Source organism: Brassica napus, chromosome C7 (assembly GCF_020379485.1).
Source record: "Brassica napus cultivar Da-Ae chromosome C7, Da-Ae, whole genome shotgun sequence".
In the NCBI taxonomy this organism is placed as follows: Eukaryota; Viridiplantae; Streptophyta; class Magnoliopsida; order Brassicales; family Brassicaceae; genus Brassica; species Brassica napus.
In genome coordinates this window covers 37410812-37477371 of record NC_063450.1, presented here as the reverse complement: position 1 = coordinate 37477371, position 66560 = coordinate 37410812, and the positions used below count along the sequence as shown (strand labels likewise).

The following is a 66560-nucleotide window of genomic DNA, read 5'->3' as shown; positions in this document are numbered from 1 at the left end:
AATTTAGAAATGTGTTATTTTAAATATTCGTCTAAACTTTTTTGATAATTTTTCTCCGCTTGTGTTTATTCGGTTAAAAAATGTATTTTTGGATCATTTTTGGAGATTTACCCGTATCTTTAATCGATATACATACGGTACTATGTAAGTATAAATTCCCACGCTTCTTTAAGAGGCTAGTTAATTCGTTCGTCTCTTGCTATAATTAATTACTCACACCATAATCATTAAATTACTATTCAAACATTTTAAGCCTCCTTGAAAATTGAGTTCAATTTTCGAACCCCGATAAAAAGATTAATATCCAGTTCAACTATATAAATCCCTTGGACGATATATTTTCATTTAAGAAAAAGAAGAAAAAAATAACAAACATGAGTTTTTTGATTTTGTTGCTACTGCAGTAAGCGTATGTACTGCTGTTACGGCAGTAGGTGCTGCAGCCGTTGGTGTTGTCGGTACCGCCGTTGCTGTTGCCGGAGCTGTCACGGCCGTCAACGATGCTGCACAAAAGATTAACAAATGATAAATGATCTCTATACGAAAGACGGGTTTTGCAAGGATGACTGAATGATGATTCGAGTTGAATTCTACATTTCTACTTCCTCTTATTTTGTAATGTTTTATCTTTTTTTGTTTGTTTAAGTTTATTTATCTTACATATCTGCAAAACTTTTAATCAATTGCTTTTATCTTTTCTTACAATTTGTATGCAATATTTTTCACATTAGTTGAATAATTTAAATTTAGATAAAATATTGCTTTAACTTTTGTGCAAGACAGGAAATCTTATAATAAGGAATGGAGTATTCTTCAGTGAAAATTGAAATGTTACTTTTGTTTATCTCTCTCAAGTCTCAACTGATGCCTTGATGATAGTCAAGCTTTGCGCACTCTTTTAAGGTGAAAATAAACTAGCTTAACTATTGACCATGAGACCATCGATCAACTCATGCCTTATCCAGAGTATTTTTTAGTGAATGCAAATAATGGTCTGTTAAAAATCGCTAGACAAGTGTTATCAACGATATGGCGATCGATACATCAAAACATTTTGACAAATATTAAACTGACAACTGAAATCAAAAAATTTCCAAAAAATTTGGACTAGTTTTTTTTGTTTGCTTAGCTACAGGTTTGTGTATGCATGAAGAATGCTTCTTATTAGCTTATAATGTAATTAGTTTATTTAAGTTCAACACGATAGTTAGCAACAAAAAAAATTCAACCAAAAAAAAAAAGTTCAACACAATAACAAATTATAAGGAAAAAAAAAGTTCAACGAAAAAAAAAAAAGTCAACACAATAACAAATATAAGGAAAACTAAAGTCTTTACACTCTTGTTCTTTTTCTTTAGAGCAGTACATGATAGAGAACAATCATATTCATGAACAAATCAAAAGAAAGCAATAAAGATCATTTCAATTAACAGAAGACAAAAGAGAAAAGGATTTTGATTTAAGATGTGTGATAGCAATAATAAAAATTAGGCCAAGAGCCAGAAGTCTTTGTGACGTTTCGTGGTGATCAAGTAACCTCCGTTGTTACTTTTCTTCCTCACGGCAATAGCCATACACTCGGAGTTATGAATACAATACTCAACCACTCCGCCTCCTATTCCTCCTTTTGCTCGCCACTTCCAAATCACGCGCCACTTCGAAGTTCTTTTTCTCTGACCTAAAACCAAAACTCCAGCTCCTTGTTTCTTTGCTTCCTCCACTATCGTCTTCCCTTTCTCCTCCGCCGTTTCAACCACCACTATCTCCGTCTTCACCTGAAAAATAAGCAAAGAAAGCATTGATGTCAAAATGAGCTTTGAATCGAATCAATTTCTCTGATTTTGTTATTAAAGGCGCTACATTAGGTTTCTTGAGCTGACAAAAATTCTTCAGTGGATGAACTTGTTCATGAGCCCTTGAGTTTCTCTGCCCTTGTGTCTCATCTGTAGCTATTTAACATAATAAACATACGGTTAATAGAGATTAAGCAATACCAAACGTGATAGCCTGCCCCTGCCCAGTGGCCAGTCCTATCATCTTTTGGGTTGGGGCCTGTTCTAAATAGTATAGGGTTGAGTCGAGTATGAACCAAAAATTCTGAAGCCGAATATAAATGACAAATACAAAAAGTAAAACCAAATTTATGACAAATAAAGATGGTTCAAATAGATATCTGTTTTTTTTTTAAATAAAAGGCAATTCTGTAATTAAATCTAGAATCTAGGTCTGTGCTGTTCACTAATTAACACATCGAACTCAATAAAAGAAACATTTTTCTTCATCTTTTTTTTTTGAGTAAACAATTTTCTTCATCTTTATATAATTTTTTTGATCATTTTTAGATGAGTAAAAAAAACACAAATATCCCAGGTTATCTTTTTTTTAACAGTGAATTGACTTTGCCGTGTATATTAGTATATCTTTGTAAATTTGACTGTTGGAAAAGTTCCTAATTATACAACTCATTTTAAAATAAACACAAAAATTAAGAAGAGTTATTATTTAAAAAAACAAAACAAAAATACAAATTTTGAAAGTATGAAACCGAGGATCAATTAATGAAACAAAGAAACTTTAATCACGCAGGTAACAATGTTGGGCCGAATTTAAGCCCAATTACCCTAGAAAGCCGATAAGTTGTTCTTTTTGGTTGTTCATCGATGACGGTTCTACTGGGAATGGGATACCTTCTAAGTTCCAATTAAATGTTAAATGCAAATTTGTGTACATACAGTATATAAATTATGCTTATTACCTTGCCCTACAGGTGTTTTTGTGACATGGAGGAGAGTGATATTGTCTTCATCTTGAACACATTGTGTTAATGCCCATTGAAGAGCATTCTTTGATTGTGAAGTTGTGTCCACAACAACCATCACTTTCCTCCCACTCTCAGCTTCACCCTTCTTATTGCCTTCCTCTGTTTTCTGATTCTTACTACCGTTCTTTCTAGAACCAGAAGCACTTCCTTCATCTAGTGATTTGCTCGAAGATGATCCTCCTTTGAATGATGTCCTAATCTTATTCACCCAATACCCAGCTGGTTTCCCCATTTTGATAATCCTTCTCTCTATTGTTCTTTTCGTTTTATGTTTTGTGTTTTTGGTTGTGTTTTAAATAGTGCCTTTTGTTTGTATGGTTTTGGTTGGAGCCATTTCTTGAACGTGCTTGCCATGAAAATAAACAACTACCCCCTTTTGGACCTGTTCTCATAATCATTTTTAATAAAATTAATTAGTCTTTTTAATAATACAGATCATAATCTTGATACAAATGCAGAGCACTACTTGTTTCAGAATCCAATTCTAATCTAGAGAATTTAATCATAGTTCGACTAAGTTTCAATGATATTTAAAAATAAAATTAAAAGAATGTTCCCACAAATTTTGTATTTTTAAAAAGTTCAAAAATATTTAAATATTATGGGAGCAAAAAGTGATAATGTGGAGTATGACATTACAGCTCTTGATTATATAACAGTGTTTGTAATCATGAACTATTGTTCTCTTGCAAAAACACAAAATGGTACAAGCAATGATATGTGATCTATAAAACACACATACGTATACATTGATATGTGTTTTCTTCAGACCATCCATCCAGGGAAGAACCCATTAATAACATTCTGTGATGTTGTTGCAGAGTTGCTTGCATTTGGCACACCAGGATTGTAATGACTGTTCCATAAAAACAGACAAAAATCAATTATAAATTCATTAGGTCTTCACTGTTTATCTGTGGTAAATACCTACCTCATCTGCAATGCTACATTGCCCTGTAAAGGCCTAAAGAAACCCACTTCTTGACTAAGAGGGTTCGCATGATAAGAAGTCATGCCTTCTTGTTGTTGTTGGGAATGTTCCGCAGAAGATGAAGCTCCCCATAGTGTTTGATTAAGGGCTGCATCACTTTCCTCCAACTGAGATAGATAGAGAGAAAGGAGAAAATGTTGTCAAAGATCTCAAATGAATTCAGTTTCTTGAGATATAATATTTTAATGGCACTACCTTTCTCTTAAGATCTCTGTTGGTTTCCAGTAACATTTCCTCCTGTAAATTAATGAATATGAGAATGTGTTGTATTGAGATTCTTGGATACTGTGTTACTCTTTATGTACCTTGCTTTTGAGGTCAGATAGTTGATCAAGCATCGACCGGGCCTGGCAATGAGAAAATAAAGCCACAAAGATTTGGTACTGTTCTAAATGTTCTTCGGACCAAAAAATCTAATGTAAACTTGACGATTTCTTGAGATTGTGTATACCTTTGTGGATCTTATTTGCCTTAGTGATGTATCTACTTGACATTCTAGCTGCTCAAGCTCATCCACTCCTATCCCGGCTATCTCTTCACCTAGCAAATGCCTAAAAACAAGCAAATTCCAGAAGAGTTAATGTAGTAGGAGTAAGCATTTACTTTTCAAGATGTGGTATGAATTATGCTATGTACCTTTGTGAATGTTGAAGGACTTCAACTCTTGATTTGAGATTCAAGTAGTCTTGGTACCTCTCCTGCCATAAAATAAAAAATTAATTAAGGATTATTTTTTTTTGCTAAAATAATTAAGGACAGTTTCAAGTTTCAACGTTGGAGTCAGTTTTTTGATAATTCATATATGGAGAGAGAAGATATACCTGCAAGTCTTTAGCTGATTGATTTGGATCCATTGTTGCATAACTATGTTTTCTATACTTCTCAACCATCTTGGCCATACCACTAGTTCATATAAACAAATGATCACTTGATATTTAACATTTATTAAAGCAATCAAACTTTGAATTTCTTTTGAGAAATATTTTTTAAGAAAAACCCTTTAGAGCATTGTAAAATCTCCATGTTAAATCCAAGAACATAAAGATCAATATCAATCTCATGATGGGTTTACAAAAACAAAAAGCTGTTTATTCCAAAAAGGAAAAAAAAATTGTTATGCGCAAAAGAAACATATGAAATTGAGTATCATCACAGTTGTCTCTTTTAACTTTAACAGGATTATAAGTACTTGAGAGATACGAACTTAAAGAAGTAGAGAAAGTATTTTGGTGTGTTGTTTAATTTACAGCTTTGTGTATATCCAGAGGTCAATCCTTTGTCTCTCTGGAAATTTGGATCACCCCCTTCAAGACTTAGTCTCATGTGTAAAAGCTTTCATTATAGATTTATATTATAGATATAGCTTCTATATACAAATCTTATGTACTTTTTTCTTCAAAGTCTCAAGCTCATTATCTAGACCATCTTTAGACCCTCAGAATATGATGTTAATTTAATCTCACTCTAGAAGTCAGATTTGTTCATTAAACCCTACTCAGCCGATCCTAACAAAATCAAGAAAAGGCCCAAGCTTTATATATTCACCCACAATCCTTAAAAAGAATCAAAAACCTAAAAAATCTGAAAAAGAGAGGACAAAAACAGAAACTGTAGAAGAGAGAGATGAGAATCAAAGGTTAAAGATTTTAGTTACCTAGGGCTGCTGCAGAATTCGTAGAGCTTGCCACGGTTAGAGAAAATGAGAAGAGCAATCTCAGCATCACAAAGCACAGAAAGCTCATAAGCCTTCTTAAGCAAACCATTCCTTCTCTTTGCAAAAGTAACTTGCCTGTTGATCTTGTTCTCTATCCTCTTCAACTCAACTTTCCCTCTTCCCATCCTTAAGTTTTCTCTCTTCTCTTTCTCTCAAGAAACAAAAAAAAAACAACAGAAATTTTTCTTTCTTTTCACCTCTAAACGCACAAGTAATGATTTACAGAAGGTTGATACACATACATATATATAGAAGTGTATGTATAAGTGAAATGCGAAGAGTGTAGATCTTGTCACAAAAGGATTCTAAATCTAGGGCATGAATTGGTTTCCTCTCTTGTCCGGTTACTGGTGGTGGAGGAGATGGTAGTGGTGGTTGAGGTAGTGGTGCTGGTGGGCCATGGTACTCAGGTTCTTCTTTTGTTGGAGTGTTATAAGAGAATAGCTTTGTGTTTGATTTTTGCAGATGCTAAGCCATTCTTGGCCAAATAAAAGCTTACAAACTTATATCACAAACTTTCCTTTTTTAAAAGAGAAAATATCATAATTTCGTTTATATGTCAATATGTATATATATACCACATTGTTTTATTCTTACTACATCAGGGAATAATTTTATTTTTTTTATTTTTAGGTTTCTTCTATACATTTTTGTCTTTTTGCAGAAAATAATAATTGATTCCTAGTACTTTTCCAAGGAGAGTTAAGATATCTCTCTCCCTAGTCCAACCAAAATGCTCCAATTTTTCTCTATGTCCTCCATTAGATTTAAAGACGATTTCTGCCATATATGTATATATATAGATTGCTTTCTTGCATCAGATCTAGTCCCTAGTTTATCAATATATATGCTCAGAAAAGATTATAAATACAACCTGTAAAATATGCCTCAAATAGAGCCATATTCACAGGTCTAACTCCTATCTATTTGTATTTCATGATCTGGTTACATATTTTTCATGAAGTGAAGAGAAATAAATTAACGTTTTTCAGGTATTGACACGTTTAGATTATGAAAAGAACACTATAATGTATATATACTGTGTGTGTTTGTGAATAAAAGCCCTGTTCTAAAAATCGGCCGCCTAGCCGCCTAGGCGCTACGCGTCACTCTTCCGCCCCGATTTATGCCAAATCGGTTTAAAAAATCGGATATCCAATTTTTTCCGCCTAGACCGCCTAAATGACCGCCTAGGCGGCCGCCTAATCTATTTTTTTTTTAAAAAAAAATTATTTTTAATAATATATTTTTTTTGATCTAAAATTTTATAAATATCATTTATATTCGTAATTTTGATGAAAATTACACTATATTAAATTTATATATTCTATTTGTGTGTTTTATACAATCTTAAACATGAAAATGTATTAATGTTATACACAATTAAAGATTAACATGTTTTATAATATAGTAAACCATCTAAAAATTTCGTTCCGCATAGCTTTCGATTAATCCCCAATTTTCTCTTTAAGTGCTAGGCCCAACCCGACCGCCCGACTAGCGCCTAGCGCGTTCCCGAACAGGGAATAAAAGTAAGAAAATGATAGGCTTGTAAAGATTTTTTGTTTGATTTGCCTCTCTTGCCGACAGGTTCTTTCGTATGACAGCTACTTCACGATCGTTTAAATGCATAAATCAGTTCTACACTTACCGACAAATTGTGTCAGAAATTGAAAGGGTTAATCTGATATATATAGTACAATCATCAGTAAAAAAGAAACTGATATAGTACGTACTATTTAGTATTTACTATCAAAGTTTTGTTAGTCTATTCTCTTAAATAATGTAGAATCCAAGATAGATTTAAAGATAAAACTAATATTAGCATCTATATGCTCATACTCATATGTATTATAAACATAACAATGACTCAAAGATGCTTGAAACAAGAGCTGGACACCATTTATTCTGATTTATCTTGGCAAGAGAAAGGAAAACAAAAGAGAATATCTTATGAACAGTTTAGCTCTCAAATCCTAAGATTTTTCATCTTTTTCGTAGGATGCTTCTTGTCGGGTTAACAAAATAAATTTTCACTTAAAGAAAAAGCTAGGTCCTGTGAATCTGTGATTACTTGACATGGCTATCTTGTTTGTTCTCACTTCTCCTCTTGGCATCTTATATTACATTCATGATGATGATGGTTGTTAATCTACTCATGTGATATGTCTCGCACAGCTTTTTTTAACTTGCTTGCTGACTCATGTTTCACTACCTTAGTTATTTTGTTCAACCGATAAATCACTATAAAAATTATTTTTGTCCTTTTGTGCTAGCTAATGATCTATTTATTTTATCTATATTAAAATTCTTGATGGAAATTAATGCATGTCTTATCCCTATTATCATGTATAAATTAGTTAGATATTTATCTTCTACGTACTCGCTATTCTCCACCATTCTTTTTTTTTTTTTGGTCGAACTCCACCATTCTTTTATGGTACCAGGTGGTCACCTTACAATATGCAACATATAGACAGATGCTCTAGTTTACATCTAAAAGGAATGAATACCAAAGAATACTGCAATGTGAAGTTCAAAAAAAAAAATACTGCAATGTTATATTTCATCTTTTTATATGGATAATTTAGGTGGATAAGTCAGAGACAGAAAATGATCTCTTATCAATTACTCACCTTCAATAGTTTTCTAGTAAATATCCAATATTTAGATATGTAAGCCTTCTGGTTACTGGTTAGAAAATAGTAACTTCTAATACATTATCAACTACTACTTACGAAAAATAAATAGAAGAATGAATAGTTTCGTACGAACTGTTGAATAATATTATTCTGACTAAAAATATACTATTCTGACTATTAAAAAAAAATTGTCAATATAATTTTTTTTTAAACACGATCATTGTTTCTAATAACTTATGTATATAGGTTTGGGGTAGTAGCAATGCGCCCCTTTCTTAGGAAGAAGATTGTCCCATGGATCTACCATTATAAGTTTTATTGTTTTGTGGACCAATATAACAAAACTGTAGGTATACATATATTCAAAATAGAAGGGATCCATTAATATTTCCAAACACTATAACAGTATAATGTAGGTAACTGATGCTTGTAGACATTTTTTTTGGCTCAATTTCAATTTTCATTAATCAAATAAAAGTATACAGTGATTTTGACCTCAAAAGAATTCAACCACAAAAACACGAAAAGGATCTAATATCACCTAAGAACACCTCTATGGATCCTAAGCTACCCAATCACCTGATTCTTGCAGAGTTCTTCTGTGCCATTAGACTAACAAATTGGAGCTAGATTAGACCACATGATGGGCTTAAACCCTAGTTACTCAATGACCATAGACATTAATTTGAAGTTGTCTGAGCTATAATTATAAGAACTTTATTTATTATGCACCTAGTTATGATGTATTAGTTGAAATCTAATTCAATATCGTTCTTCTTAGATTTTCTTAATTTATTAAACGTCGATAGGAAAATATAATATAGAATAATTAACGTTTGTTCCTTACACCAGAGCTGGTATAGGAAACGTTATATTGAAATATTTGTTAAACTATGGTTCATTTACGTACATTATTTATGAGATCACATATTAAACAAATAAACTATGTGTAATGGAAAATAAAGAGCTTAACTAAACAAAATATCCATAAGGGGTGAAGGAAGTATAACTGCCTTACCAGTAGATTAAGGTTTTCATTTTTCCTTAATCCACAAGGTTAATCCACAAGGTTAAAAACCATATCTAAGGCTTTCATTAAAAATTGTAAAGTCTATACTGGTTATTGATGAAATGATTCTTATAGTGTTCTCATAAGTTTATTAAGTCTTCTGTTAGATAAATACTAATTCTCTCGGTTTGTGGTTTTAGTCCAAATTGGAACCCTCTGTCTTGTAACTATGTAAGTTTCATGCACAGTGAATGAAGCCAGCTTAGAGCATCTTTATCCCACGTCTTTAGTGGGGTTCTTATTTTATTTATGAATTAAAATAAAAGAAAATTAGCTTATATGTGAAAACACGTCTCTTATTTGGAGACTACAAGAGACGTATGTTATTAACACGTGTCCCCTTTTGAGACTTTGCTCTCCTTCTTCCCCGACTTCGCTCTTCTTCAATTTCTCCCAATTCGCAGCGAGAGAGAGATGGTGCCGCCGGCAACGGAGCGGAGAAACAAATCATCAGACCCGGGACCGGTCCCAAACGTGCTCCGGATCAAACCGTCACCGTTCACTGCACCGGATTCGGTAAACCTCTCTTATCTTTGAAACTTCCCATTGTAGGGAAAATCGATCTTACAAAAAATTCTGCTCAGCTGATGTGGTAGTGGCTGGATGTTTCGCTATTTGCGTTCGATTACTTTCTGGAGAAATCTATTTAATTGGGGTTTATGTTCTGAGATCAGAGTGAGTGTGTGTGTGAGAACTTGTTGATGAACTGGTGGTGATCTAATAATAAATCGACCTCTTGTAGTAGTAAGCTTAATTATCTAATAATAATAATAATAATACATGTTTTCTTGTATGAGATTGAAACTCTCTATATATGCCCTTTGTTTCAAAATCGTAATTTGTAATGCTTTGTGTTTTGTTTCAGGGAAAGGTGGTGATCTATCCCAGCAGTTCTGGAGGTAAAAAGATCATCTCACACACATTGTTGCTTTATGGTTTTGTCTTTTCTTGTTAACTTTGTTATTTGGTGAAGCCTAAATGTGTTTTGGACTTTGGTATATGAGTAGTACAAAGGACGCTGGGCAAAAGCCTGTCATCAAAGGTAATATTTTCCTCTGTTTTATGGTTTGATCATATTGCTATGGTTCTGTTATTCCTTCCATAACAAGAGCTAATATGAATTTAAAATTGTTGAAATCTTTTGCTTACACGATGGGATGAAGGCGTTATCGGAATGCAAATTGGAGAGGTTGCTCGCTTACGGGTATGTAGACTGCTCTTCTCATCATGCAAACATATTTGATTGCTTCATGAATTCTATTAGCTTTGCGTCTATCTTGAAAGCATGTTGTCTCTAAGGTTTGTGGAATGAAAGTGTAATGAAAGCTGTTTCCATTATCACTTGAATCTTTCTCATTTGGTTTTTTTTAGAACCCTTAAATAAGAGACTTGCAATGAAGGACATAAAAATTGAAAGTTCTTAACTAAATTTCTTAACCAAATTTTCTATTCAAATAGTATTAAAAATTAATTAAGAGACCCTTAAAGGTCTCTAGGATAATGATGCTCTTAGTGCTTTTGGTGTTAAGTATCATGATTCCGAATAAGTTTATATATAACATTGTATGTTTTGTTAAAGCTTGCAAAAATCAGTCATTTTGCTTCTCTGTGGAATATCAATATATTAAAATGAAAAACTATAAAAAAGAGTATCTCTAACTTCACTTCACTTTTCACTACAAAATGAAGTTTGAAATAAGAAATACTTCAATCTCTTGTTCTATTTTCTATTTTATAATAGAATAAAATTCATAAATGAAATAATATATAGTAGATGCTTAGTCAATTTCTAGAAAAAGTAACTTTAACCTAGTCCATAATAGGAGGTAACACGAAGAGAGTTGGCCAAAAAGTCGTAACATTCAATATGAATATAGTTTTCTGACTAAACAATCAGTTAATAACATTTATAATTGTATTTTGGGAAAGACTTTCGTCTTTGGTTTACCTTTAACTATCAAAAAGTAAGATGAGGGAAGCATCAAGCATTTGCAGGTTGAGGTTAGGGACAGAGCTCGTACGCTACGTGTCGAACTCTTAATGGGTCAAGAAATCAATTTTCCCTACCATACGCTCTTCGGACCGATGTGTTCGAGCGAACGAAGCAGTCATACGTACATCACGTGCCAGAAAAGACTCGTGTCCACATATCACTGCCTATTTAGTATTACTAGTCTGGATTAAGACGTGTGGGCCATTCTCGCACGGGGTTAGACTCATTGCTAAATATGTGATGCGATACTAATCTACTTAATAGTGACGCAGTATAATGCAATGAAGGCTGCATATATTATAACCGGCATCGAAAGGAATGAAAGAAATAAAGATGAACTTAGCTAAATGGAGATGAAAAGGATGGTTAGAGAGAGACAGGTTCTTTCCCAGTTTATTCCACTTTAGATGCAAAATTATTTGTCTGTCACCATTGGCACAACTGCATATTCAAACATCATAATTAGTTATATAGCGCTAAAGATTGGCAGATGATATGTTAGGGAAGCATAGTACCATTTCGGGTGGAAGTCGCACCGTATTATATTATTTTTTTTGTGGCTAGAGCTGCATGGAATATTTATTTCATGGATAAGTTTTTTGAAACAGAACTTTTTTTTTTTTTTTTTGAACTGGCTTTCATTAAACTAAAAGGAAAAAAGAAAAAGTTTTACATAAGCACAAGGCTTCAGTTAATAGATCAGGCCCAACTAGTGTGATATAAGAGATTAATAAGAAACCCAGTACTATAAGCCCATAAGGAAAACCAGTTGATCAAAGAAACGTGACGAAGGGGAGTTAATGAAACGTGACGAAGAGAGTTGATGCGTTTCTGGAGGAGATCACAGAGAACTGAGCGCGGGATCAGACGCAAGGAGCCACAACTGCATGAGCGCTGAGGAGGATGCATGATTAGAGTCTCGCAAACTCAAGATTTTGTCTTTGATTTGTCGATCAATGGTATGGAGAAGGGAGGAAATATAGCGATATGAGTGACGGTGTAGTCTAGCGTTTCTTTCTGTCCAGACCCAATAGATTACAGCCTGCCAACAAAGAAGAAGGAGCCTGCGATTGTCCCTATTGCCTGTAATTGCTTGCATCTGATTCAGACATAAGTCCCACTGTCTGTGAGAAGTTAAGCCTAGTCTTGTTGCCATTGTGTGGCACAGGTCCCAGGCGTAAGAGCATTCGAAATACAGATGGTCACGGCTCTCCTGCGGAGCACCACAAAGGAGACATGATTCATCTGTCTGAAGTCCCCATTGACGCAAATGATCCCTCGTCGGACATCGATTTAAAGAGAATAGCCATACAAGAAAGCTGTGCTTCGGAATCCCATAGCTAATCCAGACGGCTTTAGTCCAAGGTTGTTCCTGAAACTCTCCTCGTAGTTTTTTTTAGACAACACCCGTAGAGTATTTACCACTTATGACACCATCAATTTCCCACTCATAGTAGTCCTCTGCAGTTGAGAAATTAACTGAAGAGAGGAACGCAAGAATGCGCACCTGGTTCTCAGAACGAGCAGGAGGCAGTGACCAAGATCCATCATTATACAAGCTTGCTAGTGTTGCATCTTTCCTGATTCCAAGTCTTGAGCTCCTTCCTTCCGTTGCTAGTTGAAGAATCCTCCCTTCTGGGTACCAGTTGTCAGTCCAGAACATGCAGTTTCGACCATTCTCAATCCTGAGCTTGATCCAGGTAAACATGGTGTCTCGCATCTTGATGATCTTGTTTGTTAGCCATGAGTGTCTTTGATTAGGCTTGACAGTCCAGAAGTTGTTTAGTGAACCAGCTAGGATATCGCTTTTGAACCAAGCAACCCACACCGATCCTAATTGAAAAAACAGTAGCCAAATTAATTTTAGTGTGCAAGCTTTGTTCCAGGTATATAGATCCTTGATGCCAAGTCCGCCATGTTTTTTTTTCTTTAGTGACCATTTCCCACGAGACTCTCGCTGTGTGGTGACTTTCGACATCCCCTTTCCAAAGGAAAACCCCACATAGCGAGTTAATACGTTTGATAACAGACTTCGGCAAGATGAAGGAGGAGCACCAGAAAGTGTTGATCCCTGCTATGACTGTTTTGATGAGGAGAAGTCGGCCTGCGAAAGAGACAGCCTTAGCACTCCACGATGATAGGCGACCCTTGATCTGTTGGATAAGCACTTCACAGTGGGTGGGTGAAGGCTTTTTGGAGCTGAGGAGAACACCAAGATATCGCATAGGTAACGACATGTGAGGCATACCAGTGGAGAATTGAATAGTGTCAATTTCCCCTTGCGATAAACCTGAAGCAAAAAAGGACGACTTCTGAACACTGATAGCCAGGCCAGAGCATTGCTCAAACTCTTTCAGGATCTGGAGAACAGCTTGAACTGAAGCCAGAGAACCATCTGTGAAAATCAAAAGATCATCAGCGAAGCTTAGATGAGTCAGTTTTGCATCGCGACACTTATGATGGTAATCAAATTTGAACTCCCGAGCAGCTTTGTTGAGGAGATGAGAGAGGTTATTCATTGCAATGACAAAGAGATAGGGCGATAGTGGATCCCCTTGCCTCAGACCACGTTTGCCCTTGAAGTAACCATGAACCGATCCATTGTAGCCGATGATGAAATTTGTTGTACAGACGCATGATCAGAGCCAACGTAAAACCTGATGAGGGATGTCTATTCCTTTGAGACAGTTGAACAAAAAATCCCAGGAGATGGTGTCGAAAACCTTTGCAATGTCAACCTTTATGGTTATGCGCTTAGAGGACCAGTTACTTTGTGATATCCATTGACAAGCTCCCCTGCCAAAATAGTGTTCTCTAATAACAATATGTCTCGGACGAACGCAGTCTGGTTTGGAAGTATGAGCTCCGGGAGAATGGGTTTCAGCTTCCTCACCAAAATCCTTGAGATCACTTTATAGATAGTGTTCAAATAAGCAATGGGCCGAAAATCAAAAATCTGAGAAGCTCCTTGTCTTTTTGGCACCAAAGAAAGTATAGTCGCATTAGTAGCAGCTGATAGAAAAGAGGAGACAAAGAAATATCTGATAGAGGTAACGACTTCCTGTCCCACTACGTTCCATGCTGCCTTATAGAAGCCTGAAGTGAGACCATCAGGGACTGGAGCCTTGTTGGGATTTAGCTTGAAAAGGATTTTTGTGATTTCTGCCTCTGTGGGTATAAGTTGCATAAGCTGTTGCGCTACTGAAGAAGTTGAAAAAGGACAGATTGACTGAAACCACCCTGGTGGCGAGGAGAGAGCAGGAAACAGCAAATGGTCCGGACCCAAAATGCTTTTAAAATGGTTTATAGCTATAAAGCTCATGGCCAAAGGGTCTGTGATTAGTACACCACTAGAGAGAAAAGACCTGATAGAGTTATAACTGCATCTTGTTTGAAACATCCGAAAGAAGTAGGTAGTGTTAAGATCCCCCTCCTTAAGCCAGTTAACTCTAGATTTTTGCTTGAAGTAGCTTTCCTCTATTTGTCGCAGGAAGGACCATTTGTTGTAGAGCTCTTTTTCATTCTCAAAGTTGACAGGATTTGGAGACTCCAAAGCAAGTACCTGCGCATCTAGAAACAAAACGTTAGCCTCACTAACTCTCCTTTGTATTTGTGAAAAATTCTCTCTGTTGAGACTATTTAAGTCATGTTTGATGTTTTTTTGTTTCCAGTAGAGATCCCCAAGGTTCAAGGCTGTATTTCCGGCTTGGTTCCAGGCCTCCAATACCACTTGAGTGAAAAGGGGGTGCTTAGTAAGATAGTTAAAGAACTTGAAGGGTTTTGTTCCAGCCAATAACAGAACTTTTTTTACATTGTTACCTTATTAAGTACTAGACTTATGAGCCATAATCTTTTAAATTTTTGGAACCAACCATCTGATATATGAAAATTTACATGTAGACATACTTTTCCTTGGACATATAACACGTTGGCATACTTTGGCCATGTGCAATACTTTTCCTTGCTCTATTGTCTCAATTGCCCCTAGAACCAGAACCAGTTTGGTTACTCATTAAAAAAAAAAGTAATATTTCGTTGGTATCTTAGTTACACATTAAAAAACTTAAAAAACACATCACTTTCTCGGGACCACACCTCTTTCACCAGAAGGCTTCTCTTTCACACGAACCCTAAAACCATAGATTCTCACCTTCACCACCGTCAAAATATGAATAACTGGGTTTCAACAAAGCTGCATGATCTTCTTTAAGGTATGACGAATCTGAGCCTACCTCTTCTAATTTCATTCTAAACCTCCGGTAGTGATTGACGGAGATCCCCTTTCGTCGCAGAACAGCGGAAGCCGCTGTATAAAAATCCTGAAAGACGATCCATGACCACATCACCTTTGATCATTTTCATTTGCTATTCATGACCACACCGACTCTATCCACATCTCCCCTTTTCGAAGCTCCTATCCTCTAACCATCGGATCCACATCTCCATAACCTACACTATCACTACTACCACTGTTCAAAAATTTCATATTGCTTGACCAGTTTTATGCGCTCACATCTATCAATCAATTCAAATCAAACATATATAACCATAAAACTATTTGACCATAACCACAAAACTACTTGACCATAAATCTTGTCCACGTCCACAATTTTCAGATACATATATTTTCAGTATAATATTAAAATTAAAAATATATATATATCAAATTGGATGTTATAATATAGAGAATAAAATGTTACAATTTATTATATCAAATAAATTAGCTATATATATTTCAACAACAAAAAATTAACAGAACAAAAATGGAAGGGTAAAATAATATACTAATAGTATATCAAAAAAAGTATGAAACTAAACTACTTTCTACCTTCTAGTTCGGTCAGTTTTAATTGTCCACCATAAGGATTTTATGGGGAGAGAAATAGTTAAAGTAAGGGAAAAAGTACTCCTCAGTTTCAAAGTATGTGAACATGCAAGAAAACATAGAAAAGTAACCTGAAACATAAACTGCTCTTGATATCTTTATATATAAAGTAGATTTCTTCCCTTCTTCTGACAAGTGGCAGGGGGGTTTGCTGCCACGTGTCCTCTTCCATTTCCTTTGAAAATTCACTGCTTTGTTAATCAAAAAATTATCCATGTAACTTAAATAAAAAATCATATATTTATGATAAATTAATAAATAAAAAAAGACAAAAAGACAGACATTTCTATTAGTTTGAATATGATTTAATTTGATAGGTAGTGTTGAACTGAGAATTTTTGTTATTTAATCATTCTCGCACTAACCATCATCATATGAAGTTTTATAATCTATTTTTATCACTAAAATTAAAGATAAATAAAGTAATACAAATATATTTTAATATTTAATTTATTGACAACTAAAATAACATAAAATTTTACTATTTTCTATTATTTTAGTTACAAATTATATATTTATTTTGCAATTAAAAATCATAAATTAACCAAACTAATAAGAAAAAACTAAAGCAAAACACATATTTAAACATAAAATCTCTTGAATCACAGAGAAAAATAAAATGTCATAATAACACTAACACAATAAAGGTCCGGAGTTGAAAAGAGATCAAGAACAAAGACTAACTTACTTCACCTTACTATATAGTGTTTTGGCCAGAACAGATAGAGGTTAGAAAATGATAGGAAGATAAAAATCTGAGATAAAGTAATCCCCGAACACAAAAGAGCACGATCAAGCACCAACGCAAAGAATCAAAAAAGTGGGTTGGAGAAAGAATAATCACCAGAAGGCCAAAACCACCACGAAGCATGAATACATATGCCTAAAGTACCGAAAGCACAACTACCAACTAAGAGGTGAGAAACACCTCACAAACTAAAAAAGCACATACAAGGCATCCATGCCAGCGAAGAGCCACAACGTTCTTGATAAAAGGGACCAAAGCTCCAAAACTAATTCTGCACACCTATACCAAGGGAAACAGAAGAAGAAGAAAAACAACCTGAAGGAGGGAGAACGGAAGCCAATCACCGAGAAACTAGAGTCCAAGCTTGAGACCAGAAATAACCTTCCAAGCTCACAAAGCATACACGAAAAATAAAGCACTATCCAAACTTAGAGTGGCAAACATGGCGAAACTGAGAGACACCAGAGATGCGAGCAGTGATGAAAGCTGCAACGAGATGAGAGAGCATATTGGAAAAGAAAGACAAAACGAAATCGGCAAACTCTGAAGCCGTCTTTGAGTTATGAAAGAGAGCATAGAAGTCTGATCACCAAAAACCAAATCTTGAAACCTAAGACGAGCATAGACTACCGACGGAAAGCCAACGACAAGGAAGACAATATCAAAGATGAATAAACTCTGACTCAATCCATGGATATGCAGTCTCTAACATCAGCTTAAATCTAAGAAAAAAAAAGAAAACCCAATATTAACCGGAACAGCCTACAAAACCGTGAGAAACAACCGCACAAGTGGGAACTCATAAACAAGATCTACAACAAATATTAGATAATCACACAGGGAAAGAATGCGAGGAAGAACAAGCACGGAGATGAGTCTTTTTCGGTGATGGTGAGAAGCACTGTACGCTGGAAAGGTAAACGAAATACATAGATGGTGACAACTAAATGTCAAAATATAGAGAGAGGAAAAAACATCTTAAAGGAATAATGTTCAAAAATATGAAAAAAATACAATATGCTTTATATCATAGACTCATTGCACCACTAACAAGTACACACAACAATACATTTGTGAGAAAACAAACATAAAATATATTAACCTACCACCTACTACTATATAACACAAATAAAAAACCAAATGTTCTTAACAAACGTAATTATATCATCAATAAAGTCATGATTAACAACAGTAAAATAATATTTCGCGCGAAGCGCGGACACCTCTCTTGTATACTATATAGTACCATATTTTAAACGTAAGTCATATGATCAAACTAGCAAACCCTGAGAACTTTAAAAACCACTACACCACCATTACTTAGACGTAGACAATAATCATACTTTATTAATTTTATTGTGTAATTTTTTGGTTGTAAATTTTTTTTTATTATTAATTATTATCCATAGAATCTTACAGTGATAAAAAAGCCAATGGTTGCAAATGGATTGCAGATTTTTGGAATAAATTTGTATGGAATAACTTATTCCTTAGATTCCAATTTTTTTTACCATTTGAATAGGATAAAAACCAAATCTCATCCAATAATTTATGTGGAATTATAAAAAAATAGAACGTAGTCATAAAACATTCATGATAAATAATGCTCACGAATGGAATTCCATTTTTACATTCCACAACTTCTTGTATTCCATTCTTTTGCATTCCAGTCATTCATAAATATTCATAATGTTTATTTTCTTACAGTTTCAGGATTGAATCATAGTCGATACATTTGATTATTAGTATACATATACATGAAAATTGGACTCTGCTACTTAAAAAACAAGATTCATTAAAGTAAGATGAGACTGAAATAAAATGGGACAAAACCCATGGAGTTTAATAAAGTGTAATGAATGGGCCGTCCATTGATGAAAAACTCACTCACTGCTGCAATAACATCATTACCAACGATGCTCCAAGAAGATCTGAAGAACTCAACCGAGAACCCATCTGGACCTGGACTTTTGCTAAAGGGCATTGCGAAGACTGTCTTGGTGATTTCCTCGCTAGTGACTGGTCGACTAAGCATACTGCTCTGATCAGCGGAGCACTTGAAAGCCAACAAATCCTGAAGCTCAGAGACAGTACAAGGAGATTCAGACATATCAGTATGACAGAAGATATTTTCGAAGTAGAAAGCCGAGTGAGCCTTTATCTCTTCAATTGATCCAATGTATCTGTCTTCAGTATCTCTTAAGAAGTGAATGTGGTTGTGGGCTGCTCGTTGTACGACCGTTGTATGGTAAAAGGCCGTGTCTCTGTCACCCAAGTCATGCCATTGCACACAGGATTTTTAAGGGACACGAATAACACGGTCATTGCTTTAATTCCCAAAGTCCCAGAAGCATGTAAGCTTGGAGATTTTCGACCCATAAGCTGTTGTAATCTGATATACAAGATTATTTCCAAGATAATCTCAAACCGGTTGAAAGAAGTCCTCAAGGAGAGTATCAGCCCTGCCTAATCTGCTTTCCTTAAGGGTAGAAGCTTAGGGGAGAATGTTCTACTCTCTTCGGAGTTGATAAGAGATTATGGAAAAGCAAGTTGTGGGAAAAGCTCAATGCTGAAGGTTGACATTAAGAAAGCTTTCGACACTGTCTCTTGGGACTTCGTAATGAAACTCCTTGAAGCACAAGATTTCCCTCCTAACTTCAGATGTTGGATCAAAGAGTGTATCTCATCGCCTAGGTTCTCTGTGGCAATTAATGGAGAGCTTGCAGGGTTCTTTCCTGGAAAGAAGGGGTTACGCCAAGGAGACCCTCTCTCGCCTTATCTATTCCTATTTGTCATGGAAGCTCTCTCAAGCCTTCTGGTCAAAGCTGCGGACAGTGGCAGAATCAGACCTCACCCGAAGTGCTCAAACCCGAAGGTAACCCATATGCTATTTGCAGATGGCTTGCTTATCTTCTCAAATGGTTCTCGCTGGTCTCTCACCGGGATATGCTCTGTCATGAAAAAAATTAAGCAGATCAGTGGGTTGAGTATGAACCCTGAGAAATCTCAAATTTTCTTTGGAGGGTATGAGGACATTGCAGCCCAAGTCCTTGCTGACCTATCGGGTTTTTCCAGAGGTTCTTTCCCTACGCGTTACCTTGTTTTTCCACAGAATTCTTCTAGGATTACAATGGCAACTCTTCAGCCTTTTATTGACAAGGTAACAAGGAAACTCCACTCTTGGACAGTATACTTATCATTTGCCAGAAAAATCGGAATGGTGGCTTCAGTAATCTACGGAATGGTCAATTTCTGGAGTGCTGTCTTCGTTCTTCCCAAGGCTTTCTATGCAAAAATAGACTCCATGTGTGCAGCCTTCCTGTGGAAGAACAAAACTTCATCAGCCGCTGGTTCACGAGTTGCTTGGAGGGATGTATGTCGTCCTAAATCAGAGGGAGGGGTGGGCATAAGGCTTCTTGAGGATTTCCAACTGGTCTTTAGGCTTAAACAGGCCTGGAACTTATTTTCGAACTCAGGTTCTCTTTGGGTTGCTTGGTTGAAATCTAATGTATTTGGTAGGAAAAATTATTGGCTCACCCAAGACTCACCAAGGCTGTCTCCTGTTGTAAGAAGCATGACAACTCAAGCCTCTACTAAATGACTTTATGCGCTGCTCAGTCAATGATGGTTCAACCTCAACCTTCTGGTTTGATACTTGGACACTCTTGGGGCCTCTGATTTCAGTTCTTGGTGAAAGCGGTCCCCACATGCTCAGAATCAGGAAATCAGCTCTGGTTTGCGAGGCTTCCAGCAATGGCTCATGGCGTTTACCACCAGCAAGGTCACCGGAGGCTGAAACTGTTCAGATTGTTTTGACCACAGTCCATGTTCCTTCAACATCTCGAGGTGAGGATCAATTTCTTTGGCGCAAAGCTGATGGTAGTTTTGGACCTAAATTCTCTTCCAGGGTAACTTGGGAACATATCTGTCTAAGGTTGTATGGTTTAAGGAGAATATACCACATACTGCTTTTGTCTCCTGGCTTGTTCTGTTGCGGAGACTGCCGACTCGGGATCGACTGAGAAGATGGGGATTAAATGTTCCTGCTGACTGTGTCTTATGCTCCTCCGGTATAGGGACACATCACCATCTTTTCTTTGAATGCGACTTTTCTTACAACATCTGGAAGCATTTCTCACAGCAAATCCTTGCAGCTACACCTTTGGATCTTCACTATGTGGCTGCTCTTATCACTCATTGTCGGCTTTCCTCACTCTCAGCACCAGTGATCAAGTTTATGTTCCAGACAGCCATCTATCTGATCTGGCGGGAAAGAAATGCCAGGATTTTCACCTCCACGTCTACTTCAGCTGCTGGGCTTCGTCATGCTCTAGACCGTCTGCTCCGAGACCGCCTCATCTTCTTTCCATCACCGGACTACTCGCCTTCGCTTCTCATGTACTATTTTTCTTGTACCCAACCCCCTTGAGGGTTGATCCTATTTGAGTTTCTAGGTTGTTTAGTTTTCTTTTCTCTCAAATAAGTTGTACGTAACATTCAAAAATGGGATCGAAAAAGTATAAATTTAACATTTTACCCAAAAAAAAAGTGCGATGAATGGGCGTATTTATTAACAACAAAGTTATAAACATGAAATGACACAATTAAAAGGCCATTGTTAAATCATAAGAACAGAAAGTCGACGCGGGGGCATAAGCGCGTGTCGTCTAAATTCCTCCTCGCTGCCGTCTATAGATTTTGATCTGAATATTAAAGAGGTTCACTGTTCGTTAACTGGAGGGATCTCTACGAAAGATGGCGATCGAAAGAGCTCGAGTCCCGTTGAGCCGGTGGCAACAAGCTGCTGTAGCGGTTGGGTCTGCCGTCGGCGCGTTGGTAAATCCTCGTAGAGCGGATCTGATCGCCGCTCTCGGGGAAACCACCGGGAAACCAGCTTTTGAAATGGTTCTTGAGAGGATGAAGAAGAGTCCTGAAGGAAGAGTGAGTCTTCTTCTAAGCTTCTCGTCTTCTCTTATTACCATTTCTGTTTCATTAGCTACAGAGTTAGTTCTTTGAAGGTTTAATTGTTAATGTTCAATGGCTTAGCGCTAAAGCAAGAGACTTTGCTTATGGGTTTCCTCTTTGATTAATAAAGTTAAAAGTCTTTGGGTTTGAATCTTGTCTCTTTTATCTCTCCTGGCAGGCTATCTTGCTGGAGCGTCCTCGTGTTGTGTCAGAGCAAGTAGGCCATGCTTGGGATCTACCAGACAACACATTTGGAGCTGCGTATGCCAAGTTCATGGGATCTAGAAACTTCTCTCCTGACGATCGTCCTCCTGTGAGGTTCATGGAGACTGATGAACTGGCGTATGTAGCCACACGGGCACGTGAAGTTCACGACTTGTGGCACACGCTCTTCGGCCTCCCTACGAATCTGATAGGCGAGTCGGCTCTGAAAGTGATAGAGTTTGAGCAGATGTATCTTCCGATGTGCATGCTTTCTGTGATTGGAGGCACCGTCAGGTTCAACGAGAAGCAGAGGTCAATGTTCTTTAAGCATTACTTTCCTTGGGCTGTTAGAGCTGGAAGACAGTGTACAGACCTCATGTGTGTGTACTATGAGCGTCATTTCAATGAAGACTTGGAGCAAGTCCGGAGACAATGGGGGATCATACCCGCTCCTCAACATCCTAAGTGATGAGTTTTTCACACGTTTGAGAAAAGACTTTGTACTTGGTTTAAACAGAAGTGCTTACAGTGTAATTTGTTTAAGACTTTCAGTATCTGTTTGGTTCAGTTAACTTGCATTGATTGGGGTAATAAGAGAGAACTTGAAGTGTCTTTGAATCAAATGATATGAACATTTTCAGCAGAAAATTACGAGATATACGATTAAGATAGGGTTGTCAAAGAAACCGACTTCTTATCATTTAGAGGTTCACATCAAACAGTTTTAAAATTGAGAACAGAAACGCAATGGATACGCATTTTGCATTACACACAATGTGTGTTTTTTTACTTGCGACCAGTGAAGAGGTAATCAAGAGATGATCCACCTCCAGGAGCTGCATGAACCTTGGTGGAAGGACGGTCCTGCAGAGATAGAAAGCATTACAATGTCGTTTTAGAGAGTGAGCATTTCATTTCAGCCAAACGTACAGTGATGAAGTTTCCGGTGTTCTGTCCTTCAGCACGGGCGTAGTTGTTGACAGGAGTTTTGATACCAGCAGGGATCTCCTTGTTGATCTTAGCAGGCTCAACAGTAGTACTAGTAGCTGCTGTTGCAGTCACAGCTGCCGGAGCAGGTGCAGCAGTCCTGTTGGTTGGCTCAGCAGGAGGAGCATCACCTCCACCAAAAAGATAGTTGAGTGAGCTTTGACCTCCACCACAGCTGTTTCCACGACCCATTTTGTATAATAAAGTGACAAAGACTTTTCAAACCTAGCAACAAAACCCAAATGCAAAACCGCTTTATGCTAACCCAATTATGATCTCAGCGAGGTGAGGATGATGACACAGGGGGAAAGAAAATCGGAATGTGTAAAACACAAATCAGATCTAAAACCAGCGAAAGCGAATTGACATTCTTAACACTTGAACTTACTAAATCCGTAGAGACCAAATCTCCTATAATTAAGGTAAAAACAGCGTAATCGAGGGATCAAAACAGAGGAATAATCTACGATCTGGAGAAGAGAAGAAAAGAGCTTGAAAACCAAACCTTGGGGGTGAAATTGGAGATCAGATCTAGAAGAAGAAGAAGAAGCAAACGGAAGGAGTAGAAGATGCAAACGCAGACTCAGTAGAACTGACTACGGAGTCATAAGCGTTACCCCCAGTCTTCTATTATATAAAATAAAACAAACTCAAGGCGGTTTTCTGCTAGTGTCACGGTCCCTGTTTAATTGTTCGGTTCTTTGGTTAACCATCAATTTCAAATGCTCATAATTAAAAATTTAACAGCCTTATCTGAACTCAGAATTCAGAAAGGTGGTTATCCAAAACCGGTCGGTAAATTTATAGGAGGTTTAACAAATTTCATATGATTATTTTGTTATTTGGAGCTTAACATTATTCAATTAGTAGTAACATAAGACAAAACCAGTGTAATTATTGGTGCTTTTCACGACGATTTCAATAGAGTAAGGTCTTGTGGACCATTATCATGTAATGGCCAGTCTTTGTCATTTTGTCACTATTAGCCGTTTTTACCATTTAAAAATTTGAACTTTGAAACAAAAAGACATTTTCAGAACAACAAAAGAAAAGAGACATTTTAAAAATTCATGTAGCAGCAGTAGGAGCTAATAATAGTTCATCATGCTTAGTCTGGTTTAAGTAATAGTTTCCACCAGTAGCAAACACCACTAAGCTCATTACACCAAACTTCCACGACAACCCTAAACCCTAAACACTGGAGGAGGAACTCACATTCCCTTTCTCGACCGGAACCGGTTTTGAATCAGATCTTTTCAACTTCCTGAACGATGAGTAAGCTTCCACCTCTTCAACTGTCAATGCCGGTTTAAGCGACTTCTTCGCGATTAGGAAATGGCGGTTGAACACAGCCGTCGCTGCAATGTCTTCTCTAAGCGAGACTGTTCCGCTTTCTCTGCACAGACCCTCCAGCTCTGCTCCAGTAAAGAGCTCTGTTTCCTCAGCGATTCTTCTGAGATCAACGTCCTCTCCTAGTCTCATGTTGCGTGTATGCACTTGCAGTATCTCTAACCTAGCTTCTACATCTGGCGGTGGAACGTACATCACCTAAACACAGTCATAGCAAATCCAGTTTTTGACTTTTCAGAACTCTTCTGTTCAAAAGTGATCCAGTATGAGTACTTACGAGATCAAATCTACCAGGTCGCATTAGTGCTGCATCTATTGCATACGGGCGGTTCGTGGCAGCCAAGACGAGGATTCCCTCAAAGCAAAATCTAATCAATACCATTTTATAGAATCTATGAAGTTCTTGTTTATTTATTATGTATACCTTAGCTTCTTCAAGACCATCCATTTCGGTTAAGAGTGTAGATAGAAGTCTTTCTCCAACTGTTGAACTATTGCTTGAGGAGCCCTCTTCACCTCTGGAACAACAGACACACGGAAATAAACTTCGTTAAAGAGTCTATAAACGTGAAAGCAAGAGTTAGGAGAGATAGAGAGAGGACAAAACCTTTTACAAGCCACAACATCAGCTTCATCAAAGAATATTATACTTGGTGCAGCAAGTCTAGCTCTTTGAAACGTGTTCCTCAATAACGCTTCACCTTCTCCAACATACATAGAGAACAGCTCCGCACAGCTGAATCACACAACACGCAAAGACACAAGAAAAGATCAGTTCCTTCAACTTGATCAATCAAGTTCTCAATTTTGTGATCTGCACAAAAACTATACCTCAAGGAAAAGAAGGAAGCTTGAGCAGCATTTGCAGCGGCTTTTGCAAGAGTTGTCTTTGAGCAACCTGGAGGACCGTGGAGGAGTATTCCACGCATCGGCGATATGCCCATTTTTGTAAATGCAGCTGAGTGCTTGATCGGCCATTCAACAGCTTGCTGGAGCTTTTTTTGTCCGCAAAGAAAATATGAAACACATTAGTCCCAATGGAAGAGGAAGACAACAATGTTGAAGCTATTTACCTTTAGGTCCTTGAGACCACCAACGTCGTCCCATGTTACTTTAGGGATTTCAACAGCAATGCCTCTTGTTATACTTGGACCAACCACAGATTTTGCAATCTTGAAGTCTTGCAATGTTAGGATAAGAGAGTCTACTGATCTTTTGCTTGCGGATATGGTCGCTTCACGACATAAAGCTTCCAAATCTGCTCCAACATAACCGTTGCAAGATGTTGCTACGGCTTGCAGATCAACGCTAGGATCTAAACTGAGTTTCTTTGTGTACAGCTGAAAAGAGTAGCAAACAAACATAAAGCTCACAAGAACCAAAAAGTTCTCACTTAAGCAGCAATTTAAGAAGTTAACAATATTACCTGGAGGATTTTGAAACGATCCTCCTCATTTGGCGTGCTAACTTCAACTAAAGTATCAAAACGTCCCGCCCTTCTTAGCGCTGGGTCAATTGCATCCACCCTTTTTGACAAGACCGGAGAAAACCATTCAAACACAAAGAAAGTTAAAACAAAATTCATGTTTTTAAGGTAAGACAAGAACCTATTTGTGGATGCTACCACAACGACTCTCGGTGCAGATGATGAAGGCTTGTTTGAGTCTACGAGTGTAAAGAGCTGCGAAGCAATACGAACATCTTGCTCTTCTCTACATTTTTAGAGAGGATCAAATTATTTCTCAGTTTCTTATATAATAGGAGGAACGAATATGTGAGTGATAACAATACCTACGACGAGGACAAAGAACATCAATTTCATCGATAAAAATAACAGATGGCTTGTTGTCTGAAACAGAAGAAGCCTCGGCGAAAGTTTCCCTTAAGACTTTCTCGCTTTCTCCAGCATGAACTCGATGCACAGAATGAGGACTGGCTAGAGAGCATTACCACACAAACACAACGAACAAATTAGCTTTGGCCTATATCTCCAGAGCATTAATAAAACAGAAACTGTACAAAACAATAGTACCTTAAAACAATCAGTTGTGCATTACATTCCTGGACAACAGCACGGACCAAGCTTGTCTACCAAAAGAACCAAAATTGCTATAAAGAGATGATTAAAGAGATATGCCGCCACTAAAACAGTCTGATCAGCTTATAGTTGAGCTCATCTTACACTAGTATACAAAAGTTCATAACTTTGATGAACCCAGCACACTTTGGTCAAAAACAATTCAAGCTAGTAACACACTTTGAGTTCATCTTACACTAGTATACAAAAGATGCATAGCTTTGATGAACCCAGCACACATTTGTCTGGAAAAATTCAAGCTTGTAACACAATTTGAGTTCATCTAACACTATGATACAAAAGTTCAAAACTTTGATGACCCAACATACTTTGGTCTAACAGGGTTCAAGCTTGAAACAGAGTTTACCTTTCCAGTTCCAGGAGGGCCGTACAGGAGCAACCCTCTAGACCACTGCAATGATGAGAAAAAAAAAACAGAAAAGTGAAAACGAAACAGAGAAGCCCAAGCACAGGTGTTGAAGTTTACTTTGAGGCCTAGAGTCCTAGCTTCGAGAGGGTAGCGAAATGGGAAGATAATGAGTTCTCGAAGCGCTTGCAAAGCCCTCTCATTGCCACCGATCTCTGATTCCGCTCGCCGATGATGTTCTCGCAGCCAATGATCTCGGCTTCCATCAGGTTAAAGCGCAAGAAAGAAGCAGACTTTGGGATTGTGTTGGGGATTTTGCAGAGGTTTATGCGCCGGAGAACAACGCTAGTTTTTTTTTTTTTTGGTTTTCCGGTTTTAACCTTTTATATGTTCTTCAACAAATTTTTTGAAAAAAATGATGATGATGTCACTGTCACATGCATATGATGGATGATACGCACATCTGGATCAATAGCAAAATCAAGTTTTTAAACGGGAAACAACGCATGAAATGGTAGTTCTTTGTATACAGCACAACACAAAATTCTGATCTGACAACAGTTGTCTAGGGATTCAATATGGGAGAGCCTTTCATTCTCACGGTGCGTTGAATCTCAAGCTCCCGGCAGAGGCCTGGTTAGCAGCTCGGTTACTTCCAAAGTTCTTCCTATTTGATTCACGAGCTATTCTCGACCCAAACTGTAAACACACAACCAAATCCTTAGTGAGACGGGGCATAAAAACACAACACAAAGGTGGTTTGAGTTTTGAGTTATCTTCATAAAATATCTCTTATTACCTGTATTGCTCTCTTAGGCATCTTTGCTACTTCATGTAAACCAAGCAACTTTGCAACCTTCAAGAATTCAAACAACGAGTTTCACGTTTATTAAGTTTCTAATATGTTCTTGAGGGTTTATAAAAGTTAAAATGACTGAAGCATATCCACCTGTCTAAGAATCTTCTTGTCTCCCGTCCCACTTGGTTTCTCAAGATCAGCAATTTCCCACAAGGGAATGTCAAGGAGAGTCTTTATCACATCCTCATCCAAGAAAGGGAAACGCCCCTGAAAAATGTGTATATAAAAACATTTGAGAACCGAGCACACACAGAAAAAGATTTGAGGTTATATCCATGGTGCTAACATATATATATACCTCTTTACCATTATCTGCAATGCATCGATCATCTCGACCCAAATTTCTTTTCCAAATTCTCTGCATATCCAATTTCATTTCTTTATCCAACGCACCCCAGCTGAAGAAATTAACAAAGATGAGTTTACATCCATAGAGAAAATCATGCAAAGATATTTATATATATACCTCCCGTTTCTATATTTTGTTCTGTGTCTACCATAACCAGCACATTGTTCATCAGCACCAGCGCCAACAAGCAATATTCTAGCATTAGACTTATATCTAATTCGTTGGCTATCTTCTTGATTGTCACTTTCTTCGTGAATCCAACCATCACCTCGAGCAGCTAGCCAGAGTGCTGTTCCTATGTTAAGGTCCTAGAACATTGCAATTTTGGAAGAATGTGAATGTGATGAGAAACCCTCAAGTCTGGAAGAATAACCCGAGGTGATGGTTGAAGTTTACCATGTAAGTATCTGCGGGGTTTATGAGTGACATAACACGCTTTGTCTCGATGGTTAGCTTTGCCAGATCAGCATCAATCTCGACAAGCTTCCACCTGAAATTCCCACAGCAATATTTACTAAAAAATATGTGCATTTATAAAAAGGTATCTAGAGGTAAACCTTCTCAAGGGTGCAATCTGTTTAAGTTCCTTTATTCCAGCCTTGGCGGAGATCCTATCAGGAGCATTAGGACCATCAAAACTAACATTAAGGAGATCAACTTCATCTGAAAGAGAAAAAAAACAACCGTTTTGAAAATCTTAATGTAATTCCAGAATCGATGCCTGAGACAGAAAATAAAAATATTTTACATTTTGGATCAAGGCACTGATCCAAGAGTGCAGCGAGAATCATAGAATCCAATCCACCAGAGAAAAGAACAGCTACTGGAACAACTTCTTTTTCTCCCTGTTCATGCCAATATGAAGGTGTTTCTGAGGTATATATAACAAATCATGCACTATATAGTAAAGCACTCATTAGTAAGCTCATACCTGAAAAATGCTATGTAGTGAAGTTTGCCGCCTCACTGATTCCTTTAGAACAACCAAAACTGTCTGCGCAAATCCTAGAACTAAAACTTCTCAGGCATATGAAATTTGGACAGAACTGGAGGAGTTTGAAGAACTTAAGCAGTACCTGAAAACGTTGAAATAGCATTGTCTTTCTCTTCTTGAATTGAAGACATTGATAGATCTTCTTCAGGTCTTGGTAAAACTAAATTCCTTTCCCATTCAATCAACTCTTTCCACATGTTATTTCTCCACTCGTGCTTTGTGACTTCACCATGTATACATACACCGGATTCTGAAACCCGAAAAGACATGCTGTACACTCCACATGGAAGCTCTTCCCAAAATCTATGAATGCTATCACCATTTTCAGAATCCAATCCTGCCAAAGAAACAGATGTTACTTGGGCTTTGGAGTGTACATAAAGAGACAAACTTATTCTACAAAGTAAAATACAAACCAGAGCCGTTAGCAACGGAAGAAGCTGGTGAAACAGACGATAGGAGAAAACGAGGGTCTTCCACAGTTGGCCAGTGAACAAGGAGGCTCCTCCGACCAAAAGCATCTTTACCAAACCATAGCGTTCTTGAGCTTTCCTGATAGAGAAGAAGTTTGTAAGAGCAAGTAAAACTGCTAGAAAAAAATAAGTGCAAGCTACAAAAGTACCTGCCAATATATAATGGCCCAGGGGCCTTTAATCATTGAAAGAACATCTGGAACCAAGGAATTTGCCTTCGCTAAAGACTTCAAAAGAACTTCAGTATCATTATCATAGCTAGTGAGTTCAATTCCTCCAAATACTTCTCCTGCAGGGTAAACATACCACATTACTAATACATATCGTAGAATTTAAAACAAATATAGAGAGAGCTTAAGAAGAAAACCACACCGTTGTAAGCAAGAATGTTTCCAGAAGAATCAACCAATGGCTGGATTATAGGAGTAGTTCCTCTAAGCTGCAATGTGGAACCTATAAAATGCAATTCACCGGAAGTAGTAGTATTCTCAAGCTTATAAGCTTCTTCAGTAGCCTCAAAAAAAGAGAGTGTAACAGGTTCTTGAGCACAAGTTGGTTGAAGAAGAATCTTCTTTTCGCCTACACTATCAGGACCTCTTTGGCTTAACGCAGATTTCACATCTTCAACAGAGAATTGTAACTGGTTTAACCAAGAAGAACACCAAATCAGCAAGCAATTCACTCATCTTATTACATTATAATCATCCATCAATATACAAAAACTCAAAAGAGTGATCTTTTCTTTCAACTCAGATGTCAAAACAGGGTTTTGAGATTCATCCAACGAACAACAACATAAGAGCAATGGGTACTTGAAACAGAGCAAAGCCATTAACTTCAAACTTAAAAGTCTCAAAAGCTCCGAACTTTTAAACGCTCAATCATATTGTAAGAGATCAAACTCATCAAAAGTGAGGTTGGATTGGAGAAGAGATTTACTCGTTCGAAAGGAGGCTCCGAGGGAGAAGAAAGCGTCGAGAGTTCGATACGGACGCCGCACACTATAACTGCAATCCCGCACATAATCTCCGGCGGCGTCTCTCTCTCTCTCTCTCTGGTCTCCAGTAAAGACGAAGTTTGCTTTGAGTCTGCGAGGAAAAGCGTAAAGTTAAAACTAACGTTCCAAGTGATGATCGATCAAAGCGCCTCCGTAGCATAGTGGTATTGCGTTCGCTTCGTAAGCGAAAGGTCGTGAGTTCGATCCTCGCCGGGGGCTTTCTTTTTTGTTTTGGTATTTTCACCCTGATGAACACGAAAGACAAAACATTCCATTACTCGGCTATGATTACGTGGCACAACACTAATGGATAGTATCCAAAAGTGAAAAAGGAATAAAATCAAAGTAATTGGCCCAAAATCTCTTGAGGACAAGGATTTAGAGTAAAACCCTAGAAGGCATATATACACATACATACATACACAGCATCAAAAAGCTAAAAACAAAATCTTCTTCTTCCTCCTCCTTCCCTCGAATCTCTAACCTTCATAGATTACCAGGTATGATTTCTTCTCAGAGTCTTTTTTATGTTATGTGTATTATTAAGTTTCTGCTGTTTCTACCACAAAGGTCTGCTGCTTCAATCCGCAGCAAAGTTTAGACCCTATCTCTTTTCTCAATAGCTGAGCCCTTATAGATCTATGGTAGTTATATGCTTAAGCCTTAAATTATATATATATACACTTTCAGTTACAGTGTGCCGATGGATTTAGTACAACCGTACTTGCAGTTAACTTTTTTGTTCGGTATTCACTGAGATACTTTAATTGCAGATTAGAGTTTCTGAATTGGGAATGCATTAAAGTTTTCTGCAACATACTCTGTTTGAATTGGAGTATTTGATTACGGCTTGTCTTGTTTTTGTGGTTGTTGCTGCGTATGGCTCTGTTTCTGTTTAGTACTCTTTGCTTTCTGTTTGCTTAAGGACTAGTTTTCTGATTGGATTATGCAGAGATGACACCTGTATCAAACGCTCCATCAGTGGATGCACAAATCGTAGGAAACGCCTTCGTTCAGAAGTACTACACCCACCTTTATGAAAAGCCCGCTGAAGTTTACAAGTTCTATCTCGAGGAGAGTGTGCTTGGAAGGCCTGGTGTTGGTGGAGAAATGGTTTCTGTCAAGTCATTGAAAGTAAGTTCCTTCTAAAGACATAAGCCACACTAACTATAGTAGTTTTATTTGCTAGTGGTCTCTTTTATTCATTCGGCATATCTTGCAGGCTATTAATGATCAGATAATGTCCGTGGACTACCAAAACTCGAAGATCCAGATTCTGACTGCTGATTCCCAAGCGTCTTTGAAGAGCGCAGTTGTGACTCTGGTCGCTGGTTTAGTGATCGGCAAAGACGGAGAGAGGAAGAGTTTTACTCAGTCTTTCTTCCTTGTGCCGCAGAATGGAAGCTACTTTGTTCTCAACGATGTCTTTAGGTACGTTTCTGATGTGTTTGTTGCACCAGAAGCTGCCAAGGAGGCCGAGGTTGAGGCCGAGGTCGAGGAGAGTCCAAAAGAAACTGTCTCTGGTAAGTGTTTTTCAACAAAATCAAGAAATTGAATTCTTGAACATTGTTTTGATTCACATGTTTAGCAGAGCCTGCGAAAGAAGTTGTGGAGCCGGCTGCTAAAGCTACAAATGAGGAGAAAGTTGTGAACGGAAACAGCAACTTACCTAAAGCTGCTGCTGAAGCAAAACCTCAAGAGGACGCTGGTCCCAAGAAATCCTTTGCAGTAATTGTGAGTCTTCGTTGTGTTTACTTTCATGTTCTGTTTTGTTATTATAATCTTTAAAATAAAGTCTAATCTCTAGTTCCTATAGGCTGCTCAAAGCGGCGCTCAGATCAATGCTAAAGCTTCACCTGTAAAGCCTAAACCTGTTGAGAAGCCGAGAATTGCTCCTCAGGCCGAAGCTCCTGCCCCTGTAGCTACTCCTCCGACCAAAGCCCCTTCTGCTAAAACCACTCAACAACCCGCTCAATGTGGTTCCATATTCGTTGCAAACTTGCCTATGGATGCGACTCCAGAGCAACTGTTTGAAACATTTAAAGGCTTTGGAGCTATTAGAAGAGGCGGCATCCAAGTCAGAAGCTACACGGTTAGTACTTTAAAAAGATGTTAGCTATGAGAAACCTTAAGTACTAGTTCACTCACACGCTTAAAATCTCTTGTCTTTTTCAGGAACAAAGAAACTGTTTTGGGTTTGTGGCCTTTGAAAATAGTGAATCGATCAAAAATGTCTTCAAGGTATGCTTTTTTGCTCTCATCAAGTTCTCAAACTTCAATATACTTCCAAGTTTTTTTTTTTTCGTTTTTTTTCTGATATTGGAGTGTGTACAACTTTCTAGGCTCACAACGAATCTCCAATTTTTATCGGAAACAGAAGAGCATCTATTGAAGAAAAACGAGGCAAGTTTCTTAATGTCAATGTTGTGTTGTCTGTCTCCTAGATGATAACTGATGTAAGGAACAAAAATTATAATATTGTTTTTTTTTTAATTATTATGCAGTCAACAACAATGAGAATGGTGGAAGAGCCTATGCGCGGAACAATGGCAACAATAGGAATGAGAATGGTTACAGAAAGGACGGGTATAGACCTCGGGGCAATGGTGGAAGAGGCTCCGGGAGAAATGGGCCGGAGAGACAGAGCGGTGATGCTAAAGCTTCTCAGAACGGTCATGGCAATGCTCAGGCCAAAAACTAGACTTTTTGATTGAACATCTTAAGACTTTTGGAAGAGCTAGAACTTATGATTCTTTGGGGGATTATGTCAATTTTTTTGGATTATAATTGGTTTGAACCCCTGTTCTTTGACCAACTTAAATCGCTTGATTAAATTGTTTAAGCTCTTGGTATAAACTTACACCTTTGTCGGATGCTTTCTGCTTTCCTTCCTACTCAGAACCACTAATACAGAGAAACTATATTTTGATAAAATGAAAGCGAATCAATTTTCATGAAACAAAGAAACTCAACTCAAATGTGAAGAATCCAAGATGAAAGAAGGAGTCTAGAACAACATGAGTAATTTTCCTCGAAAGTTTACAGGAAAATCAATATCAGAAAAGATGAAGAACACTCTAACAAATTTGCACTATTTTCTTGGATGAATAAAAACAACCATCGTACAACAACTCCGTTGCACTTTCTCATTTGATGATGACGTGGCTTTAGTGCTTGCAATTTCTGTATCACACAGTGTTTTTAAAAACAGACCGGAAACTGAGAGATAATTTTTAGGTCACAGTTCAATATGGTTCGACCGGATCAAATTTAATTCACTAATCTGGGTTAATATATGTCTACTGTATAAATTTAAAAATAATATTAGTATATATGATATATAATTAAAATATAAATGAATTTAAAACATAAACATTGTAAATATAAACTAATTTTATGTTTATGTGGATGGAGTTTTAAATACTTTTTATCAGTTTAATAGCTTTAAAATCTAATCTGGTTACGCGACGGTTTATGGTCGAACCAATTATTAAGACCGAACCCGGCTATGTATCCGGTTCATGGTCAGACACGGTTTAACCATCGGGTCGGTCTGGTTTTAAAAAACACTGGCATCACACTTTAGAAGGTGATCTCCTATAGTTCGGTGTATGTTAGAAACCATGTTCCATCCAGGAGATAGTCTCCACGTGGCTTGATATACGTTTGTCTTTGTCTCTGGTTAAAAGAAAGGAAGCGTTGTTACCAGAGGAAGTAATTGCTCTTCATCTTCTGCTTGGGGAAACTGAAATAGATTCTAAACGAAAGGTGAAGCTCTTTTTGTTTTCGGAATCTTAGGGTTTGGTTTCGTTACTTTCATGAATTGTTACTTTGTTTGATCGTAAGGATTTGGGAATATCGACCTAATTGATCGCCGGCGATTGGTCATTAGATAGTTTAAACGATCGGATTTTTAGAAATTTTCTACTGAATTAGATCATCCTTTACTGTAAGCTCTGTGGCTTTTCTTCATTTCACGATTAGGAACTTAATTATTCAAATTTAGATTGGTTTGGGAGTTTCGAGGGTTCTCAGAGGTTAGATTCATGATGATCAACGCAGCTTCTAGTAGAAATGTTCACTACTACGTTTTAGAAGGCTTTTTTGTCAAGATTGTTGTTCTCAGGTTGGAAGCTGTATCTTTGCACTAGTTTGCTTCTTCTGATACATCAACCTTTGCAGTAACCTGTAAGCAAGAACGGATATAGAAACATGGGAGAACAACCTGATCCGTTCTCCACTTCTACTCTACCGGATTTCATATCTTCCCAAAAGATTGGTAGACCGGTTACTCTCGAAGGACAAAGCAACCGTGGGCATCCTTACTCTGGCCTTAAGAAGAGAGGCCAGTCTAGTCGTTCATGGGTTAAGATTGATGAGAATGGGAACTCGACTGTACTAGAGCTAGACAAGGCAACTATAATGAAGCGCTGTTCCTTACCATCAAGGGATTTGAGGCTTTTAGATCCTTTGTTTATTTACCCCTCGAGTATCTTGGGACGTGAGAGAGCGATAGTGGTCAGCCTTGAGAAGATTAGATGTATAATAACAGCCGAGGAGGTTATTCTCATGAATGCTAGGGATGCATCTGTTGTTCAGTACCAGTCTGAACTCTGTAAACGCCTCCAGTCTAACCAAAACTTGAATCTCAAAGGTCAGTTGGTTTTGATATTAGCTGTGGTGGCTTGGAGTTGGCTAGATTGCTTACAGCATAAACAACTGTTGTCTATGTTGGTTTCAGATGATTTGCCGTTTGAATTTAAAGCCTTGGAGCTGGTTTTGGAACTATCTTGCTTGTCTTTAGATGCTCAGGTTTGACACCATTTGCCTCTAAGATCATTCTGCAAGCTGTGATAAATCTTAAAAGCTTTTGGTGGACTTGACTTTAATAGGTGAATGAGCTAGAGATGGAGGTGTATCCTGTTCTTGATGAACTAGCCTCAAACATCAGCACACTTAATCTCGAACATGTACGAAGATTAAAAGGTCGCCTCCTTGCCTTAACACAGAAAGTTCAGAAGGTAAAACACACAAAGAACCCTTCAAAATTTAGAAAAATTCGTACCATACATTTTGATTTTGAGGGTTTCTTAAAACTTGCAGGTTTGTGATGAAATAGAACATTTAATGGATGATGATGATGACATGGCTGAGATGTATTTGACTGAGAAAAAAGAAAGATCAGAGGCTCATGCTTCAGTGGAGTTAGAAGATAACCTCGATGACGATTTTGGATCTTCTGGAATAGTTTCCAAGTCTGCGCCGGTTTCACCTGTTGGTTCAACTAGTGGAAACCTTGGGAAGCTTCAAAGAGCCTTTAGTAGCGTGGTTGGCTCACACAGAAGCTTGTTAAGCTCATTTAGCACCGGAGAGAACATCGACCAACTAGAGATGTTACTAGAAGCCTACTTCGTCGTTGTTGATAACACACTCAGCAAACTATCATCGGTTAGATTCTTAAATTTGTTACAACGAGATGTCTTTTCTATTCAATATTTTGATTTATTAGCTTGTGTACGCAGCTGAAAGAGTATATTGATGATACAGAGGATCTGATCAATATCAAGCTGGTAACAACATACAAAACCAAGCTTTGTCTATCTTTGTCCTTGTTTCATCCCTGGTCTCTGACCGTGTGTCCATGATTCTTTCTTAGGGGAATGTACAGAATCAGTTGATTCAGTTTCAACTGCTTCTCACCGCAGCAACCTTTGTGGCAGCCATTTTCGCAGCTGTAACCGCGGTTTTCGGGATGAACCTGCAAGACTCTGTTTTCAAGGATCCGACCATGTTCCAATGGGTTTTGCTAGTAACAGGTATTGGATGTGGACTTTTGTATTTTGGTTTTGTGTTATACTTCAAGCACAAGAAAGTATTCCCTCTCTAATACTCTTTTTTTTGTTGGTGAGACTTGAGTTACTATTGTAATAATTTTCATTGTCAAACTCAGTTTAGGCTTAGTCCAAGATTTGGGTATTGAAAAGTGATGATAAAAGCCAAGGAATTGTAGCAATTACATATGAAATCTAATCAATTAAAGAAGTTTGAAACTTATAAGCCAAAAGGCCAGAACCAAAGCATGTTCAACCCCATACCTGTCGACAGTGCAAGAAAACGTATGAACTGGGAACTGTAAGCACAACGCTAGCCCACTCGACGTGTCCCCAAACATCGTCACCACCACGGTCTCTTTCAAGCGCAATCACCGAGCACCAAATGTTCTTGTTTTCACCATGACCAGGCTTGTCCCACAAGATTAACAGTTTCCCACAGTAGTTAGCTATTGCAAGAGCACCAGCACAACAATTCCTATTCAATACCTCCAAGCCTTTGACCATTTTCCATTTTTGAAGCTTTGTGTCAAACCAGGAGCAATATTCTTCACCACAATAGTACCAAACGTTCTCTATTACACACTTTCTCTCAAACTGCAGTGCCTCAGTTACAACTCCCCATTTACCTTCTTTTGGATCATAATAATAATACTCATTCTTGGCGTTGCTCCTAACGTAAACCTTTCCATCGGTCACCTTCGTTGACTTATGTAAAGACGAGCGGAGCTCAGCGCCAGGGTCAGGTAAAGACTCCCAAGCTTGAGTATTTGTGTCGAATACTTCAGCCTAGTTAGTGGTTTCATCTGCCTTGCAACCACCCACTACGTATATTTTCCCATCGAGAATAGCCACCATAGGATTCTCTCTAGCCACCTTCATGCTAGGGTGGAATATTGTAATCCTTGACTACGTAGTTGTTTGGACCCAACCATGCCCATAGATAAATCTGCTACATAAGGAGAATATGAAGACTGAAGAGGGTATTGGTACCAGCAAAGTATTTCGTGTGGTGGACTTGTCCTCTTCCATGTCATTAGTTAGGATCTGATCAGGTCTTATCCAGAGGCTGAACCAGGAGGGGAGACGACACCCGGGCAACTTTAAGCAGACGTCAAGGACGTGTTCTTGTGTTTTCAAGTGAGATCGAGCAAACAAGAGCTCACTGGATAAGATGAGAGAGCGGAATCTCTTGGATACTAAGGAGAGTTTCGGGTGGTACGATCTCGATAAGTGGGCTAAACAGTTTATAATCATCTCATCTGGAAGCGACGAAAGGTTTCTCTTTGTTCGCCATCGGGACTAATAGCTACAAGGTTGGAGCAAAACTAGACAGAGATTTTGCTTGGGGTGTTTCTTCTAGTTATCTTCTAATCCTCGTTAACTAGGTCTTGATCTTACCAAGCTTTAGAGACTATATGTTGTGTCTATTTGATATCTAAGGTGTATATTATATTGTATTTATACCCAACCAACTCAACTAGATATTATGCGATATTTAAGTTTTTGAACCTATTTAAAATGTACACTGTTTCATTTTAATTGTCGTTTTAGGTTTATGTACATGAATTAATAAAACACTAGATCTTGACTCGTTAACCGCACCGGTATTTTTTCAATTTTATATATATATATATATATTTAATTTAAATCATCGGTGGTATAAAAATTTACATTTTTAACATTAATCATGCATTAATCAATTTTTAAAATCGTCACGTGCATTTGTCGCTTCTTATTATATATCTATCTTATTGTATTTGTATTTAGTTACTGAAAAACTAATATATGCATGAAACAACATATCTGAAAATTATTTTGTGTTTAATTTATACTAAATTCTGACCCACCGTCCTTCAAAGCTGAATTTTCTTTTAGCAATATCTTTTTACGTTTATTCATTTTAGATAATATATTATTGTATATACAAAATTTTAAGATATGTAAGTTTTTATGTATTATATAGTTTGTGAATATTAAGCCGTTCTGTCATCATATTTTTAATATAAGAGATGGAAATATATATTACGTTTTATATTTAAAAAAAAATAAGAATAAGTAATATACGATATAATAAATGGTAATATTAAATTAAACATAATATCTGAAATAATGTATTTTTTGTCAAATCTAAAATAATGTATATTTTTACATTTTTATTATTTCCAAATATCAAACATGTATTCAAATTATATTCAATCTAAGCATTATGTTTTCTAGAGTCTATAGGAAAGACAAGGCAACATCTATGGCTTCACGACAACCTGGGAAGAGAAGTCGTGCACCAGCTGACTCAGTGCACGACTCAGTGGATTGTGGACGTTAGAGGTAAAATTCCACTCCAATATATTTGCTTACCATAACACTAACATCATATTAACCTATAATAATGTAGCACAAACGTCTGGAGATCGCACAAGCACTGATGAAGCAAAGACTAAGAGATCGAGAGAAGACTCATCTACACTTCACGCACAAAATCAAGTATTGAAGTGGTGGTGATTTATTAAAAAGATCTAAAAGAAACATAATTTATATGGTTAACATTTGAAAGCAATCATGTACACACAAACATACAATTCAGATTACAAATTCCAAAAGAAGATTTATATGTTTAACATTTGAAAATTAAAACAACTCTAGGTGTAGCCCGGGTTAATCCCTAGTACCTCATAAATAGAACATTCTCTTTATCGTCTAGGCTTACAAGGTGACTCGTAATATGAATCTATCGTTTCAAGAAACCATTTGCAACTTTATATATTTTTGGTAAATGTTGTTGGTGTGAACAAACGTGAATTAAAATAAATTCGAGAGAAATTTGACTGAAAAAAAATATTTTTAATGGTTTTTGTGGAGATAAATAATCTACAATTCATTAATTTTGTATTTATACAGTTTTAAAATTTTGAGGTTTCTTTTTTTCTTTTTTCATTATTTGTAAAAAAATGGCTTTCCTAATCTTAAATAATATAATTTATTAAAAAAGAAATGGCATTTTAACATATTCATAAAAACTTAGAGATATTTGTCAAGCAATAACTAATTCAAAAAAAAAAATGGATGTTAAGTTTGCTAAAATATGAATATAATTTATTTTAGATAGTTATTTAAAAAAAATATATGCTCGTGTAGTGTAGACACCAAGCGTTTAGTACATCAAACGAAAACCTTATCGAAACATCAAACGAAATCCTTATTGAAATAACAACAAGTAATGTTGTGGAGTTAGTTTGAATCCAAGAGCTGTTTATTAATCAAATGGAGAGTTGTATTTGAAGAGGAAAAAGCAAGTGCCTTGGATGAAGACAGAGGTTTCAAGGACAAGTCTAAAACCGTTGAGCCACGTTCTCTCTCTCTCTCTCTCTCTCTTTCTCTCTCTCTCTCTCATGAGACAAAGAAAGCATGCTGCTTTGCATGAAGCATTGAGTGTGGTTATGGTACCAATTGGATTAACTCTACCTACGGTTAGTTAGTTGTTGCTTTAGGTTAAAGCTCCTGCCAGCAGTATATGAGCTGGGTGTGCTCAAAGAAGATTCAAAGAGAGAGGAAATGAAAAGCGAACAAACAGTTACACCCTTCACCGCTGTGGTAAATGGCGGTCTCGCCGGAGCTATTTACGGAGGTATAGCAGGAATGATCATACCCCCACTGTTCCGGCGTCTATATCGAGGCCTAGCCCCACTGAGTCAAGCTCAGGTTTAATAAAACCCTAATTAAACCCATTTCTTTCATGTAATAATTTCATTGTATAATCAAAAGAGAATTTTGGTTTCTGTGAATCAGTATGTTCGTAAGTTTGCTCGGGAGTGTTCAGCATTAGCCGCTGCAGGTTGTGGAATTGAATCCATGATGAGAGGAATCAGAGGCAAAGACGATCTTACGAATCAGTAAAGTTTCATTCTTTCCAAACTCTTACTTTTGATCATCATGTTTATGCACTCTCCTTAGCTGAGAATCTTCATGTTGTTTGATATTAATTTGATGAAACCCTGTTTTATGTTTTTGATTGTATATTTTATTACAGAATTTTTGTTTCTGATTCGGGGTTTGACAACTCTGCAGCTTGGTCTCGGGATTAGGTGGTGGGTTGGCATACTCTTTTGTGAACCGAGGCTTGAAACTGAAGCCTTCACACGCACTCTTCTGCGCTGCTGGTTGCGCTGTTTTGTCAGGAACAGAGTATAAGGTGATTGATTGATTGTTCATTAATCAATACAAAAGAGTATATATTCTTCTTCTTACTTAACACCATTTTTTTTTGTTTTCCCTTCAGATGAATGAAATATTCAGTGCAACAGATGAATGAAATATTCAGTGCAACAAGAGGTTTGAATACAAGCTTCTCTACTCTCACATAGATCAAAGATAGGAATTGAATCCAACCATGCATTCTCTGTTGTTTTGAGTGCAGGAGCAATAAGATGGTAAACCGCAAGTGAGGAAAGCAGTATTTTGACTCCAACCTTTTTGTCTTTATGGTGATGGTCACTTTGAATCTTGGAGGTGTAGTTTGTAATAATAAATGACCTTGCTAGTTTGTAATAATAACCTTAAGACTTAACCACCTATGAAAATTCGAAGCCAAGAACATAATTTTTTCACTGAAATTTTATGTCTGCTTAAGTAAAAACAACTTTATTGAAATATCAAAACCGGACCTCTTAGTCTAACATCCAACGATCTCTTCAATCGTTTTCGCCATTTGAGGAATGAGATAACTCTTCCAATCACCAACGTCACATTTCCTAAAGAACACATTGGATTCTACACCAACTCTTGTCGTCTACGCAAACTACAAGTTCACAGTTTCCTCCACCGATCCACTCTCTTGTTCCTCCTCGGTGAATGGACAATTCGAGAACTCAGCGGGTCTCTTGACTTGAAAACGAGGCTCCTCAATGATCTCTTCATACTTCATAAACAAAACATTCTCCTTAGAATAGCTCACTTTTCAATTGTTCAACACATGTTGTGAAGCAGAGTTTATGGCGGAAACTAAGGCAATTTGGCTTCAAGAACTCTTGAGTGAAGCCGTCGGAGAAGAATGCAAAAGAGTAACCATCAAAGTCGACAATAAATCTGCAATTGCGCTTACAAAGAATCTTGTGTTTCATGGTTGGAAGTGAACAAAAGGCAGATATCCTCACAAAATCGTTTGGTAAAATAAAATTCAAGGAGATGAGAAATCTTACTGGAGTTCAAGATGTGCAAGTTTAAGCTTAAAGGAGGAAGAATGTTGAATTAAGCTTTAAACATAAGGTAACTTGAGACACAAGTCAGAGACCTAATCCTACCGAGTTATGGAAATCGTCCCATTCTTTTTAATCTCCAAGCTGCTCAAACTAGGCAAAGTACACAAGTTCACGATGTACTCCACCGATCCGCTCTCTTCCTCCGTGAATGGACGGTTTCAAGAACTCAGCGGGTCTCTTGACTTGAAAACCAGGCTCCTCAGTGATCTCTTCATACTTCGAATAAAAAGAAGATGCTCCTTATCTTCTAAGCTCCCTTTCAAAATAGCTCAACACATGTACCCAATAGGGTCCGTATAAGTGAACTATTCTACAGTAAGAATTAAACAAGAGCGCAAAAACTGGCTTGATCCAACTTTGTGCCATGCAACTTGTTTTTTTTTTGTAATGCCAAGCGGAGACAAGCGTATCTTTGAGACCTCTAGACACGTAGACGGTTTTGCAAGGTGAGGAAGAAGACTTTTGTGGTGGCTTCACGCAATGTATTCAAGTGCATACGTGTAGAAAAAATTTGGACGCGTGCGTGCTATTTATAGTAAGATCGTTTTATATGAGCTACGTAAGAGTACAACCATGTGGTAAAGCGTTTCTGGATAGTTCTGCGATATTTGAAGGCTGAAGCAATGAATTATCTCGCTTCTGGTAGATTTTGACGCATTTGATCATTGGCTCACCCTGTGGTCCAAAATCGCTCGCAGCCGTTACTACACTCCTTTATTTAGTTTAAAATAACAACATATGTTTCAACTGTGTATATATTAACTAGCAGATGACTGTAAGTCGTTGTGTTGTAAACAACTAGGTGTATAGTGCTCATAGTTTAAACTGATAAGCATCAAATTTATTCATAATCATCATATAAAAATATAAAATCAATAGTACAACAATCTTACTTTTTAATAAACTCTGCAACTTTGTTCACCACTTTACGAGCATTATCAGTATCAGGACTCTTCAAATGATGAACATGACCTTCGTCTTTAATCTCCATCACCTCAACTTCTCCTTCCCACCCACTCTTCTCCAGCTTCGCCGCGTAACCCAAACCTTGTCTCGCAAACGTGTCATCCCCCGCCACCACCACCAGAACCCGCCCGCAACCTAACCCGGATAGATCAACCGTCTCGGACCCCACCACGTTAAACAGCGGATCATCCACTCCGTCTTCACTATTCGGGCTCGCGACTCTCCAACGCGCTTCAATACCTCTCCTCTTCGTCTCGTCTCTCGTCTCGAACTCGTCAACAGGAGTCTTCCCCCAGAAGTAGGGATGGATCAAGACGACACCGGAGATGAGCGAGTCTATCCCCTCTCGCTTCGCACGTGTCGCGAGATGATGACAGATGTTTCCGCCGGCGCTGTCTCCGGCGAGGAACAGTTTCCCGAAGTCGGCGTGTTTGTTTATCCACTGTTCCGGTCCGGCTCCGGAGGCGTGAGGGAGCACCCATTTGAGAGCGTCCCACGAGTCTCCGTACGGGACCGGAATCGGAAACTCCGGCGCACGACGGTAGTCCACCGAGATCGCTAAGCAATCTGCGGCGGCGACGGTTGATGTGAGGAAGGCGTGGTAAGTCGGTGAAAACGCGGTTTCGATGACGAAGCCTCCGCCGTGGAAGTAGACGAGGAGTGGCAGCTTTTCACCGGTGGCGGAGGCTTTCTCCGGGAGGAATATGCGGACGGAGAGGTTATGCTCCGGGGAATAGACTGTGTCTTTGGAAACGACGCCGTTTTCGGGGGTTAGAGAAGGTGGTTTGAATGTTTCTCCTGAGAGACGCTCGATGCGGCCACTCTTGTAGACTCGATAAGCTGGAGAGTTGTCGACATCTATTTCTGAATCCATTATTGCTTTTGGGTCTTAGTAAGATTGAAGGAAATGTTCAAAGAGAATGCTGAGAAGTTTGTTTTTGTGCAACTTATAGCAATGAGAGATTCGGTTTGTTCGGTTTAGTTTCTTTTGGTTATTGAGTAGAGTAAACCGAATTAGAAGCTAACTTCGTCGTTTCTATTCAATTTGGCAATTTTTTTTCCGGTATACCTTGGATTCGAATTTGGTTTTGGACTCAAATTAAAGTATATTGAAGTAGTGTAAATGTTAATTAAAGAAGTTGGTTTTTAAGAGAAGACAAAACCGAGCCAATTCGTTTGATTTAAATTGTAGCCCATTTATTTGGTATAAAATAGTGTAAGCAATCGGCTTTTGAGAATATTTGTAACTCGATTTTGGTTTGGTTATATTCTCTTTAGTAGGTTTGGTTGAATTTTGATAACCACGTGGCTGTTGTACCTGTCGATTTAGTGAATAGAAAGCTTATCGATATTGGTGATGGAAATCAGAAAATGGTTGGACTCTAATAGACGCCCGTGACTTATGTGAGGATGCTAGAAACCGACACTTCCTCAATGATATATATATATATATATATATATATATATATATATGTGTGTGTGTGTGTGTGGAGGAGAATAAATCAGATGCACAAATCATTCATATTGGTCGTTTAGGCTAGATATCATTTCTGTTAGCCAATCAAATTAATCTTGTAAAATTTCCAAAAAAATAATAAAGCACACATAGGTAAGTGTTAGTTTGTTGGACCCATTTCAATTTGTTGTCACCCTACACCAAATAAAGCCATTAACTTCACTTGTTGTATTTGTTTGAATCAGTTATTATTGACACAAACAAACTTTATTACACAATTATTATTGTGTTCACATTAAAAAAAAGTGTTGAGACAATTTTTGACGAAAAATCACAACCAATAATAATGCTATAAATGTTATAAAAAAAACTGGTATTTTATTATATCGTAGGAATTTAAATAAAGGCAAAATTTTATACCCGTACGAAGAAAATAACACTGATAAGAATAGAGGATGTGTTATTAGAATGAGAAGGATGGTGTGTCTTACAAACGATCGAAACGATCGTTTATATAGAAATGAAAAGTAAAGTTACTGTGCATGCATAGTGACAGTGGGACCCATAATGATATTAAAGTCAACAAATTATGCGCCTCCCCCGTTTGCAATACGACGCTTCCATAACACTCCCCCTTGGGGACCGGTGTTATTATCCACTCTCGCTTAACGTCTTTGTTGCCTCGTTAAAAACCTTTCTAGGAAAACCCAATGGGAAAAACCATAGTAAGTTAAAAAGAGTACAACTACATAAGCTCCCCCTCGAATGAGCAGTTATAGATCCTTCTGATGACGCATTCCAATGTTACGAACATGTTTTCTGAATACCGAAGTCAGAAGTGATTTTGTGAAGAGGTCAGCTGCATTGTCGCATGATTGGACATATCTTACTTCAATCTCTTTCTTCTTTACGAGCTCTTGAGTGTATGAGAAGAACTTCGGATGAATATGCTTTGTTCTATCGCTTTTAATATATCCGTCCTTTGTTTGAGAAACACATGCTGCATTATCTTCATATAGAATAGTTGGCTCCGTATTTTCACCAATCCCGCTGCTTGAACAGATGTGTCGGCTCATTGATCTCAGCCATACACATTCTCTACTTGCTTCATGGAGTGCAATGATCTCAGCATGATTTGAAGAAGTAGCCACGAGCGTTTGTTTTTGGGAACGCCAAGATATAGCAGTGCCTCCGATCGTAAAAATGTATCCTGTTTGCGATCGGGCTTTGTGTGGATCTGAAAGATATCCTGCATCTGCAAAACCAACCATTTGACCTTTTGAACTTTTAGGATAAAACAAACCTAAATCAATGGTCCCTTGGAGGTAACGAAAAACATGTTTAATCTCATTCCAATGTCTTCGAGTTGGAGATGAGCTGAATCTTGCCAAAAGATTCACAGCAAATGATATATCAGGCCGTGTACAATTTGCAAGGTACATCAGCGCTCCAATTGCACTTAGATATGGTACTTCCGGACCAAGTATTTCTTCTTTCTCCTCAGGTGGTCGAAATAGATCACTTTCAATATTAAGTGACCTAACGACCATCGGGGTGCTAAGAGGAGTTGATTTATCCATGTTAAATCGTTTCAACACTCTTTTAGTGTATGTGGATTGATGCACAAATATACCATTTTGTGAATGTTCTATTTGTAGGCCAAGACAATACTGTGTCTGTCCTAGGTCTTTCATCTCAAATTCTCCTTTGAGATAGTCGGATGCCTTTTGTATTTCCTTTTGAGTTCCGATGATGTTAAGATCATCGACATATACTGCGATTATTACAAATCCGGATATTGTTTTCTTGATGAAAACACATGGGCATATAGGGTCATTCACATATCCTTCTTTTATTAAATGATCACTGAGACGATTATACCACATACGTCCAGATTGCTTTAACCCATATAATGATCTTTGCAATTTTATTGCACATAACTCTTTAGGTTTGGAACTTAATGCTTCTGGCATTTTAAATCCATCAGGAACTTTCATGTAGATATCAGTATCTAATGATCCATATAGATAAGCTGTAACAACATCCATGAGACGCATCTCAAGATTTTTATCAGCGGCTAGACTCATCAGGAATCTAAATGTGATCGCATCCATTACAGGAGAATATGTTTCCTCATAATCAATACCAGGTCTTTGAGAAAATCCTTGGGCTACAAGGCGAGCTTTATACCTTGTAATCTCATTTTTCTCATTTCGTTTTCGAACGAAAATCCATCTGTACCCAACTGGTCTCACATCTTCAGGTGTGAGTACAATAGATCCAAACACTTTTCGTTTGCTAAGCGAATCAAGTTCGATTTGTATTACTTCTTTCCATTTATTCCAATCATGTCTCTTTTGACATTCATATATGGATTTCGGTTCTGGATCATCGGTATCTTCATGTACCTCATTTGACATAAGATATGAGAAAACATCACCAATGTCATCATTTTCATTCCTTTTCCATATCCTTTTATTATGGATGTAATTAATAGAAATCTCATGATTATCTTTCGATTCATGATGCTCGGATTCATCAGAGTCCTTATCATTTATTTCTTCCAAAATATTTTCTGCTATTTTGGGTGCATCATATATTTCAGCTTTCTTCTGTTTCCTAGGATTCTTATCCTTAGAACCAACAGGTCTACCACGCTTCAGGCGTGTTTTTGGCTCTCGTGTGTCATCCTCATTTTCTTGTTCATTTGGCATTTTGATACGAGCAGGAGCATTTGCAGCTGGTACATGAGATTTAGTTACCGTCTTGGTATCTGCAAATGCATCAGGTAGCTGGTTAGCTATACTCTGTAAATGCATAATTCGTCGAACTTCTAGTTCTGACTCTTTAGTAGGAGGATCAAGATATAACAATGATGGTACACTCCATTTTATATCACTTTCAACATTTTTGTTTTCTCCCCTAGAACTGGGAATACATTTTCGTCAAAATGACAATCAGCAAAACGTGCTGTAAAGACGTCACCAGTCTGTGGTTCTAGGTATCTTATAATTGATGGAGAGTCACAACCAACATATATTCCCAACCTTCTTTGTGGTCCCATCTTTGTTCGTTGTGGTGGTGCTATAGGCACATATACTGCACAACCAAAGATTCTTAAATGGGAAATATTTGGTTCTCGACCAAACGCTAATTGTAGTGGGGAATACTTGTGGTATGCACTCGGTCTGATTCGAATGAGTGTTTCTGCGTGCAAAATAGCATGTCCCCATACAGAGGTTGGAAGTTTTGATCTCATGATCAATGGTCTTGCAATCAGTTGCAGACGCTTAATTAAAGATTCAGCCAAACCATTTTGCGTATGAACATGAGCCACAGAATGTTCAACTTCAATTCCCGTTACCATACAATAATCATTGAATGCTTGGGATGTGAATTCACCAGCGTTGTCTAATCTAACTTGTTTAATATTATAATCAGGGAACTGTATCCGCAGTTTGATTATCTGAGTTAGAAATCTCGCAAATGCCATGTTTCGAGATGATAATAGACAAACGTGTGACCATCTACTGGATGCGTCAATTAATACCATAAAATAGTGGAATGGTCCACATGGTGGATGTATCGGTCCACGTAGGCCTGGGACTTATTATCCGAGATCCGAATTCGATCCGAGATCCACTCCGGATCCGCTCCGAAAATAGGATATCCGGAGTGCCCGAATCCGAATCCGGATAGTAAAATCTTGGATCCGTGCAAACCGAATCCGGATCCGGATATCTTAATTTTTAGGTCCGGATATCCGGATCCGGATCCGTATTTTTAAAATACATTAAATTTTTAAATTTTATTAATATTTATATTTGATATATTAATATTTATACATGAACTAATCTTATAATATTATCTTTTAGTTTTTACAATATTATAAACATATATAAATATATTTATAAATATTTAATTTATGTATTATATTAAAAAAATTAGTATTTTTTGTTAAAAAAATTAGTATTTTTTGTTAAAAAAATTAGTATTTTTTGTTAAAAAAATTAGTATTTTTTGTTAAAAAAATTAGTATTTTTTGTTAAAAAAATTATTTTTAATTTTTTTGACGGATCCGGGTCCGGATATCCGCGGATAATAGAATATCGAGACGGATATCCGAAACCCGGATATCCGGAAACCACGAATCCGGATCCGGATATTAAATCCACGGATCCGGATCCGGATACCCTAAATTTTCCGGATATCCGGATCCGTCCCAGGGCTAGGTCCACATATATCACCTTGAATTCTTTCAAGGAGCTTTGGTGATTCTTTATCGATTTTGGTTGGCGATGGCCTTACGATCAATTTTCCTAGAGAACATGCAACACATTTCATTTTATTCCCTTGAGAAATCTCCTGGATTTTCAGTGAATGACCATGTGAGCTCTCTATGATTCTACGCATCATTGTGGTGCCCGGGTGACCGAGGCGATCATGCCATAAATTAAAATCTTCTGGATTTTGTTTTACCATAAAATTTGATTCCATTGCATTGATATAAGTATGGTGTAATCCCGAAGGAAGTTCTGGAAACTTTTCCAATATGTGTCTTTTGCCAAATTTATCAGAAGTTATATATATACACTTCTTTCCATTTTCAGTTACAGACTGAGTATCATATCCTTGACGATATATGTCTTTAAAACTCAACAAATTTCTTCTGGAATTTGGAGCATATAGTGCATTATTTATGAAAATTTTTGTTCCATTTGGCAATGTAAAGTTTGCTTTACCATTTCTTTCAATCACGTCTGCAGGACCTGATATTGTATTGACAGTAATTCTTTTTGGTTTTATATCTGAGAAATATATATTTTTTCTCAAGATAGTGTGCGTTGTTCCACTATCTAGTATACATATCTCTTGAATCTCTTTCTTAGAGTTTGTTCCATTTGCGTTTTGATCCATTTATGAAATTATCATAAACATTAAACAACAGTGAAACGTGAAATTTATTCATTGATTATATAAAGAAAACACACAATAATTATACATATATTGTTGTTAAAACAACATTATTCTTTGAAAAACATAATTATTATACATTACAAATGAGGACTTTTTAGTAGTCTTATTAGAAACATTTTTGTACTCTTCAAGAGTATTCTATTCCAGCTCATTTGCGAAATCAGAGGATTCAAGGTATGAGGTCCCTTCAACGTTTTCCGTGAGATTCACCTCTTTAGCCTTTCCTTTTACGGACTCTTGATATAACTTGCACAAATGTGGGGGAGTACGACAGGTACGGGACCAATGTCCTTTACATCCACATCTGTAACATACAGTCTCACTTTTCTTTGTGGTATCCTCTTCGGTTTCTTTGCCTTTAGGAGGTTGTTCAGATATAACCCATTTGTTAGATCTAATAGTTTTAGGATAGTAAGGCTTTCCACGTTTGTTGTTGAAACGCCGACCACGACCTCGGTTGGTCTGGTTTCTCCTTCCCGAATATTCTACCGCCGTAGCATTCACTTTGGGAAATGCCTTGGCTCCCGTAGGTCGGGAATTATGGTTTTTGATTAGTAACTCATCGTTCTTTTCAGCCAACATGAGTGTTACCATCAATTCAAAAAATTTGGTGTACCCACATTTTCTGTAAATTCGGGATAAGACGTTGTGTTCTTTGTGGAAAGTATTGTATGTCTTGTCAAGCATTTCTGCTTCGGTGACAGGGTTACCACAATATTTTAATTGTGCAACTATCCTCAAGATAGTGGAATTGTAATCTCTAACCCTTTGGAAATCCTGAAACCTCAGGGTTTTCCACTCTTCAAGAGCGTGAGGGAGATTGGTTTCCTTTTGATTATCGAATCTGTCTTTCAAGGCTTGCCATAGTACGGCTGGGTCCTCAACGTCTCCATAGTCGTGAGTTAGATTCTCATCTAAGTGCTTCTTCAGGAAGATTATCGCTTCGGCTATATGCTCGGGTGGCGATTTGTTACCGACTTTTATCGCTTCAGTTATCTTTTTTATTACAAGATAAGGTTTCACATTTGTGACCCATCTGACATAGTTTTCGCCGGTTACTTTCAGAGCCGGGAACTGGAGTTTCTCGATGTTTGCCATTTGTATTTCTAAAACACATAAATAAAAATTATTAGAATATTATTCATATTAAAAGGAACCGTTTACATTAATCATGCAAGCAATTACAAGGAGAAGCGATGTAAAGAAAATTAAACTGATATTCATCTTAAATTCACTCGGAGTAAATTCTCCAACGAATAAACCATAAATAGAAACACAAATAAAAATGGCACATAAAAACAAAAGTGCGCGAATCATCTTTCTTGAAATGAAAAATCGGAGGAGAGCGATTTGAAATTTTTGAGAGAAGATGAAATGTTTTGGATGATGAAATGGAGTGAAAAGAGTTGTATTTATAGATGAAAATTACTGTTCATGACCGTTGGAGAAAGGGAAAATTTTTGAAAAAATTTCTTTGTGACCGTTGGTGTTAAATCGAGTGCACCAAAAATCAGTCTGAAAATATCGTATTAAACAGTCAATCAAATCTATAAAATTTCATAAAAGTAAAAAAAAATTATGGCAATGAAATATTTATGTTATGACAACATATCATGCGACGGCTCAGCCGATCAATGCAGAGTAATAAATAAATTATACGGCGGCTCGGCCGACCAATTAATAATAAACAGAATATAAGGCGGCTCGGCCGACCAATAAATAATAAACAGAATATAAGGCGGCTCGGCCGACCAATAAATAAATTAAATTACTAGTAAATAATATAGGCGGTATTCCGACCATTATAACATGATATAAATAATAGTAGAGGCGGTATACCGACCATTATAACATGGTATAAATGATATAAATAAATTTTACCGAATCGCAGAGTGATCGTGCTGATAACGTGTTATAAAAAAACTGGTATTTTATTATATCGCAGGAATTTAAATAAGGGCAAAATTTTATACTCGTACGAAGAAGATAACACTGATAAGAAGAGAGGATGTGTTATTAGAAGGAGAAGGACGGTGTGTCTTACAAACGATCGAAACGATCGTTTATATAGAAATGAAAAGTAAAGTTACTGTACATGCATAGTGACAACGGGACCCATAATGATATTAAAGTCAACAAATTCTGCGCCTCCCCCGTTTGCAATACGACGCTTCCATAACAATAAAAAAGTTCTCAAAAATAAATATATAACTAAACTTTGATCCTTGCAAATAAATAAATAAAGAGTGTAAACAAAATATGTTTTAGATTAACATAAGAGTATATGTTATATCATTTTTTGTCAACAATGTAAACAGACTCATATAGAATCTGCAAACCAAATTAGTAGCTATGCATCTATATGAACAAGTATGTTATATCATTTATGTATGTTTTATACGTATTGTATTCTTCCTAATGAAAAACAAAGTGTTCTTCGTGTTTTGTCTCAATTTTAAGGCATTCATGTTGTCTAATTCGCCGGTGTTAGTTAGAATGTTGCAAGCTTAGGATACATCAAGGAGATTAGCCACATTTTCTTCGATATTTACCATTTTAGTAGCTTTTCTAAAGCTTGCTTTTTCAATCATATTTGAGGCTTGTTACATTGGTAAAATCAACTATTTTCTCTCTAAAATTGACCTCACTTCGTGGGGGATAAACTTACTTTTATTTTAATAAATTGTAGTTTGGCCAAAAGATGTGATTATGTTTAATAGTAGTTGTTTGGTCTATACCATATTATAGCTTCATTGTAACAAAAGCAGTCCATTTTTAACTGTCAAATGGTTCATTCGAAAATTAAATGAGATGTGTCTAGCTAGTATACATATCTCACTTTTAAAAATGTAGGAACACTATATCTAATTATTATAATTTCTTTCAAAAGCAACAAATATTAATATAAAATGTTACAAAATACTATGATAAAAATGCTAATATATGCTTATACATATATTGGAAATTTCTTTTCTTTTTAAATCATTTTAAAAACAATGATGCAGGAGTGAAAGAAAATTTATGCATCTTCATATGTTGGATGAATATTTTATTTTCCAGGATCATAAAATTAGTTTAAAATTCACTAGAACATATATTATCCATCAAAATCCGGCACTACGCGCCGAAAAATCCCTAGTGTCAAATATAACAAAATTACTATGTGTACTTACAAGAGAAAGTATCTTTTCAAAAAAATCTAACTAGAACTGAATGGCATTTTGTATCAATTAATACGTATCTTGTTAAGTTCTTAACGTTAATAGTTTAAATTCATTCTGTCTTTAAAGCAAATCAACTTAGTTTGTACAAAACAGTTTGTTTTCTTTTGAATTAATTTAATATTCATTATCATACAAGTTAATTGTTGTTGGGGTTTTTTTGATATTAATTTCTAGAATTTATTATTTACCTTTGAATTTTATGTTCTAACGTTTCCTTTTGTGTATTTCATCTTACATATAAATGTAGTTCAGATCTCAAAAAATAAGTATACTAACAAATAAAAAACATTCTACACACAAAAACTCTTAGAACAAAAAGCCAGGTATGGTTAAACTTAGTATCCGAATAAGTTTTTTTTTCTAATTGTTGTCACTTTGACATTTAGACTGTAAATGGTAGCCACGAAATTGAATTAATAAAATCAACATAAATTGAATATGATGAATGAAATTATTCTTAAAATAAAATATTTTTATTAAATTAATTTATAACCAAAATTGTAAATGTTTTTTTAACGTGCAAAAAGGTTCGAAACTAACAAAGCACGAGTTTAGGTGTGACTAGAACCCAGTCCACCAATATGAAATAAACTTAAAGCAAGAAGGAAATGACAAACATCTTAAAGGAAAGAACAGTTAGTCGCTTCCTGTAGATTCGCTGTGGATTCTATCATGCAGCCAAGCAGGTGTTCCTAAGGCCAAATATGATTGAAGTCGTCCCTCCTTCAGCACACTGTTTATGATCTAGTTTGTTAGACTATATAACAGTGATCGGAAAACTATAGAAATGTTTAAATTGCTTTAATTTCGAAGCCGTTAAAACAATGGTTTTATTATTATAGTTGCATGCCATTAAATTTTACGAAATAACAATCAAAAGAAATTAATTCATGATTCAAATAGATATTTATAAAAATTGCAAGTTGAAAAATGATTTTACTGTTTTATTAATAAAAGATGTGGACTATTTGACTTGAACTGGAACACAGAGTCAGTATACAATGGAAGCTTTGAATCTGATAAAATGGGTTAAAGTTTACACGAATAAGCTTTAATCTTTATCCGCGTTTCGAAAGCGCGGATTTTCTTCCGATAATAATAATAATTTTAGATATAAATTAATTTTATGGTTTTGATGTACATTATAAGTTACAAATTTGTATTATATCAAAGAAGAAAATGATTTTTCGTTTAAAATTATATAATTTATCAATTAGTTTATTTAAGATTTTTATGTACACTTTGTTTTACAACGTCATTTTTATATTTTGTGTATATTTTATAAGAGTTACATTTTTTGAGTTTCTGAGACATAAGATTTACTTAGTATAGATTTGTAGGGTTGTTAATATTTTTTATCAGTGTTTTTGTACAAGACTCAGACCCGTGGTCAAACCGGTAAATTTGGTGATCTATATATAATCCGATTAGGATTTAGTTAAAATCTGATAAGTAAAAATCTGATAAAATTTGGTAAAAACTCAAAAGCTCATCATTAATCCACGATCCGATAATGGCTGGCCCGATAAAAACCTATATAAATCTGATGGTAAATTTTTAGAAAAAATGATATACTTTTTAATACTATATAAATTTGAATAAACTGTTTGACTTGTGATTATTTAATCTATAATATTAAAAGAGATTCATTCTAAAAACCAAACAAATATTTTGTGTGAACTAAAATATACTAATCTCAATTCTTATAATTGTATATTCTATAAACTTATAAATATATTACTGGTGTATATAAAGTATAGGACTTTATGACATGAGGTTAGAATTGTTAAAATATTTTGATTTAATAATGAATAGAATTGTGTGTGACCTAATAAAGTTATAGAAAATAACCAATTTATTCACAATACAAAAAAAACATATCATAGCTCTCTTATGTTTAAAAAAAAAATTCTCGTACATTTATGTGTCTTTTTCAAAAGGCTTCTCACGTTCATGTGTCTTATGGTCAATCAATTTAATTTTGAATATGAATTATGTATATATAAATATTATAGAATTTTTATTTCTTATTCTATAAATCAAAAATGAATTAATATTCATTTATAATAATATTTAATATTTATTACGAATTATACTATTTAAAAGTAAATATCAAAAATAAATATATATTTACATTTAAATATAAACTATTAAAATATATTATTAAGTGTAATCTTAGAAAATATATTTTAGAATATTTTAGATATCTTATTTTGAAAATATTAAAATAATTTGTTAGATATGGTATATATTTAATAATAACTAAGTTTGTTGTATGCAAAATAATTAGAAGCTAAATTAATGTAATTGTCCAAAATAGATAATTTGTACGTAGATAAAAAATGATTCTGTTTTTATAGTATTGATGAAACTCATTTTAAGAGAGAATGAGAATTGAGATAGCGCAGAGCCAAACCTTATCCCGGAAGAACATCTTGGTGTGGCATCAATGAATTTTAGCTCGAGAAACTCGAGGAGTGAGCTTCAACTTCTAAGTCCAGATAATCTTCCAAGCAGTTAAGATCAAAGTTTATATGTTTCCATTAAGGTTACCACGGCTTCCCAATCTGCTAAAGTACCTCAATGATGTCAATGTAAACTTGCTGAAGTGAATGGGAGCTGCAGAACAGATCCTAACAGAACCGGTCAAAACTCTATCATGTTTTGCATGACCTTTACAACTCAGGACCAATTTTACATATAAAACTGACTTGATCGGCCTAGAAAACTTTTGGTTCATCACAATATAATGTTTTATTAGGTTGAAAACCAGATGAGTTCTAGTACTTTGGTATGATTTTGGTTTGGTACAATGAAGCTTCCCAATTGCTAGAATCAATTTGTTTATAAACATGTTTTATTGGGTTTTGAAGTTACGTTTACTTTGTCCAATCATAGATCTCTTCCAACCCATTCACCAAGTCCACAAAATCTTTAAGCCACAATAACTTTACAGTCAATTCTCATTATGTTAAATATTATCTTCAGTAAGCATATAACACTTAAAAAGAAAGATTCTATTAACTCTTACTTACATTGCATTGCATGTACATGAAAGAAAGAAACAAACAGAAATTAGAAAAAGCCTAACATAAAGAAAAGCAACCCTGGATGTCTGCCTCAAAGAACTTGCATTCATACGTGGCAAAACTTCATCCGTAGATCTAAATCCTTAAAAACCCCACTTTCTAGTCATACTAATGCCCTTTTATAGAAACACAATGACGGAGAAACCAAGTGTGAGTGCTATTGAAGTGATCAAACTCAAAGCATCATTCCCTGAAGGATCAAAACCTCCGGTCGGACCAAACGCAGGAGGTCCTGGAAAGGTCGGTGTCCCTGGAGCTCCTGTCCCTGCATTTCTGTAATACAAAGTAGGAAAAAAATAACAAAACTTTTAAGTCACGTTATCATAAACAAGTTTTAAACCAAACAGAATGTCTCGTACCAAATCTTGAAAATAAAGAAACGAAAAGGAACTTTTATTGTCAATGTAGCTGTAGAAAGTGGTTGGTGGCTAGTGTGTTGATGGTGTGGAAGGAATAAAGAATCAAAAATGTAATTAAAATTAAAAATTGCTTTCTCTTTTTTGGGAAAATCTAACGAGATTAATGGAAGTTAATTCAGTAAACATACCCAGGACTTGAAGGATAGATGCAACCAGTAACCACAGCTACAAAACAAAGGAAATTATCAAAAAAAGATTGCAGAGCTTTTTAGTTCATCAACCCAACAAATTTAGAATTTAAAAGTTTAGTTTATTATTTATTAAAGGAGTTACTTGAAGGAGGATTTGGACTGGTAGTAGCAGTTCCTGAGAAATTACAGCTTCCAGGAACTTGACCGGCTCTTTGGAAATAGCTATTCACTGCCCAATCACAATGGCCCTTGACATTGTTTGGTTGGTAACAAGGACCTTTCTCATGGATTTGATTACAGTCTCCTAAAACTCCACATGCATAGTCTATGGACGTTTGAAGATCTTTCTCTGCAACTCCATCTTTGCATAGACAGTAAGTTGCACCTAGAAAACAGATAGAGGAAAAACGGTTTGAAGCTTGAAACTTCAAGAACAGTATATGATTTGGATTAAAAGGGTTATTTTGAGAAGATCATTGTGATTGGACCATATTGAAAATAATATTTTCTTTTACTGAAGAAATAGAGAGACGGTGGCAAAAGAAACCAGAAAGAGAAACTTACGTGAGTTACCGGTTAAGGCCAAGAGAAACAAGAGACCAAGAAGCATTCTCATGATGAATTACAAAAGCAAGCTTTTCTCAGGACCAAAGCTAAAGATACAATCCAATGTTGAGAGAGAAGGAGAGAGTTAAGACTATGATGAGAGAAAGAAGAGTTTATAAATAAAAGTGACGATATTATAAAGACCATACCGTGTCTCCAGTTCCGAGGTTTAACCATAGACAAGATTCTGATATTTTTAATGTCTCCAAACTGTCAAGAAATGTATATGGTCCATGCTAAATTTCTGAGAATTTATCTGTATATTTTAATGCCAAAATTGTAATTGTATAATTTTTCGGTTGGTGCGATTTAATTATTCCTTTAGTCAAAATATATACTAACAGCATAACCAAAGTAATCGTGACTCGATCGTGAAACCATAAAGGTATTATGAAAAATGAAAATTATTTTGATTAATGGTCCATCTAAACAATGTACGATGGACAAAGAAAGTTGAGAATTTACACATTTCAGAAAATATTTTGCGTAATGCGTTAATGCTGACATTGGCCAGTTGGCCATGTAGTCATGTATGGTTGGTCACTTGGTGCACGCTGCATTCCATGTTTGGTAATTAATAAATACTTTCCTTTCGTATTACTATTCATAACTACGGAGCATTTCACAAGTCGCAATATTTTTTGTTTTATACCTTTAAACGGTAATTATTAACCCAAGTGTCGGGTCAAGAGTTAACCCAACATCGGTTTGATGGTTTCTGCAGCCCGCAGGTTCTGTTTTCTTGGTATGATCGTAACTTTATTTCTTTGCAATATTAAAACTTTTATGGTAAATGATTTTGGTTCGGTTTCATTATCTTTTTTTTGGTTGGTTAAAGTAGAGGGTTGTCTTGTTCAGTTTCGCTATTAAATATTAGCTTTCATATGTATATTTTTTTTTTGTAACTGCCTTTCATATGTATATTATACTATCTTTAACAACAGATAGAGTATCTTTAAATGGTAAATTCACCACATAATTTAACTATAAAGGTAATAATGTCAACAAAATTAATATAGTACGACAAAACTAAAGTTCAAAAAGATGAAGACAAAGTAAGAAAATAATGAAATAATATAAAAAGTTACTGTATAACCAGAGTATTTTTATATAAAAAGAATAACTAGAATATTTTTTAGTCAAATGACAATATTTAATGAAATGCTCAAATTTTCCAAATTACTACACTTTGTGATACTTTTAAAAGTTAACTAGACCCTAACGCGGATATGAATTTTCAGTTTTTAATTATTTATTTTATTAAATGATGTATTTGTAATATTCATTCATATTATATTCATTAAGTAAATATTTTTTTTTGCACCTTAAACTATCTATTTTTTCACGAACGTGTGATATCATATAAAAAATATAAAAAAATGAGTATAGAGTTAATTAGATAATTTTTAAAACAGAATTTTTTCTTTCGTGTGCGATATCATATAAATAATGATCCGCCCAGTTAACAAAAATCATGATTATTTTATGTATAATTTTTTTTATTTTGACCATTTCCTTAAAACTATATTAAATTTTACATATTTTAATAAGAATATTTTTAATATCTTTACCTTTTTATTTGAAATGCAACTCAATATTTTTTTCACAATTATAACAAAATATTAAAAAAATATTTTTAGAATTTGTTTGAAAAATGTGAAAATTACATTTTAAATTAAAATTATCCTAAAATATGATAAGTTTTGATGTAAACGAAAACTCAAATTATGTAAAAAATAATGATATTCAATGATAATAACAATTTTAATTGATTATTTTTTAAAAAATACATTTACAAAAATATTGTTTGAAAGAAAATTCATTTATCTTTCAAATATAAAATGAAAATATTATAATTAAATAATAAAAAATATAAATAAAAACAATAAATTTAGCAAATGACAACTGAGTTATATTATGCTAAAATTTTCTTTCTAACAATTTATCAAATGACAAATGAGTTATGAGCAAATAATACCATATAATTTTTTAAAACATAGCCATTCTTAAATATTTTTTGAATAAATAATTATTTTTAAATTTAATCAACTGAAAATAATATCCGTACAATTGTGTGAGTCAAATTCTAGTTTTATTGATGCATGTTATATATTAGTGCTGCATGTTTTAGGTAACATTTTAATGATGCACGTTTTTAAAAATCTCCATTATTAAAATTATGCACGTAAGGATAACTCATGAGTTTTTTTGCTTGATTAAATGACATTATGTCCAAATTTATTTAAGGATATTTCATTAAGGTAACTGAAAAAGACAAACAATAAAATAGAAAGTTTAAATTCATTTAAGCATATTTCATTAATGTAACTGAAAAGACAAGTAATAAATTAGGTAGTTTTATTCGTTTTAGGATATTTCATAAATGCAACTGAAAAAGACAAGCAAAAAAAAATAGGGAGTTTAATTAATGAAGTAAGAACATTTTCAAATGGGTACTTCTCTTTTAATAATATAGATAAACATACTAATTTGAATCTGATAATATCTATGATTTATCTTCTGAAAGATATATTTGTTTCCATTTAAAGTAATAATTAAATTAAGAACATCAATATTGATGCACTTTTTTCGAATTATACAGAAGTATTCTGGCCCCACAGAAGTAGTCCAGACTAGTCACGTGTTAACACATGTCGGTTTCCTGTTTTTGGCGATGCTGAAATATTAATTCCGTAATGGCTGAGACTCGAACCTTGGTGGCTTCACCATATTAAATTTTTGCCCTTAAGTAATCAGTCCTAGTTATCATTTAAATAAGAATTAAACTAAGAATATCAATTGATGCAAGTTTAAATTTTTTTCTATATAAAATGTTAATATAATTCGTTTTAATCAAATGTACTCATCATAGTCTTAATTCTCAAAAATGTCTAACTAATAATAAGTACTTTCATATAAAATGTTAATATAATTCGTTTTAATCAAATTTCATATGTAAATAAAATCGAACTAATAAAAAACAGGTAGCATGTGAATGTGAGTCTCGCGTATCTTTCAGAAAATGAACCTAATAGACCTATTTCTATAAAGTCATGTTACATTTAATATATAATCTTATCATTTTAATTTTGGGTCTACAATAAATTTTTATTGGACTATCAATAATTGGATTTAAACAATAGATGATTCATTGAACTTATAGATAGTATAAATTAAATAGATATAATTTAATGTTGTAATACTAATACTATACATTTATATGTTAAATATTTAAATATTTGTCGATGTTAACTTTTAAAAATATAAAGATTTTTTTTAAATAACAAAAATCATATTATCTAACAATGATTAATCTTTACTACCTTAAACCAATGGAAATAAATTTTAAACTACATATTTTATTTTAAAAATTAAACAAAAACTAAAGGTTTAATTATTTACTCGATAATATAAATCTATGAAGCGAAAAGTTTAATTTTTTAAAAACTTTCTAAATTTGTGAAATGTTACAATATCTTTGAATATGACAATAAAACAATATTTTACTAATCTTTATATATATAGTTATGATTTTAATAATGAAATAATAATCCGAAAATATATATATAGAAGAAGATACAAATACATGTAAAAGTTTGAAATAATCTATTCAATGAAAAAAATATACAGTAAACTTATTATGTTTTAAAAATTGATAGACACATATATATTATAATATATATCAATTTAGAATTGAAAATAAAATATTTATATAAAAATAAATGAAAACAAAAACCTGCGCGGGTCGAGATCTAGTTTTCAACTTAAAACCGTTTTTCTTTTTGCTTTTTTTTAATTTTTTTTTTTTGAAAACCTTTTTCATATATTTTCAATATTAGTATTCTAAATGGCTCAGAAAATATACGAATTTATTATTAGTTCGAAACTCATTTTTATTCATCAGTTTCTACACAATTTCACTATTTATTGTTCAAAATAAAACCCAAGTACTCAGTAATTGTCTTTTGGTTCTTTTCTGCAATTACACAGTTCAATTTCTTTGTGGCCCTTTTTGAAAAATTTATACTGAACTATGGGATGTCCGCGCGAATATTGTTTTATTATTGTTAAGAGTATGATTTTTTGGATAATGTAATTTTGTTGTCGTTTTTATTTGTTAAAAGTATTACTTGGTATTTTTAGTGTGTTTTATAGTAGTAGGTGATATATTAATATATTTTGTGTTTGTTTTTTTGAATAATTTGTTTTTGTGTGTATAGTACTTGTTAGTAGTGAAGTGAGCCTATAACGTAAAAGAATATTTAATTTCAATAACTTTGTATCTACGCATTTGTTGATTCTAACATTAACGGTTTCAGCATCAAAATTGTATTTTCTTTTATTTTTTTTAATTATAACTGTGTTTTTTGCCCTATCCCCGTATTTTGACCTTGAGCTGTCACCGTCTATGTATTTTGTTACCTTTCTGGTGTGCGATACTTCTCACCATCACCGGAAAAAGATTCACCTATTTCCCTTGTTCTTCCTTGCCTTCTTCACCTGTGAGATTATATGGTATTTGTTGTAGATCAGGTTTATGAGTTTTCAGTTGTTCGGTTGATTCTCACGGCATTGTAGGCTGTTCCAATCAATATTGACAGGTCCTCTTTTTCCTTAGATTTCAGCTGATGTTTGGAACTTTGTTTCTTTGGTTGGGCCAGAGTTTAGTCGTCTTTGATGTTGTATTCATCGTTGTTGGCTTACCGTCAATAGTGTCTTTGTTCGTCTTGGTTTTCAAGATCTATTTTTGGTGTTCTGATTTATATGCTTTCTTTTATAGCTCGAGGACGGTTCCATAGTTTGCTGATTTCGTTTCGTCTCTCTTTCCCTCTCTATTCTCGCATCTCTTTGCAGCTTTCATCGCATCTATGGTGGCTCTCCCTTTTACCATGTTTGCCACTTCAGGTTTGGAAAATGTTTTCGTTCGTGTATGCTATGTGGGCTTGGAAGGTTATTTCTGGTCTCAAGTTTAGTCCCTGATTTCTCAGTGGTTGTCTTTCATTCTCCCTTTCTCAAGTTGTTTCTTTACTTTCTATATTTCTCTTGGTATAGGTGTGCGGAGTTAGTCTCTTGGAGCTTTGGTCCCTTCTATCTAGTGCTTTGTGGTTTTGCACTTGCATGGTCGTCTTGTATGTTCTTGTTTAGTTTCTGAGGTGTTTCTTACCTTTTAGCTACTGGTTGTGATTCCAATGCTTTAGGCATATATCTTCTTGCTTCTTGGTGGCTTTGGCCTTTCGATTATTATTCTTTCTTTGGCCCGCTTTCTTGGTTATTTGCGTTGATGCTCTAGTTTCTTATTCTTAGTTTGATTATCTTATGATATTAATAGTGAAATAAATATATAGTTTGTAAATGAAATAATAAAAATTAGTAAAAATAATAAAATGGTGAAAGTTTATGCTATTTTTATTTCTGAATAAATTAAATATTTAAAATATATTTATATTTTTTTATTTATTTCTTGAATTTTATGGACCAATAAATATGAGAAAGATTAGGTAGTACATAATTAGAAATTGGTGGAGCAAATTGTAATAATTTAAATGAAGAAGGATTTAAAATTATAAAACAAACATGAGGACACATGTCAACAAACCTCTCATCCACATGTCATAAGAAGGAAGAAAATCAACTTTATATATATAGATATATTTATATTTATTGTAACTAATTAAGTAACTAATTACATTAAAGGTAACACTCAGTAATTATCTTTTGGTTCTTTTCTGCAATTACACAGTATAATTACTTAATTAGTTACCTTCCAACAAAAATGCGTTCTCATAATCCAAATGACTCTAACACTATTAGAGATACGTTGGGCCAAAAAATGTGTATCTTACGGACCAAGACTGTGAAGTCCGTGAAACCCATGAAGACTCTCAAGACTAAAAGGAAAGACTTGAAGAACAAGTTACTTTCAAGATATTCTAGAATATTTACATTAAAGATTTAGGAAAGATAGCATTATCTAGTGTTAACATTACGTTAATGTTACCACTATATATATACATATTGTATTATCTTATCAAAGACAACACAATAATATATTAAATAATATAATATGATATATTATTGTGTTGTCTTTGATAAGATAATACAATATGTATATATATAGTGGTAACATTAACATAATGTTAACACTAGATAATGCTAACTTTGCTAAACACTTAATGTATAATAGAATATGATATATTATTGTGTTGTCTTTGATAAGATAATACAATATACATATATATTGTGGTAACATTAACATAATGTTAACACTAGATAATGCTAACTTTCCTAAACACTTAATGTAAATATGCTAAAATATCTTGAGAGTAACTTGTTCTTCAAGTCTTTCCTTTTAGTCCTGAGGGTCTTCATGAATTTCACGGACTTCACAGTCTTGGTCCGTAAGATACACGTCTTTCGGCCCAACATATCTCTAATAAACACCTTCCAAATTTTGAGCCTATTTTTCTTCATAATTATTGTATTTTGCCATCAAATAATACTTGTCGTAGGCAGCAAATACTAATTTAATACGATTATATGAATATTGAAAAATAGATACAGGTTCAGTAGTGCTTACACTTGTTTATGACATCAAGTAACAAAAAATCAAAGAAAATTTCGCTAGATTTTTAGTGCATAATTGATCATTCTAGGACCACTCCATGTCTAGTCCATCAGAGAACACATGAAAACGGATCAGATGTAGATGCAGCATATAAACAGTAACTAATTAAGTAATTATATAACTCACATCGATATATAAACTTCACTACATTTTTCTTTTAATCGACCAAAAATTGATATAGTAAAAAATGAACACATTGACGCTATCAATTTAGGCATGAGTAACGCCTACAAAAATTCATAATGCTATCAGAATATTAATATAGGAGCATGAGCTACCAACTAAAGTAAAAGAAGACAAAACAGTACATCTTATTTAGCTAGTTATAAGAGTAAATGACACAATGATTTTCTAATTAAGTGACACAATATTCAACAAGATCAACTATGATAGTTAATCATAAATTCGATAAAACACTCACTGCCTCCTACGGTTCATTTTTCTACTCAGAAGTACATAGAGAGATACAAGCAATGAATTTAGTCACATTCACATAGCCACCCACAAACCTTAATTAACCCTATAATCTTTCCCTCTAATTAATCAAGAAGAATGTTTTTAGAATTTCAGAGTTATTTCGCTTCCATTGATATTACTCTGATCTTCACCTTCCTCCCTCAGAGCAGCCAATCCTTTTCCCTCTCCACCACCACTCTCGAGAGACTTCCCTTCATCGGTGGCACTATCCGTTAACTGATGATGAGCTGAATCGTTGGACGTGGCACCACCGGCGGATGAGCCGTTGAATGTTTGGAAGTGTTGGTGATGGAGTGGCTGCGGTGTAGGCGGAGTTGTGTAGAATTCTTGAGAAGAGCAAAAGTGTTGTGGAGGCTGCGTCGCCGCGTTGCCATGGTGGTGGTGAACTTGGTGGTGGTAGAGAGTTGGAGTGCCGCCGTGTGCAGTGGTGTACTCTGGTGGAACCCATATGCCACCAAGGACCACTAAATGAGGACCTTGTCCACCTGATGTTTGTGGGCTTGGGCTTGGTCTTCTAGTGTGAAGCCGATATTTCTGTTAATTAACATAAAGTACTTAATTATAATTAATAAAAAGTTAATCAAACAAGTGAGCATATTGTGGTGGCTTGTGATGTAGGTTACCTGGAGATGACTTTTGACTTCATCATTGGTCAAACCATCGACTTTCATCAGCTCCCTTATCTGTTTTGGTGTAGCCACTGCAACAACATATACAAAAAAAATTCACCATATAGTTATGGATTGATTTCAGAATATATCAAATCAATTCGATTCAAGCATGAAGATTTTATTTTAATTGAGTTAATATGGTTACGTTTTCTTTTGAGCAAAGGGATTAATATGTTTATTTTTAATATATTCCATCAATCTGAAATTGAATCCAAATCTGAATCGAAAATACAAATATCAAATAAATAAAAATTACTTGAAAATTCACTATACTTTTAATTAAGAACTGAATATGAATCATAGTTTTTATCGTCTCAAGTTGATCCATAGTATATTCTAATTACTGTATCTTTTATCAACCGAAAAGCTAAAAAACTTAATTTTATGTCAGAATAATATATACGACCGATAAATGAACAATAGTAAAGTCAAATCAAGGCAAATCGATGCATATTAGTATATTTTGCTCACTTGAAAATCAGAGCAAAACCCTAACTGAAATTTAGGTTATCTGTGATTCTTAAAAATAACTTCAGAGTTGTATATAATTATGTGGAACTACCCATGTTGAACCTACAGCAACCTAAAACATAATTATAACAAGTTACTAATTTGTACCTTGAGAACCACCAAGCATTTGAAGAGCTTGGACAAATCTCCTGTGCAAATCCGGCGACCAGCAACGCCGTGCCTTTCTATTACTTTGACTTGTTGTAGAAGAAACTCCATTGCTATTCGAATTGATATTATTATTGTTGTTTTTACCACTATTTATTATGCTCTCATCATTACCATGGTCATTAGGATGTTCATTGGTCGGAGAGAACCTTTTGACCTCCGTAGATAGAGCTAATTCAGGCAAATGTTGTTCCTTAGAGAAAGGATGAAAAGCACCACCGCCATTTCTTTGTTTCGCATCAACATGTCCGAGTTTTGGACTACTAGCAAGCTCGTCTTTTGGAGACTGATCTGTAGTTTGATCAATGCTTTTAGGTTTGGTTTCAGGTTGGCTCCAAAGCTGAGCAGTCGTCATCCAATTATTCGCCTTTTCGGGTTGGTTTCTTAAGGGGATGAACTCTTCAAGAACCGGTCTTGTGACAACACTTTGGTTGTTGTTATTTGCTCGATATGCTTCTAGCTGTTGTTTGTAAACTTCCACAGCTGAAAATATATTAAAGTAATTTGAAACACATGAAAGTTAAAGATGTAACTAACATGAACCTATAAAACCTTTAAAATCACTTTAGTTAAATTTATTGATTTCAGTGATGGGATGGGAGGAATTAACAAAAGCTTTTTTTTTGATTCAAAGAATTCAAAAGCAAGCTCTGATTTTTATGAAATAAATTCTTAAATTAACGAATAAAGATCTTTTGAAAAAGTAAGATAATAAAAAACTCTTCTAGGTGTATGTAATAATATTTTATCAGTTAGGTTTCTGTTCTTGTTTTAAGTCTTTTATTTTCAATATATATTATACACTACTATATGGATGTATATGTAAAATATTTGTAACTGGATATATATGTACCATTGTTAAGGAGCTGCATGCAAAGGGGGAGCTCGCGCTTGAAAGCATCGATCTTGAGACGTTCTTGTTCGAGGCGAGAAAGAAGATCTTCAAGCTTTTGTGTGGTTTGATCGCTCTGAAAATTCTCCCCAAAGGATTTCAAAAGCATAGAGTAGCTTTGTGGCTTGCAGTCCAAGCTTAGTTCTGATGAGGAAGCCATATATATATTGCCTATATAATCTCTATATATGTGTGTATGTAAGAAGAATATCTATTAGTGTTTTTGGCTGTAAACAGATGATCAAGAAACTAAGAGGAATTTGTACTTGCTTCAAATTTGAGATGATAAGTATATGCTGAAGATTTCTTAAAATATATATTCAATGTTTTGAGGGTTTGTGAAAATTAGGGTTTGGAGAAGAAGAGAGGATGAAGAAGAAGAAGTAGAAGACAGAGGAAAAGCGGAATAAAATGTTGGGTTGTGGACACAAGGAGGATCACGAGGAGGTTCCTGTCCTTTTTAGATGGCTCAATTTAAAGGGCTGGATGGAATAAAGTGATCTGTCACCATACATATATACACACATATTATACGTAGAGAGAGAGAGAGAGAGAGAGAGAGAGAGAGAGAGAGAGAGAGAGAGAGAGAGAGAGAGAGAGAGAGAGAGAGAGAGAGAGAGAGAGAGAGAAGCGTCTCCCTATTAGAAATCGTTACTATTCTCTAATGAGTCAATGGCTATGAGTGTGATTCTCTAAAAAGCCTAAGGCTTTCGATGCTACCATGCATATATGTTTCATCTTATTTGGAATATTTACTGGCTTTTTAAGTTTATATATT

At 35.5% G+C, this 66560-nt stretch overlaps 13 protein-coding genes, 1 non-coding gene and 2 pseudogenes across 17 annotated transcripts; 6 read left to right on the top strand and 10 right to left on the bottom strand.

The window, feature by feature from the left end:
* Positions 1-1315: 1315 nt before the first annotated feature.
* Positions 1316-3240, bottom strand: LOC106395754 (universal stress protein PHOS32-like). Its single transcript, XM_013836124.3, has 3 exons — positions 2756-3240; positions 1861-1949; positions 1316-1775 (listed from the first exon to the last, which is right to left on the bottom strand). Exons 1-3 carry the CDS (start codon positions 3051-3053, stop codon positions 1488-1490), a joined length of 675 nt encoding a protein of 224 aa, XP_013691578.1. The 5' UTR covers positions 3054-3240; the 3' UTR covers positions 1316-1487.
* Positions 3241-3386: 146 nt separating this feature from the next.
* On the bottom strand, positions 3387-6092 carry LOC106395386 (agamous-like MADS-box protein AGL3). Its single transcript, XM_013835858.3, has 8 exons — positions 5467-6092; positions 4634-4715; positions 4449-4510; positions 4264-4363; positions 4118-4159; positions 4008-4049; positions 3753-3919; positions 3387-3677 (listed from the first exon to the last, which is right to left on the bottom strand). Exons 1-8 carry the CDS (start codon positions 5649-5651, stop codon positions 3587-3589), a joined length of 771 nt encoding a protein of 256 aa, XP_013691312.1. The 5' UTR covers positions 5652-6092; the 3' UTR covers positions 3387-3586.
* Positions 6093-12626: 6534 nt separating this feature from the next.
* Positions 12627-13749, bottom strand: LOC106392808. The gene is made up of 2 exons (XM_013833588.1): positions 13248-13749; positions 12627-13063 (listed from the first exon to the last, which is right to left on the bottom strand). The coding sequence occupies exons 1-2, from the start codon at positions 13747-13749 to the stop codon at positions 12627-12629; spliced, it is 939 nt and encodes a 312-aa protein (XP_013689042.1).
* Positions 13750-20468: 6719 nt separating this feature from the next.
* LOC125590604 lies at positions 20469-21292 on the top strand. Its single transcript, XM_048764227.1, has 2 exons — positions 20469-20771; positions 20813-21292. The coding sequence occupies exons 1-2, from the start codon at positions 20469-20471 to the stop codon at positions 21290-21292; spliced, it is 783 nt and encodes a 260-aa protein (XP_048620184.1).
* A 190-nt stretch (positions 21293-21482) lies between these two features.
* Positions 21483-22644, top strand: LOC106396629 (ubiquinone biosynthesis protein COQ4 homolog, mitochondrial). Its single transcript, XM_013837077.2, has 2 exons — positions 21483-21804; positions 22007-22644. Exons 1-2 carry the CDS (start codon positions 21619-21621, stop codon positions 22499-22501), a joined length of 681 nt encoding a protein of 226 aa, XP_013692531.1. The 5' UTR covers positions 21483-21618; the 3' UTR covers positions 22502-22644.
* A 57-nt stretch (positions 22645-22701) lies between these two features.
* Positions 22702-23235, bottom strand: LOC106396630 (protein SPIRAL1). Its single transcript, XM_013837079.3, has 2 exons — positions 22963-23235; positions 22702-22896 (listed from the first exon to the last, which is right to left on the bottom strand). The coding sequence occupies exons 1-2, from the start codon at positions 23209-23211 to the stop codon at positions 22819-22821; spliced, it is 327 nt and encodes a 108-aa protein (XP_013692533.1). The 5' UTR covers positions 23212-23235; the 3' UTR covers positions 22702-22818.
* On the bottom strand, positions 22702-27079 carry LOC106396829 (annotated as a pseudogene).
* Positions 27080-27281: 202 nt separating this feature from the next.
* Positions 27282-30622, bottom strand: LOC106396664 (asparagine synthetase domain-containing protein 1). The gene is made up of 14 exons (XM_048763706.1): positions 30428-30622; positions 29861-30128; positions 29638-29777; positions 29432-29567; positions 29098-29352; positions 28953-29026; positions 28770-28866; positions 28579-28684; positions 28418-28511; positions 28139-28329; positions 27971-28070; positions 27763-27879; positions 27613-27669; positions 27282-27512 (listed from the first exon to the last, which is right to left on the bottom strand). Exons 1-14 carry the CDS (start codon positions 30509-30511, stop codon positions 27411-27413), a joined length of 1821 nt encoding a protein of 606 aa, XP_048619663.1. The 5' UTR covers positions 30512-30622; the 3' UTR covers positions 27282-27410.
* Positions 30623-30632: 10 nt separating this feature from the next.
* TRNAT-CGU lies at positions 30633-30704 on the top strand. The gene has a single exon. It is a non-coding gene; the product is annotated as a tRNA-Thr (tRNA).
* A 142-nt stretch (positions 30705-30846) lies between these two features.
* LOC106390387 (nuclear transport factor 2-like) lies at positions 30847-33358 on the top strand. 2 transcript variants are annotated; one of them, XM_048763707.1, is made up of 8 exons: positions 30847-30985; positions 31438-31619; positions 31708-32008; positions 32077-32219; positions 32302-32577; positions 32661-32726; positions 32828-32888; positions 32990-33358. In XM_048763707.1, exons 2-8 carry the CDS (start codon positions 31440-31442, stop codon positions 33184-33186), a joined length of 1224 nt encoding a protein of 407 aa, XP_048619664.1. In that variant the 5' UTR covers positions 30847-30985; positions 31438-31439; the 3' UTR covers positions 33187-33358. The 2 variants fall into 2 exon arrangements, with proteins under 2 accessions (XP_048619664.1, XP_013686292.1); XM_013830838.3 differs by having other exon boundaries at positions 32074-32219.
* Positions 33359-34176: 818 nt separating this feature from the next.
* LOC106390317 (magnesium transporter MRS2-5) lies at positions 34177-36485 on the top strand. 2 transcript variants are annotated; one of them, XM_013830753.3, is made up of 7 exons: positions 34177-34253; positions 34668-35139; positions 35227-35297; positions 35378-35506; positions 35589-35933; positions 36008-36055; positions 36142-36485. In XM_013830753.3, the coding sequence occupies exons 2-7, from the start codon at positions 34698-34700 to the stop codon at positions 36370-36372; spliced, it is 1266 nt and encodes a 421-aa protein (XP_013686207.1). In that variant the 5' UTR covers positions 34177-34253; positions 34668-34697; the 3' UTR covers positions 36373-36485. The 2 variants fall into 2 exon arrangements, with proteins under 2 accessions (XP_013686207.1, XP_013686208.1); XM_013830754.3 differs by having other exon boundaries at positions 34184-34253; positions 34612-35139.
* Positions 36486-36568: 83 nt separating this feature from the next.
* Positions 36569-38041, bottom strand: LOC106392809 (annotated as a pseudogene).
* Positions 38042-39726: 1685 nt separating this feature from the next.
* On the top strand, positions 39727-40926 carry LOC111208185 (chloroplastic import inner membrane translocase subunit HP30-1). Its single transcript, XM_022706989.2, has 5 exons — positions 39727-40015; positions 40103-40206; positions 40382-40505; positions 40593-40645; positions 40731-40926. The coding sequence occupies exons 1-4, from the start codon at positions 39869-39871 to the stop codon at positions 40623-40625; spliced, it is 408 nt and encodes a 135-aa protein (XP_022562710.2). The 5' UTR covers positions 39727-39868; the 3' UTR covers positions 40626-40645; positions 40731-40926.
* Positions 40927-41371: 445 nt separating this feature from the next.
* LOC106396569 (probable carboxylesterase 7) lies at positions 41372-43470 on the bottom strand. The gene is made up of 2 exons (XM_013836996.3): positions 42465-43470; positions 41372-42246 (listed from the first exon to the last, which is right to left on the bottom strand). The coding sequence occupies exons 1-2, from the start codon at positions 43409-43411 to the stop codon at positions 42234-42236; spliced, it is 960 nt and encodes a 319-aa protein (XP_013692450.2). The 5' UTR covers positions 43412-43470; the 3' UTR covers positions 41372-42233.
* Positions 43471-55190: 11720 nt separating this feature from the next.
* On the bottom strand, positions 55191-56662 carry LOC106394943 (PLASMODESMATA CALLOSE-BINDING PROTEIN 3). Of its 2 annotated transcripts, XM_013835486.3 has the most exons (5): positions 56589-56662; positions 56398-56486; positions 55976-56218; positions 55831-55867; positions 55191-55556 (listed from the first exon to the last, which is right to left on the bottom strand). In XM_013835486.3, the coding sequence occupies exons 2-5, from the start codon at positions 56447-56449 to the stop codon at positions 55403-55405; spliced, it is 486 nt and encodes a 161-aa protein (XP_013690940.1). In that variant the 5' UTR covers positions 56450-56486; positions 56589-56662; the 3' UTR covers positions 55191-55402. The 2 variants fall into 2 exon arrangements, with proteins under 2 accessions (XP_013690940.1, XP_013690939.1); XM_013835485.1 differs by having other exon boundaries at positions 56398-56603.
* A 6695-nt stretch (positions 56663-63357) lies between these two features.
* Positions 63358-66241, bottom strand: LOC106390418 (myb family transcription factor EFM). The gene is made up of 4 exons (XM_013830870.3): positions 65744-66241; positions 64831-65373; positions 64165-64241; positions 63358-64075 (listed from the first exon to the last, which is right to left on the bottom strand). The coding sequence occupies exons 1-4, from the start codon at positions 65940-65942 to the stop codon at positions 63623-63625; spliced, it is 1272 nt and encodes a 423-aa protein (XP_013686324.2). The 5' UTR covers positions 65943-66241; the 3' UTR covers positions 63358-63622.
* Positions 66242-66560: the final 319 nt, after the last annotated feature.

What these genes read in the sequence shown, in the direction of transcription:
- LOC106395754 (XM_013836124.3), bottom strand. Translation starts at nt 3,053, where the DNA reads ATGGGGAAACCAGCTGGGTATTGGGTGAATAAGATTAGGACATCATTC. An exon ending in AAAAACACCTGTAGGGCAAG is followed by an intron (nt 1,950 to 2,755) that starts GTAATAAGCATA and finishes TATGTTAAATAG; the next exon opens with CTACAGATGAGACACAAGGG. An exon ending in GTCAGCTCAAGAAACCTAAT is followed by an intron (nt 1,776 to 1,860) that starts GTAGCGCCTTTA and finishes CTTATTTTTCAG; the next exon opens with GTGAAGACGGAGATAGTGGT.
- LOC106395386 (XM_013835858.3), bottom strand. Translation starts at nt 5,651, where the DNA reads ATGGGAAGAGGGAAAGTTGAGTTGAAGAGGATAGAGAACAAGATCAAC. An exon ending in AATCAGCTAAAGACTTGCAG is followed by an intron (nt 4,511 to 4,633) that starts GTATATCTTCTC and finishes ATTTTATGGCAG; the next exon opens with GAGAGGTACCAAGACTACTT. An exon ending in GTCCTTCAACATTCACAAAG is followed by an intron (nt 4,364 to 4,448) that starts GTACATAGCATA and finishes GCTTGTTTTTAG; the next exon opens with GCATTTGCTAGGTGAAGAGA.
- LOC106392808 (XM_013833588.1), bottom strand. Translation starts at nt 13,749, where the DNA reads ATGAATAACCTCTCTCATCTCCTCAACAAAGCTGCTCGGGAGTTCAAA. An exon ending in GCCGAAGTCTGTTATCAAAC is followed by an intron (nt 13,064 to 13,247) that starts GTATTAACTCGC and finishes TTTTTCAATTAG; the next exon opens with GATCGGTGTGGGTTGCTTGG.
- LOC125590604 (XM_048764227.1), top strand. Translation starts at nt 20,469, where the DNA reads ATGCGCTGCTCAGTCAATGATGGTTCAACCTCAACCTTCTGGTTTGAT. An exon ending in GACCTAAATTCTCTTCCAGG is followed by an intron (nt 20,772 to 20,812) that starts GTAACTTGGGAA and finishes GTATGGTTTAAG; the next exon opens with GAGAATATACCACATACTGC.
- LOC106396629 (XM_013837077.2), top strand. Translation starts at nt 21,619, where the DNA reads ATGGCGATCGAAAGAGCTCGAGTCCCGTTGAGCCGGTGGCAACAAGCT. An exon ending in AGAAGAGTCCTGAAGGAAGA is followed by an intron (nt 21,805 to 22,006) that starts GTGAGTCTTCTT and finishes CTCTCCTGGCAG; the next exon opens with GCTATCTTGCTGGAGCGTCC.
- LOC106396630 (XM_013837079.3), bottom strand. Translation starts at nt 23,211, where the DNA reads ATGGGTCGTGGAAACAGCTGTGGTGGAGGTCAAAGCTCACTCAACTAT. An exon ending in ACACCGGAAACTTCATCACT is followed by an intron (nt 22,897 to 22,962) that starts GTACGTTTGGCT and finishes CTATCTCTGCAG; the next exon opens with GACCGTCCTTCCACCAAGGT.
- LOC106396664 (XM_048763706.1), bottom strand. Translation starts at nt 30,511, where the DNA reads ATGTGCGGGATTGCAGTTATAGTGTGCGGCGTCCGTATCGAACTCTCG. An exon ending in GGGCCATTATATATTGGCAG is followed by an intron (nt 29,568 to 29,637) that starts GTACTTTTGTAG and finishes CTTCTCTATCAG; the next exon opens with GAAAGCTCAAGAACGCTATG. An exon ending in ACAAAATATAGAAACGGGAG is followed by an intron (nt 28,071 to 28,138) that starts GTATATATATAA and finishes TAATTTCTTCAG; the next exon opens with CTGGGGTGCGTTGGATAAAG.
- LOC106390387 (XM_013830838.3), top strand. Translation starts at nt 31,440, where the DNA reads ATGACACCTGTATCAAACGCTCCATCAGTGGATGCACAAATCGTAGGA. An exon ending in TCCAAAAGAAACTGTCTCTG is followed by an intron (nt 32,009 to 32,073) that starts GTAAGTGTTTTT and finishes TCACATGTTTAG; the next exon opens with CAGAGCCTGCGAAAGAAGTT. An exon ending in CGATCAAAAATGTCTTCAAG is followed by an intron (nt 32,727 to 32,827) that starts GTATGCTTTTTT and finishes ACAACTTTCTAG; the next exon opens with GCTCACAACGAATCTCCAAT.
- LOC106390317 (XM_013830753.3), top strand. Translation starts at nt 34,698, where the DNA reads ATGGGAGAACAACCTGATCCGTTCTCCACTTCTACTCTACCGGATTTC. An exon ending in CCAAAACTTGAATCTCAAAG is followed by an intron (nt 35,140 to 35,226) that starts GTCAGTTGGTTT and finishes TGTTGGTTTCAG; the next exon opens with ATGATTTGCCGTTTGAATTT. An exon ending in GCTTGTCTTTAGATGCTCAG is followed by an intron (nt 35,298 to 35,377) that starts GTTTGACACCAT and finishes TGACTTTAATAG; the next exon opens with GTGAATGAGCTAGAGATGGA.
- LOC111208185 (XM_022706989.2), top strand. Translation starts at nt 39,869, where the DNA reads ATGAAAAGCGAACAAACAGTTACACCCTTCACCGCTGTGGTAAATGGC. An exon ending in CCCCACTGAGTCAAGCTCAG is followed by an intron (nt 40,016 to 40,102) that starts GTTTAATAAAAC and finishes TCTGTGAATCAG; the next exon opens with TATGTTCGTAAGTTTGCTCG. An exon ending in AAAGACGATCTTACGAATCA is followed by an intron (nt 40,207 to 40,381) that starts GTAAAGTTTCAT and finishes ACAACTCTGCAG; the next exon opens with CTTGGTCTCGGGATTAGGTG.
- LOC106396569 (XM_013836996.3), bottom strand. Translation starts at nt 43,411, where the DNA reads ATGGATTCAGAAATAGATGTCGACAACTCTCCAGCTTATCGAGTCTAC.
- LOC106394943 (XM_013835486.3), bottom strand. Translation starts at nt 56,449, where the DNA reads ATGAGAATGCTTCTTGGTCTCTTGTTTCTCTTGGCCTTAACCGGTAAC. An exon ending in CAGTCCAAATCCTCCTTCAA is followed by an intron (nt 55,868 to 55,975) that starts GTAACTCCTTTA and finishes TTTGTTTTGTAG; the next exon opens with CTGTGGTTACTGGTTGCATC. An exon ending in ATCTATCCTTCAAGTCCTGG is followed by an intron (nt 55,557 to 55,830) that starts GTATGTTTACTG and finishes TTTGTATTACAG; the next exon opens with AAATGCAGGGACAGGAGCTC.
- LOC106390418 (XM_013830870.3), bottom strand. Translation starts at nt 65,942, where the DNA reads ATGGCTTCCTCATCAGAACTAAGCTTGGACTGCAAGCCACAAAGCTAC. An exon ending in CATGCAGCTCCTTAACAATG is followed by an intron (nt 65,374 to 65,743) that starts GTACATATATAT and finishes ATATATTTTCAG; the next exon opens with CTGTGGAAGTTTACAAACAA. An exon ending in AATGCTTGGTGGTTCTCAAG is followed by an intron (nt 64,242 to 64,830) that starts GTACAAATTAGT and finishes ATGTTGTTGCAG; the next exon opens with TGGCTACACCAAAACAGATA.